Source organism: Balaenoptera musculus, chromosome 13 (assembly GCF_009873245.2).
Source record: "Balaenoptera musculus isolate JJ_BM4_2016_0621 chromosome 13, mBalMus1.pri.v3, whole genome shotgun sequence".
Taxonomy (NCBI): domain Eukaryota; kingdom Metazoa; phylum Chordata; class Mammalia; order Artiodactyla; family Balaenopteridae; genus Balaenoptera; species Balaenoptera musculus.
Window position 1 is genome coordinate 21,146,806 of NC_045797.1, and position 72,089 is coordinate 21,218,894.

Consider the following 72,089-nt stretch of genomic DNA (forward strand, 5'->3'; position numbering starts at 1 on the left):
TCAAAAAGGATTAAAGACCTAAATGTAAGGCCAGGCACTATAAAACTGTTAGAGGATAACATAGGCAGAACACTCTGTGACATAAATCACATCAAGATCCATTTTACCCACCTCCTAGAGAAATGGAAATCAAAACAAAAATAAACAAATTGGACCTAATGAAACTTAAAAGATTTTCCACAACAAAGGAAACCATAAACAAGATGAAAAGACAACCCTCAGAATGAGAGAAAATATTTGCAAAGGAAGCAACTGACAAAGAATTAATCTCCAAAATATACAAGCAGCTCTTGCAGCTCATATCAAAAAAGCAAACAACCCAATGCAAAAATTGGCAGAAGACCTCTAAATACACATTTCTCCAAAGAAGATATACAGTTCACCAACAAACACATGAAAGGATGCTTAACATCACTAATCATTAGAGAAATGCAAATCAAAACTACAATGAGGTATCAACTCACACTGCTCAGAATGGCAATTATCAAAAAATCTACAAACAATAAATGCTGGAGAGGGTGTGGAGAAACGGGAACCTTCCTACACTATTGGTGGGAATGTAAATTGATACAGCCACTATGGAGAACAGTATAGATGTTCCTTAAAAACTAAAAATAGAACTACCATATGATGCAGCAATCCCACTACTGGGCATATATCCTGAAAAAACCATTATTCAAAAAGAATCATGTACCACAAGGCTCACTGCAGCACTATTTACAATATCCAGGTCATGGAAGCAACCTAAATGTCCATCGACAGAAGAATGGATAAAGAAGATGTGGCACATATATACAATGGAATATTACTCAGGCATAAGAAGAAACGAAACTGGGTTATTTGTAGTGAGGTGGATGGACCTGGAGTCTGTTATACAGAGTGAAGTAAGTCAGAAAGAGAAAATGAAATACCATATGCTAACACATATATATGGAATCTAAAAAAAACCGAAAAGGTTGTGAAGAGCCGACGGGCAGGACAGGAATAAAGACTCAGACGTAAGAGAGTGGACTTAAGGACACAGGGAGGGGGAAGAGTAAGCTCCTATGAAGTGAGAGAGTGGCATTGACACATATATAGTACCATACGTAAAATACATAGCTAGTGGGAAGCTGCTGCACAGCACAGGGAGATCAGCTCGGTGCTTTGTGACCACCTAGAGGGGTGGGATAGGGAGGGTGGGAGGGAGAGGCACGAGGCAGGGTATATGAGGATATAAGTATATGTATAGCTGTTTCACTATGTTATACAGCAGAAACTAACGCAACAATGTAAAGCAATTATACTCCAATAAAGATGTTAAAAATAAATAAATAAAATGAAAGGTGTGAAGAGTGAAAAAAAAAAAAAACTACATAAGAACAGAAATGGGTAAGATGGACTTGATAAAATGAAAAGATTTTACTCTTCATGAGACCCTATTAAAAATATGAAAAAGCAAGCCACCAAATGAAAGAAAATATTTCCAAAACGTATATTCACAAACAAATTTTATCTAGAATATGTAAAGAACTTTTACAACCTGATCATAACAAAGAACCCAATAGAAACAACCCAATACAAAATGGGCAAAAGATTGAAACAGATATTTCCCCAAAAATATATGTAGATGGAAAATTAGGACATGAAACATTTCTCAACAGCCTTCATTATTTCGAGAGGCAGATTAAATCACAGTGAGTTCTGAGAACAGATAGGCTTCTTATATATAGGCTTCTTCTTCTTATATAGGCTCCTTAGCTTGAATTCCCTACCTTTTGCGATAAGGGTGTCCTTCGACCTCCAGATGCAAGGAGTGTACCTTTCACATGAGAGATCCACTTCCTGCTTTCAAAGACACAGGAAGGAGAGTTAGAGTATGTCTCTTGCTTTTGCCATTTCTTAAGTAACTTTAATTCAAAGTAATCAATATGTCAATTGAGGCACATTTTGGGACAGCCTCCTCTGGACCCCAACAGTTCCCTCTTCTGAAACTTCCCTAGAAGTTTTAAATATTAAAAACTGAGCTGGTGATGGCAGAGAGAGAGAACGGCTTAGTAGAGTCCTTTATTTCACTGAACCAGCTTCTCAGTTTTGAGAACATTTCAGTTCAGTTCAGTTAAACTGTTATATTTCAATTCAGGAAGTGGTGATGCAAATGGCCTCCTAAAGCCAGGCCTAAGGTGCAAGCAACCTGGAATTTAATGAGAGTCATTTCTATGGAAATAAAAGAAAGCAAAGGTTAATAATTGGAGCAGATTATAAACCATTTTCTGAGCCTAGATGTAGGGTTGAAGGATTTTCCTAGTTTGAAATATCTCCGATGAAGTAATCAGGCTTGCAGGTAAATTTTTCTAAGTGGTTCATACAGCAACAGACAGGAGGATTGTTTAAATATGAGCGAGCTTGTGACCATTTCCCTGAAGTTTATATCAAGTAGTCTAGCTTCAGTTTGCTTGGCTTCAAGAAAAGGGCAGTTTTAGTTCTCAGTGATTCCAAGTTTTTCAAAAGAGTCGAAAAAAATTGGAAACATTAATTTAGAGAGCTGTAGTCAGATATGGGAGAAAACTAGGAAAATTCAGTGTCTAGTCCAATTTTCAGGTAAATAACAAAACTTCAGGGAAAAGTAATAGCACTAGAATCCAATATCCACAAGTATGTATCATAGTTTAATTAAACATATTTTTTCTCTCTAAAATCACCCTCATTTCTACCAAAGGTAACCAAATTAAGATTAATTTGTTTGCAAAGTGTCTAGATTCCAAATCTTGGCCTAAATTCAGCAAAAATAGTGATTTGACCATATAAGCATTTGTAAATATGTTTTGCTGGAACTTTTTATAACGAATCTTCAGATTCAACTTTTAATAGCCTTTCAGGGCCAGAAAGTCACACTAAAGATTTGCCATCAGGTTTACCTGTAGTACCTATAGATTTTGGCAAATTCCTCTCCTCTTGAGGTTCCCAAAATAGCCTGAGGTTCCAGGTAAGGCTGCTGGGAACCCTGTAAACAGGGTGTGAGGCTGTTTCTCTAAGGGGATATACTGGCTCCATAAAGTCAACCTTAGTTCCTTCAAGGTGTCTGGTCATATCTGTCGATGCATGTCTCTCTCAAATATGACATTCCAGTCAAAGCCTTGGTAATACAATCAATGTTTCTAATTGTGTCCTGTTACAAAGAGAACAGGTTCTTATTGAACTTATGCAAATAACTATATTGCCAAGAAAATAAGAATGCTCATTGAGAGTTTCTGAATTCTAGAAGGATTAGGTAGGGTGAAAAAGAGAACTGTTTCACTCCTGCATACAACAGTATAATGTACAAAACTACTGTAAATCTTTTTTTAAATAAATTTTTATTTATTTATTTATTTATTTATTTATTTATTTATTTATTTATTTTTGACTGTGTTGGGTCTTCGTTGCTGTGTGTGGACTTTCTCTAGTTGTGGCGAGTCGGGGCTACTCTTCCCTGCCACGCATGGACTTCTCATTGCCATGGCTTCTCTTGTTGCGGAGTATGGGCTCTAAGCACAAGGGCTTCAGTAGTTGTGGCATGTGGGCTCAGTAGCTGTGGCTCACGGCCTCTAGAGCGCAGGCTCAGTAGTTGTGGCACACGGGCTTAGTTGCTCTGCGGCATGTGGATCTTCCTGGACCAAGGGCTCGAACCCATGTCCCCTGCATTGGCACGCAGATTCTTAACCACTGTGCAACGAGGGAAGTCCTAAACTACTGTAAATCTTTAAAAAAGTTTCCTCATATCTGGGAAACCAAAGATTAAAAAATAAGTAGTATTTTAGACAAAAAGTCATAAAATTATCATCCCATTCATCAGTTCATTCGATCCCCTGTGATTAACTCTTGTTCTTTATTAGTCCAGTTTTCCCTTAGTCCTGTTGACCTTGCCTGATAATTGAGGGTGACAGGAACAGTGATAATCCCCAGAAGTTTGCAAGTTTGTTGTTAAGGCTCATAGTATTTGCCCAGTGAATTGAGTGCCTTGATCACTGGAGACTGTGGAAGGTAGGCCCCAAGTGGAAAACACATTTCCTTTTTAACAGTTTCTTTACGATTGTGGGTGCATCAGCTTTACAGCAAAGGAAGGATTCAACCCATCCAGAAAACATACATACAATAACAAGAACATCTTGATAGCCCATATTAAGTGGTAGTTGAATGAACTACTGGTTGCAGGTATTGGAAGGGTCCAGAGAAAGGAGGTCTGAAGCCACTGAGGACAGAAATATTTTTTCCCAGGGTTATGAACCCAACAGGTAGGACATTTCAGGTAGACTGCTTTCACAATTTTATAGAAATCCTCCTGCCAATGTCTATTTATGACTTAAGTAATTGTAACTGCACTATGGTGGGTGAAGAAATACAAGAAAAACTAAAAAAAAAAAAAAAAAAAAAAAAAAATGAGGTTTGCCAGAAAGCCAGGAGGAACCAAGTGGTTGTCTAGGTTTCCTATAGCCCTGGTTGTCTGATTAATTTACAGCTATTGTTTATCCATCTTAATTTCTTTGATTCAGGAGCAGACTGTTGCCATGTTACGAGCACATTAGGATGGCAAAACTCTGGCAATAAGGGGTAAATTTTTTTTTTTTTCAGGAGCAGAATGGACTTCATCCACATTTGCCACAAAATTTACAGATTCTGTTGCTGCTGCTTTTTCATGAAAGTCAGTTAGGGCATTTCTCTGATACTAGGATACAATCCCTTTAGTGTGAGTCTAAGTTTTAATGACAAATAACATTTTATGTCAGAACATATATGACTTCCAGGAATTATACATAATTTCTGAGAACACCTATAATACATATCTATACACACACGACATAAAGAAGGCTTAATGTTACTTCTTATTTGACAATGCGTTCCATGTAATTTTACATATCAAATATACTTAATTAGTTTGATATCTCTCTTTTCATAAAGAGAGAGAACAAATTTTTTAGATATTTCAGTCAGTGACCCTCTAAAATATTTCATATCTCAGAGTTAGTTCTAAGTCACAAAGACTTCATTTAGAATTAGATTTTTGGGAATTTTGTAAAAACTATCAAAAAAATTAAAAATAGTCCAATAGGTGACTGTGAAACAAATCATAGTCATCAATTTAACCAAAATAACAATTAAAGACTTCATAGGCAAATATAGAATATACAGAATATAATTCTAAGCAAAACTTAGCTCTTTTAAAATTGAGAGGACTTACATAAGTAATCAAAGACCTGATAAAGATAACATATAAGTGATTATTTTGACAAGACATAAGATTTTTTTCTAGGTAATTTTTAAAGATAAAGAAAAACCTTTCAGAATCTCCTATTATCAAGAGCAGACCAAAAACAAAACAAAAACAAAACAAAGCTTTGTCCTTTCAACAAAGAGAGAAAAGTAAATTCCAATTTTATATCAGTTTAATTTTGATATTAAAATTAATTTACTTAATTAAATTCATTCCAATCTTACCCTGTCCTGACCACACATAAAATTTCTTTCCAAATATTCCTTTATTTACAAATGTTTTACAATTTTCTATACCCATTTTAGTTTGTCCCTGGTTTCCTTTCCCATTTAGAAATAACTAGCTTTTGGACAAAATCATTTTCTTTTTTCTAAACAAAAATATCTCTATACTTTAAACCTTTTCTTATCCCCATATGCATCCTTTCCCAATTATTATATCTGGTAGCTTTAACCACATGTATTAATTAGAATTCTTAATTATTTGAAATCATATTTTGTTCAGTGAAAATAAAGAAGCAAACAATTGTAAACTGCATTAAAATTTTGTGGCTTGACTTACACATACATTATATAATATTTAGAAACATAAGCTACTTCAAAGTACAAACTTTCAATAAAGCACAAAATTTATTTACTAATAGACCCAAACATAGTTAGTTTCTCTGTACTAAGAGGTCAAATGTAGGTAGAAACTTAGACTTATTTAGCAATTAATGTTTTAGGAATTTATCTCATTAGGAAAGGACATTCAATGAATTCCCATCATTTAATTTAACTTAGCAAACCTCTAAGAATGTCAATTACCAAAGAGATTTAGGAAACTACTCAAGTAGACATTTCTTTTTTTTTTTTTTTTCTTTTTTAAATTTCAGTACAGTTGATTTACAATACTGTCTTAATTTCAGGTGTACAGCAAAGTGATTCAGTTATGCATATACGTGTTCTTTTTCAGGTTCTTTTCCATTATAGGTTGCTGCAAGATATTCAACATAGTCCCCTGTGCTATAATGTTGTTTCTCTATTTTTTATATAGTAGTGTGTGTCTGTTAATCCCAAACTCCTAACTTATACCCCCTCCCAGACGTTCCCTTTGCTAACCATAAGATTGTTTTCTATATCTGTGAGTCTGTTTCTATTTTGTAAGTAAGTTCATTTGTATCATTATTTAGATTCTACAAATAAGTGATATTCTGTGACATTCATCTTTCTCTGTCTGAATTACTTCACTTAGTATGATAATCTCTAGGTCCATCCATGTTGCTGCAAATGGCATTATTTCCTTCTTTTTTATGGAGGAGTAATATTCCATTGTATACATGTACAACATCTTCTTTATCCATTCATCTGTCAGACATTTAGGTGGCCTCCATGTCTCGGCTATCATGAATAGTGCTGCTATGAGCATTGGGGTGTATGTATCTTTTCAAATTAGAGTTTTCCTCTTTTCCAGATACATGCCGAGGAGTGGGATTGCTGGATCATATAATAACCCAATTTTTAGTTTTTTAAGGAACCTCCATACTGTTCCACATAGTGGCTGTACCTATTTACATTCCCACCAACAGTGTAGGAGGTTTCCCTTTTCCCCACACCCTCTCTAGCATGTATTAATTGTAGACTTTTTGATGATGGCCGTTCTGACAGGTGTGAGGTGTCACTGTAGTTTTGATTTGCAGTTCTCTGATTGTTAGTGACGTTGAGCACCTTTTCATGTGCCTATTGGCTATATGTATTGTCTTCTTTGGAGAAATGTCTATGTAGGTCTTCTACCCATTTTTTGATTGGGTAGTTTCTTTTCCTGATATTGAGTTGTATAAGCTGTTTGTATAATTTGGAAATTAAGCCCTTGTCAGTCACATCATTTGCAAATGTTTTCTCCCAGATCGTAGGTTGTATTTTTATTTAGCTTATGGTTTCCTTTGCTGTGCAAAAGCTTATATGTTTGACTAGATCCCATCTGTTTATTTTTGCTTTTATTTCTTTTGCCTTGGGAGACTGACCTAACAAAACATTGCTATGATTTACATCAGAGAATGTTTTGCCTATGTTCTCTCCTAACAGTTTTACAGTGCCATGTCATATAAAGTCTTTAAGCTATTTTGAGTTTTTGTGTGTAGTTTGAGGGAGTGTTCTAACTTCCAGCTTTCCCACCTCCACTTGCTGCAGAGACTGTCTTTTCTCCATTGTATATTCTTGCCCCCTTTGTCAAAGATTAATTTACCATAGGTGTGTGGGTTTTTTTCTGGGTTTGCTAGTCTGTTGCTTTGATCTATATGTCTGTTTTTGTGCCAATACAACACTGTTTTGATTGCTATAACGTTGTAGTATTGTCTGAAGCTTGGGAGAGTTATGCCTCCAGCCTTAATCTTTTTCCTCAGGATTGCTTTGGCAATTCTGTGTCTTTTGTGGTTCCATATAAATTTTAGGTTTATTTGTTCTAGTTCTGTGGAAAAGGTCATGGGTAATTTTATATGTATCCTATTAAATCTGTAGATGGTTTTAGATAGCATGGCCATTTTAACAACATTAATTCTTCCAATCCAAAAACATTGGATATCTTTCCATTTCTTTGAATCATCTTCAATTTCCTCCAACAATGTTTTATAGTTCTCAGCATATATGTCTTTCTCTTCCTTGGTCAGGTTTATTCCTAAGTATTTTTTTGACACGTTTTAAAAGAGATTTTTTTTTTCTTTCTCTTCCTGATATTTCATTGTGAGTGTAAAGAAATGAAACAGATTTCTGCATGTTAATCTTATATCCTGCTACTTTGCTGAATTTGTTTTTCAGTTCTAATAGTTTTGTGTGGAGTCTTTAGGGTTTTCTCTATAAAGTATCATGTCATCTGCATAAAATGACAATTTTACCTCTTCCCTTTCAATTTGGATAACTTTTCTTTCTTTTTCATGTCCGATTGCTGTGGCTAGTACTTCCAATACTATGTTGAATAGAAGTAGTGAGAACAGGCATTCTTGTGTTGTTCCAGATTTTAGCAAGAAGGCTTTCAGCTTTCCACCAGTGATTATGTTGGCTGTGTGTTTATCATAGACAGCTTTTATTATGTTGAGATATGTTCCCTCTATACTCACTCTGGTGAGAGTTTGTATCATGAATGGATGTTGAATTTTATCAAATGCCTTTTCTGCATCTATTGAGATAATCATGTGGTTTTTCTCTATTCCTTTGTTGATGTGATGTATCACATTGGTTGATTTGCCTATGTTGAAACAACCTTGTGACCCTGGCATGAATCCAATCTGATTATGGTTTATGATCCTTTTTTTGTGTCATTAGATTTGGTTTGCAATATTTTATTGAGGATTTTTACATCTATATTCATCAAAGATATTGACCTATAATTTCCTTTTTTGATAGTGTCTTCGTCTGGTTTTGGTATCAGGGTGATGGAGGCTTCATAGAATGACATTGAGAGTGTTTCCCCTTCTTCAGACTTTTGGAAGAATTTGAGAAGGTTTGGTGTAAGTTCTTCTTTGTATGTTTGGTAGATTTCCACAGTGAAATCATCCAGTACTGGAATTTTGTTTGCAGGGATTTTTTTCTTTTTTTCCATTAGAGATTTTATTTCACTTCTAGTCATTGGTCTGTTCAAATTATGTATTTCTTCTTGATTCAGTTTTGGTGGGCTATATGTTTCCCAAACTGTCCATTTCTTCTAGGTTGCCTTCTAGATTGACATTACTAAGAGAGTTATTTTTTAAAAGTTTGCCTAAAAACTCTTATCTCTTACATCTATTTAATCTATTTGTTCTTAACTTAGATTACTCATAAACATTTCCTGAGACATTAAAGAAATTAGTGATTATCTTGTTTCTTTGTTTGTTTTTCTGACAAACGTTGCAACAGAGACAAAATTAACCCCTTTGATAAGCAAACAAGGTAGAACAAAAGTTGTTTCTCGACATTATATTTAATGTTAATTCTGAAGACATACCTGTATTTATTGAACAAAGAAGCTTAAAATATATTTTTATTTGCTAAAGATTATCTTAGATCTTGTGACTTGAAAAATATTTAGTTTAGTTTTTATTACATTTTTGAGAATTCTTATATAGTTGCTTGATTGTTAAAGCCAATAAGTAGAGCTCTTTGACAAATTAATTTTGGCAATCCCACCCAAAGGTAACATACACATATAGACATATAGAGAGACACAACCAGAGATCTCATAATTTTCATTTTAAAACTTTAGTCATGAATCAGGTACAGTAAAAAACTCATTATTTATATATCACACATTATTCACTCAGATGGCTAAAGATTTTTATTATATGTGGACAAGACTTTTAAGATCTGTATTTGTCCTTGACAAGCAATTGTAAGAAGACTGTAATTTAGTAGAGTTTGGGCAAGAGAGACTTTTTGGCAGTTTGTGTTTTAAAGGCCTGTTTCCTTCTTTTTTTTTTTTTTTCTTGTTAGTTTAATGTTCTATATATTGAGTTAATCCAGGCCCAGTCTCAGGCTCTGCAGGCTGTGTTTACATTTCAAATACATGGTAAGATTTATAACTTTAAGGAACAGAGAAAAAAAATGGAATTTTTCTCCTGGGAATTTTAGGATATATTTGCATATGATCATAAGTCTTAGGGTAATTACTGTTAACCTTTTCTTAAATATAGGGTAATATTGCTCCACTATCATGATCTTTTACAATATCTACAAACATTTTGAGAGGAATAGCTGAGGTTTGAGACTGGTAAAGATAGGTGGGCCTTGACTTGTTTCTAGACTTGTTATCCTGTTGTGAAAAAGATTTGCAAGAAAAAGACACTTCTTTCTGTGAGCACTTGAATATTGATCTCTAGCAGATTTCTTTCTTGCTTATTTGTAGGAGGGCCTCAGGAATTGCTGAGGTGATGGGGCGATTTTTAAGAAAGGGAATTTACGTTGAATTTTTGTCGAATTTCTTTTATTTAATAAAGGATTCTTTAACACTAGTCATGAATGTGATTTTTCATAAGTACCAGTATGACACCTGTTATGATGAGAGCTCTGAAAAATGTGTTTCCTTTTAAATATAGCCAATTTAAAGGATCCATACTGTGGCCATTGATGAGTAGGATCATATATTAATTTCAAATAGTGACTCAGCTCAATAAGCATTTTATTATGGCTTAACCAAAGAAGCAGGAGAAGTCTCACAAGTTAGTGTATAGCCTTCCCAAGATCTAGAAAGTTCACTTCTAGTAGTAGTCTAACAAGCAATGAAGTTTGAGATGATAAAGACCCCATAAGGACTGAAATCCCTTATGACAAACTTCCCTAATTGCTGGTACAGCCAAACAAATGGAGTACTGCTTATGACTTCATGACTTACTTCATGTCTTGGAAACCCAGCCAATTCCTTTGGCCATCAGATGCACCCCAGTAAATGCACCTTCCTGAAGGCAGAGACCACCGAGAATGTTTTCACTGGACAGAAAGTTAAGCTCTCAGAATATAGAAGAAGACAGAAGGAAAAACTTCATCTGTTCATAAAGGACCCACGATAAAGTTTGTCTAAGTGATTCCAGTTTGGTAAGAACCGTTAACTCACCTGTCTGTGAGATTAGCTCCAAGGGCAGACTTAGAGGGCCTATGCCTGTGTTCCACCGTATGGTTCTTGCTCCTTATGGCAAACGACACAAGAGACAGAGACAAAGGAAAACAGTCACCATCTCTGGGAGGTAAAGGATTCCCAAGAGTTGCTCATCTAAGGAACTAGCTCCAGTAATATCTTCTCCTGCTTATCTAAATTTGAGAGAGATAAAATGGGCTCTTAACACTTTCCCTTCCAGCAGACTTGGCAGGCAGAGATCAGGGAGGCTCACATGGAAAGAAAGAACTCTTTCCTTCTGCAGGCCTTCGTCAGCTGTCCCAGGATCTCTCACCTGCAGAAGACTTAGGGAGGGAAGCAGGGAACAGCCAGCCTCCTGCCTGTCTCACCAGCTGTCTGGGAGGATGAAATTTCCTCTCAACTACTTTTGAGTTCTGTGACTGGACTCAGAATAAAATTGACACAAGACAGAGTAGCAGGAGAAAAAGAAAGAAATTTTAATTCACGTACATGGAAGTCTCATAGAAATGGAACCTAAGAAGTGACCAAAGCAGACAGTTTTTTTTTTTTTTTTTAATTAACTTATTTATTTATTTATGGCTGTGTTGGGTCTTCGTTTCTGTGCAAGGGCTTTCTCTAGTTGCGGCAAGCGGGGGCCACTCTTCATCGCGGTGCGCGGGCCTCTCACCATTGCGGCCTCTCTCGTTGCGGAGCACAGGCTCCAGATGCGCAGGCTCAGCAATTGTGGCCCACGGGCCCAGTCGCTCCGCGGCATGTGGGATCTTCCCAGACCAGGGCTCGAACCCATGTTTCCTGCACTGGCAGGCAGATTCTCAACCACTGCGCCACCAGGGAAGCCCCCAAGCAGACAGTTTTTATGCTTTGAGAGAAAGGAGAAATAAATTTGTGAGGAATTGACAGAATAAAGAAACTTAGGCTTTGGGTACCTAATTAGTGAAGAATAGAGTTTGGGTTTGGAGTAGTAAATTAAGAAGTAACAAGGTTCGTTTATATATGCTTCTCAGCCTGAATTCCCTGTCTCTGCCATAAGGTGTCCGTCTACCTCCAGATGCAAGGAGGACACCTTTCACATGAGATGTATTTCCTGCTTCCAGGAAGACAGAAAGGAAGGTCAGAGTGTCCCTCTTCTTTGGCCACTTCTTAAGTAACTTTAATTCAAAATAATCAATATGTCACTGAGGCACATTTTGGTGTGTCCTACTCTGGGCCCCAATAGCACCAAGTATACTGGACATGACCCATCTGCATCTTTCGATAACTCTGAAGAATATGACCGAATCCCTTATTTCTTGAAAAATAGAAGTATCTTTCCCTGGTTACTAACTCTTAAGAAAGCATACTTATTTTTATTAAATGTAGAAAGAAATTGTACTAATTAAACAAACACATATGAACCTACCATTCAGAAAAAAAAAAATCATCATTTCCATTCTTTGTTTACAATCTTCAGTCTCTATAAAAAGAAAAAAAAAAACTCATTATAAATTCTCCGGGCAAATACTACAATAAATTTCTCTCTATTCTTTCATTATTTTTTAAACTACATGGGAGTCAATCAATACATAACATATAGTATTAATCTATGTCCTTTAGAAGCACTTATACATTTTATCAAGTAGTTTGTATTCTTCCTGCAACTGGCATTCTATTTTTCATTCAAAATTATGTTAAGATTTAGATTATTTGATTGAAATGTTGTTTAACATTCCATTATATTTTATTTATCCATTTTTCTCGATATACATATCCCTCTTTCTGTGGACATTTTGTTCAATTTCTTTCTTCCTAAATTTTCATTCTGTATTCACTTGTGTTCTTTAGATTCCAAATGGATATTCCTCAGTTATTCTTATAAGTATTCAGTTTCACCACAGCATCTCAGAGACAATTGACCTCAAACCAACAACTTCAGTGACCTTAGAAAGCCAGCCTCCTCTCCAGCTATTTTGACCTTCCTTAATTATCATCTCCCTACAGTTCCCACCTGCTTGGATATTTTGAGTGATGGCAGCTACTTATGCTCAAACATATTAAACATTTTGAAATGTTTGGCTCCTGAAGTGGGTCTTGAGATCTTCTGTGCCTGAAGAGAAATGGAAGAACCTCCTAAAGCCACCAGAAGTTGTGCTTAGTCATTTGGGTTTGGCCATCTCCTTACCACCCCTACCCATGCCTGACATCAAAGACAGGACTCCATATTTACAGAGAGTAGGAGGAAACCTGACAATTTATTATTGGAGGAAGGGGGTAGATTAAGGAGGAAGAGACCTTTGAATGAAATCTTAGCATCATCTTGGTCTAGGGAGCCATGTCCTGTGCCGTAAGCAATGCATTGAATCATAAGCAACCAATCCTTGATAGAATCACCTTACCAAGATTCAGCCACTTTCTTTTTGTATAAACAACACCAACTGTGTGATTTATACTGAGGAATGCTGTTGGTGGTAAAGGCTTCTAAAATTCCCTCTGCAAATTCAGCCACCAACTTGAGAGTCATTTATTCTCACACTTTTCAAAGATGTGTTGCCATCTTTCAGAATGAAAACTGTGTTTCCTTCATGGGAGTCTCCTCCTGTCTGTGAAGTGGTCTGTGTAGAGGAATGTATGTGTTCATAGGTGCAGAAACACTGTGAGGCCATGCCTCAAACATGTTGGATGTAAACATCTGCAGTTTAGTAGAGAGAAGTCTGAAGTGGTGAAGTAAGCAGAGGGTGAATTTTGTATCTGGAGTCCTTACCCTTTCGTAATCTCCTAGACCTGGTCCAATACCCTGGAAGGAACGGACACACACTGAGGACTTTCTATGACTCTTCTACCTTGTTATATATACGGTATAGTGTCCTATGGCAGCTGTAACAAATTTCCACAAACCTGGCAATTTAAGATGAGAGAAATTTATTCTGGAACGTTCTGGGGGCCAGAAATCTGATATTAGTATCACTGGGACAGAAATAAGATGTTGACAGGGCCGAGCTCTCTCCAGATGTTCTAGTGGAGCCCCCTCTTGCATATTATGTGCACAATGGGATAGTAATATTACTTGCTTCATAAGGTTGGAATGATGAAAAAATAAGTCAATATAAGTAGAAGCTATATAAAATTTCTGGTAGGTGAGCAAAACCTAACATGTAGGTAATAGCAATATTATTTGGATAAGAGCAGTGTCCATTCTGAAGTAATATCCAAATGAATACGCTCTTCATAAATTACTGTCAAGTGTGTCCAAAGCCTAAAGCAATCCATGGGACATTCAGTTCCGAGGATAAGTGCATCATAGTAAAAGCACAACTATTGAGGCAGAACTTAAAAATTATGCCAGTTGTGCTCTGTGCATAGGAGAGGCCTCAGGATACTTTTTGTGAATAATTACCTGAGTGGGTTTCTTTAGTCACATTTTCCCAAGAAATGTAGTCACACACCAGGGAAGGAAGGAAGGAAAAATAAAAAGGAGGGGGGTAGACAAAATACCAGTATTATAAGTCCTATGCATTTCCTTGATTTAACCAACTCTGGTCCTGAAAGACAGAATTTAGGGGAGGAGTTGGGCCAATATTCACTTAGGATTTGGGGACCTTCTGGAGGAGAGAGTCTCAAGACCCCAGAAACTTCTTTCCTGAGAGTGAATCAAAAATAGTTTGTGAAAGACCATCTGAAGGGCAGGCTCTGCTGGTGGGTCACTCAGTAACCAGAGTAAAAGTTGATCCTTGGTGTCTCTGTTTTCCTAAAAGATGGGTTGCAGCACTACCTTTAGAAATCACTGCTTTGAATCCTCTGGATTCAGTGGAATTTTCTTGGGAAGGTTTCCTTAGCCTAAGCCACCCGCCAATTGCTTCCAGGCCTGCTCCCACATGCCGGGACTCCTTTCCCCAGAGATAAGAATTTTTTACTCTTATTCCAAGACAGGAAGGTTAAGCTGAAGTCTGTGATAGTGGGGGGGAGTAAAGTGAGGGAACGAGAACAATGTCATGAAAACTCTGGAACCTTTATAGAATCATGAAGGGGTAGAGCAGCCAATGGCTTTTTTTCAGTAGAGGAACCAGTTTTCTAACCTGAGAGAATCTGCAGGTTTCCACAGATCTTAGAAACTTGGCAGCTGCATGTAGATACATTTAGATCTGGGAGAGAAAAGTCAGCCTGTGTTGATTTGAAACACTTCCAATGGTTGCTTCTTCCCTGTCATAAGACAGCTTATTTGGAGCCCGATGGTTTGGGGAGCCATCAGCCTGAAGCTAGCAAGATTTAGCTACCAGCTGTTTTCACTTCATATCAAGATCCGGAGAGTGGCTAGGATCTAATGAAAAGATTTCACACTTCTCTTTCTTGGTGAGCATTCCTGAGTTTCTCCTCAAGGGACAGCTGGCACTGCTGGGATGGAAAAACTGATTGTCTCTGTGATGTGCCGAGGTCAGATGATGTTGGTGGGTGGGGGTGGAGGAGTGTCCCGCTTGCCAGGAGTCTAAGTGGTGACATGCCACATTTAGTAAGCTGCCCGCATGTGCATATTTTGTTTAATTAGCAGTTTTTGTAAGTCACAGCATATGCTTTGTCACTTCTTGTTGTTTTATTCGTAAGCTACTATTTTCTTTAGTGAAATCTTACGTCTTCTCTGAGTGAGATTTGCTTATCATCAGCAGCTCAGCAACACATGTCATGCCCAGACTTTCCTGTACATGCCTCCCACCCCCTTGCTCCAGCACCTTGTCTCTTGCCATCCTGCAAATACAGATTCCTCTTTGAGCTTCCCTATGGGAATGGAGTAGGGGAATGGTCCAGAGAAAGCTCCGGGACCAAGAGTGAAAAACATTTATCCAGAATGAGGGTTGCAGCCTGTTAAATTCTGGTAAGAAAGGCAGTGGAAGCCAGAGGCACACAATTGAGTGGGTAACAAAGACTTAGCGAAATCTGGGGGCAAAATCTAGACAGAGACAGAGAACAGACCAAGGATGCCACCAGCAAGAATAGCACCTGATGCTGAATTGAAAAGTTTCTGAGTAGGGGACCTTGTCTGTGCTCCTAGGTTGTCAGGTCCCCCGAAGTATTTGATCACCAAATGAGGTGACACTGCCCAGTTCACCAAAATGAGCTGTCATCCCACTTGACTCTTTGGAACCCAAGTTTTTATGAAGTTCCCTACTTGGCTTATTCTGGGGATTCCCAAGAACATGCCTGCATGTTCCCCAGGAGGGGTCTCCTGGATCTTCAAAAATATTCCAACCAATGCAAAGCTTTATGAAAGTCAGAGCTATCAGTAAGTGTTTCTTGTTTTTTTTTTTCTTTTCTGAAAAATTTAGTCTAAGATGATACTGTGGCTTTCTCAAAAGGAGGAACATAAATGAAGAGGCAGAAGCTTGTCCTTTTTCTAACCTTCACTACAATCAAGATACTTAACTGTGTCACAAGACTCTCTCTTGTTATCCCTGAAGATAACCTACTCCTCTCCCTCATCCTTAAACCTTTGCTATCACTAATCTGTTCTCTTTCACTATAATTGGGTTATTTCATGAATGATTTATAAATAGAATCAACTAGTATGTATCTTTTGATATTGGATTTTTCACTTGCATTATTTCCTACAGGTTTTCCAAATTATTGTCTTTATCAATGTTTGCTCCCTTTTCTTACTGAATAGTGCTTGTGGTGTGCACAAAATGTTGTTTGTTAAGCCATTCACATACTGAAGGGCATTTGGGTGGTATCCAGTTTTGTGCTATTACAAATAAACCTGCTATAAACTTTTCTTTACAAGTTTCTATGTGAAAATACATATTTTTAAATTTCTCTTGGATATTTGTTTAGCAGTGCTCAGGGGGAAGCTACAGCATTAAATACCTACATTAGAGAAAAAGACAGTTCTCAAATAAACAAACAAGGTTGTTACCTAAAATCTAAACTAAACCCAATAGCAGGAGAATAAAGGAAATAATCCAGATAAGAGCAAAAATCAGTAATTAACGTTCTGGTATAAACGCAGCTTAAAACACTTTGATAAACTCTTACACCTCTCAAAAGAGGAATACACATTCTTTTCAAGAGCACATACACATGTACCAATATCAACCATATTCTGAACCATAAAACAAATCTCGATAAATTTAAGTATTCAAATCATACAAAATATGTTTTCTGACCTGAGCTGCAAGCATAAGAGTAATTCAAGCCATAAAACCCAAAGATAGCTCTTTAAGATGGTGCATAAAATTGACAAAACCTCTAACCTAACTGAAGAAAAAGAGTGAGATCCCAATGGCTAATACCAATAATGGGAACAGAGACATCACTGCAAATCCAACGAAACTTAAATGGCACTGGAAATGGTATAGGTAACTTCACATCAACAAATATGGCAAATTTATATGAAATAGACAAGTTCCTTGAAAGACACAAACCAAAAACCTCATTCAAGCCTTCCCATAAAGAAAACTTTTCAAAGAAATTACTTCACTAGTGAATGCTACCAGATAGTTAAGGAAGAATTAATGTCAATTCTATGTAAATTCTTTCATTAAATAGAAGATAAAAGAACATTTTCCAGCACATTTTATAAAGTCAGCATTATCCTGATATGAAAACCAGAAAAAATATATGAAAAAACTAAGCAAAAATACTCATCATGAACAAAACTATAAAATGTCCTACAAAATTTTAGTACATTGAATAAAGAAATATATTAAAGAATAACCCATGATCAAGGATAATTTACCTCAGAAATATGGGTGGTTTTATCACTCAAAAGCATCAGTATAATTCAACATACTAATAGAATATAAAAGAAAAATACGTCTGGATATTATTATTTTAAAGGAGCGAATACTCCAACTGTAATCCAGAATTACAAGGTTCTCTCTAGAATCCCTCCTTATCTTATTTGTAATTCATTCTCCCACAGAGAGAAAACTGGCTCTGATTACCTACAGTATATTTACTTATGTATTTACCCATCTCCAGTATCTATATAGTGTATTTTCAGATTGTTATTCTAGATCCTTGTGAGAAACAAACTTATCTACTAGAGTACAGTGTGTGCAGTTCTTTTTGTCGTTAGTGTGTATAAGTATCTGGCCAAAATATTGTTTTCCAAAGTCACTTATATCAGCTCATTTTCCCCACCCTCCTAGTATGGTTATTTGGTTTATTGTAAAGGAAGTTAGCTCCATTTGCTTTCATCTGCATTCTATCTTGGGTTTCTTACAATTTTATCAAAACATCATGTTGTATATCTTAAATATATAATATTTTTATTTGTCAAATATATGTCAATAAAGCTAAGGGAAAAAACAACAGAAAAAATAGCCATTCAATGGGTAGTCTTTTGAGAAATGGTGTGAGAAACAATTTGAGGTCCACATGTAAAATACATTGTCTGACCAAGACTCACATCTTATTCAAAAATGAACTCAAAATGGATTTCAGACCTAAACACAAAGTATAAAATTGTAATAATTGAAAAAGAAAATATAGGAGATAATATTGTAAGTTAAGCAAAAATTGAAAAAAGAATACAAACTACATAAGAACAGAAATAGATAAGTTGTACTTGATAAAATGAAAAGCTTTTGCTCTTCATGAGACCCTGTTTAGAATATGAAAGGCCAGTTACCAACTGGGAGAAAGTATTTCCAAAACATATATCCACAAAGAAATTTTATCTAGAATATATGAAGAACTCTTACGACTTGATAATACGACAAACAACCTAATACAAAATGGGCAAAAGGTTTAAATAATTATTTCCCTGAAAAGATATGCAGATGGAAAATTAGCACATGAAAAGTTTCTCAACATCATTCATTATTAAGATAGGCAGATTAAATCACAATGAGAAGTAACTATGTGCTTATAAGAATGGCTAAAATTAGAAAGCTTGACCATACTGAGAATGCAAGACAGCTGGAACTCTCAAACACTGCTGGTGGTGATGTAAATAATATTATGACTTCAGAAAATGTGTGGCAGGTTTTAAAACATTAGCGATATGCCTGTTGTGCAACACAGGTATTCCACTCCTAGCTATCTACCCAGGATAGATGAAAGCATTTGTCTCTACATAAATTTGTACACTAACATTCACAGCAGCTCTATTTATAATACACAAAACTGAAAATCACCCAACTGTCTATCAATAGAAGAATAAATTGTGCCATACCCACACAATAGAATTTACTCAACAATGAAAATAAATGAAGTGTTGAAACAAGCAATAATATGAATGAATCTTGAAATAAAATTGCTTAGTATAAGAAACCAGGGAGGAAAGCACACCATGTATTATTCTTCTTATATACAATTCAAGAAAATGTAAGTTAAACTTATCTATAGTGTCTGAAAACAGATCAGTGGTTACCTTGGATTGAGGGGATTGGAGAAGTTGAGGGTGAGAAGTAGGGGTGGGAGAGGAAATCTTCAAGGTGATGGCTATGTTTATTATAGGGGTTACATTAATGGTTTCATTGGGTGCATCTGTATGTCAAGACATCAATATTTAAATGCACTTTAAATATGTACCCTTGACTGCACCGCAGAAATACCTTGAAAAAGCTGAAAAGTAAAAACAAACAAAACATAAAGGTTATTCATTGGATCAACGTTTCACTGGGAGGCTGGAGCACCAGGTCCGGACAGCAAGAAAGGAACCAGGAAAGTCTGGCGGCTAAAAGCAAGATCATGTAGTTAGAGCAAGTTGATGATGAAGCTCCGTGTGAGCCACAGCCATTGAACCCTCACTGCCAGCACTGCAGGGCCCCCAGCTCCATACCCACTGGGAATGATCTCTAATTGCTTCTTCCTCTTTGTGCCACTACCTGGCTGGGTGTCCCATTGTCACGCCTCCATCACAATGAAGGATATCCTAGCCTCCAGAGAACTGGAAGGTGGAGGATATCTGTCACCTTTTCTTCTGTACTGGGAGCTGTGACCCTGCCTCTCGCCATGACCCACACCAAGGGGTGTCCCCGACACAAAGGAAGCACTCTCATTCTGAGTAGCCAAGAGGGGAAAAAGACAAATGGCTCCCTGAGTATTCACATCAGTCATCGTTTCTGAAGGATCAGGAGCCCTCGAATCCCAGGTCTCTCTCTGACTCACTCCTGTGTATACAGCATTCTGCATCACACAAGCCTGCCTCTCTACTTGCTGAGGGACACAGCTCAGCTACCCAATTCTGACCCTTGTGTTATTACAACCCTGCATTTTCATTTGCAAGATGTGTTTCCTCTGTCCCCTGCGATGTGCAACTGTGGCAGTCATTTAATCTTAGAGGATGCAGGAGTAGATTAAACTTTATTTTTTCTCCTGTTGCCTTTTTCTAATCCACTCTGTATTTAGAAGCAGCTTGCTCCTGCTTCGAGTTTTCCCCAGCACTAAACCGTGTGCTCAGCCAACTCAGCCCCTAGTGGTAGTTTGTTTAATCCTCCCATAGTTACCTAAAAGCCTATTCTTTAGAATAGTGGGTTTTTGTTTGTTTGTCTTGTTTTGTTTTTGTTTTTGTTGTTTTTGATGTTGTTGTTGTTGTAGAGCCTCTAGTTTATTATGAAAGGGTTCTTCCAGTATGTACACAGGAACCAAACTTATCAGTTTATCCTTCCCACCCGACTCCCAAAGCCATACCAGCAACAACAGAGTTCCTTCGTGTTACCTAGAAGAACCGCAAAACTGCTGGGGTAAAAACGTTATCTATGCACCCTGTGTTTATGACTTTACGTACTCTGGGGCAGTGTGATAAAGCTCTCAACACAGCGGTCTATCCAGGTAAGGTCATCAACCAAATGCATTCTCCCAGGCCTAAGAGAGAATCTCACTCACATGAGGGTACTGAGACCCAAACTCCAAAAGCCAGAGCTAGGGTCCAGGGCACTGGCTCTTCTACGGCACCAGCGGCACACATCAGAATGCCTGGGAGGCTTTCAACACTACACCTATAGGACCCCACTCGGAGTCAGAGGGTTTGAGGACACCCGGGCAGTCAGACGGCTCTGCCACGTGATCGGGTGCAGAAGAATGAGTGCTCAGAGAGCAGGGACACAGGAGGTCATCGTCATTCCTTGTCTTCCTTTTTTCCCAGTTGTATTTAACCAGATATATACGAAAACATACAGTTCGCTTTTATTTATAATCAAATGGGTTCTATACTTTCAAGTGCCTAATTCCCACTTTAAAACTTCGTACTGGATGATGGTGGCAAGCCGAGAAATTAGTTTTCTATGCATTAAATCCCACACTGGGCTTCAGGAGATAGATTATAAGAGAAAATAACTCACTATCATCCCCCTTTGCCATGAGACCAGTAGCTCTGGTCTGCCAGGTATTGATAAAATAAGAAAAGGCAGCAAATCAGTGGACCAAAATCTTATGGGAGAGACGCCTGGCTGAAATACCAGACCACACCTTAGAGGAAGACTGGCGATATTCAACATTTTGGCTGCTATTTACAATAAGAAATATATTTTATATTTCAACACTTTTAAATCATATGTATGCTGAAAACCAAAATTAAAAATTCACAAAACACTGTTTACCCTGCTTTATGTAATATACTGTGGAATTTTCTATTCTATTCTCCTTGTGTTTGCAAAGAATATGTTAGTTATTGCCCACTAAATTGATTTAATAATTTCAGACACCAGTAAGTTGCAAGCCATGATTTGACAAGTGGTGCTTTCAACTATTAATAAAACTGAAGTAACGTAGTGATCTATTAACAGGTATTTCTCCCAAGTAGGAATACACAAACATACCCACAAAAACCTATGACCAAATGCCTGTTGAACTGCAAACCCTATTACTTTCCTTCATTTTTGTGCATTTGCACACAGAGTCTGAGAATAGCCCTGCAGTAAAGAAACTTGCTTAACTTTGCATAACAGTGTTTCCTGAACTTAACCACGAAAAAAGTATTCCCAAAGTATTTGCAGACAGCAAAATGAAACAAATCTAGGACTAGCTCTTGAAAGAGTGTTTGAAGGAATGAGATTCGGGGGAATTCTGCTTTCGACATGAAGTAGAAATCCATAAATAAATCCAAGTGCCAAATATGCTCATAAATTGTAGCACAGACCTATGCAGCTGGGGTGCAATGGTCCCCCCGAGGTGCACTCTAAAAACTACTTGGGAAGAGTACACAAATATGGTTTGGTGGTGTCACCGGGTTGACGTGCGTTGTAACAAAATAGCTTCAACGGAGGAGGTCGACAGAAGACCCTGACCAGCAATCTCAGTCCCACCGTAGTTAAGCAAAGAATCGCCAACTACCACTTTAAGCTTAAGCACATAGCAAAGTTTATTTAAGCATAGGTACACTGTAAAAGAGGGAGTGAGAGAAAGAGAGCGAGCGAGAGCGGGCTGTTTCTGAGAGCAGCCTGTTTCAGCGAAGTGAAGAAAGCCCAAAGCAAAGCTTATCTAAGCAAACTTACACTCTCAAAGGGAGAGAGCGGGCAGTTTCTGCGAATTGAAAGCAGCATTCCTGTACAGGTTTAAGGGCGCCTTTAAGGAGCATTCTGCAGGGAGGCGGGGGTGAGTGACAGGGGATCATTATTTGATTGAAGGTCCTGATCCATGTAACAAGTTTACTGCTGCGCATGCTCTCAGCCTTAAATTGCTAAGAGATGCCCACGGGGTTGGGGCGGGGGGGGGGGGGCAAGACCACGTGGGGATTTTATTATAATGATGGTATAATGAGTTTGGGTTTACTATAGGTCATCCACCTGTCTGGTCTGGGCATGCGCAACCCAGAGAAGTTCCCTTGTGTTACTGTGCCCCCCTGTATCAGGATAAGCTGCCCACCACACTACCCTAGTTTCGCCCGTTCTGGGCGGGGTCAGGGGAGAGTCCTCGGATGGTTGGGTGCGACTCGATGACTTCTTGTCTTTCTTGCCACTGTCACCTCCTTGCTGCTAATGTCTGACTAACTACCTAACATTGGTAGGAGGTTTGGAGGTGGAGAGAGAAGAACGCTGTTAAAAGTAAAAGGGGTGAATCACTAAGGTACATTCAGGGATATTAGGATACTAGAGTCACTTGGTTTACAGGTCTCTTATCCAGATGTTCTCTGTGTCTGCGATTGCTACCAAATTCTTTTGTCTCCTGAACTCTAGATGGAAGGTAAAATCAATGATAGAGGCACCACCAGAGACCCAGGAACCTGTGGGGGTGTACTGATCCAACTGGAGAAAAGGTTTTGTTCTCTTCTTTGCCTCCCAGTGATTGGCAGATATCCAAATCAGGACAGGTTAAATACATCATTCTTGACGCAGAGGAGGACTGAATACATACCATAAGAGCAGTGAGTACAACAGCCAGCTGGACAACTCCTGCAAGTCTGGAGGACAGTCCAAGGTCAGAAGCAGATGTGGTGTGTGGGGCAACATGCAAGGAAGGAATCTAGGTCTGAAAACAAGTCAAGGTCAAAACAAGAGGCTGAGACAATTAAGTCTTGTGTGCTGCAGTAAACTTCTGTTGGGGTGCCTTTCTGGCTCCCTTCTCTAAGAACTAGGTCTCATCCACAGGTCCTACGTAAGTGGTGAGTGCAGTTCCCATAATAACACCAAGTGACTCAGATTCCTTGCCCCAGTTGATTGGCCTGGTGTGAATAACCAGGCCTAGCTAGATGAATCAGATATTATCCTGAAAATGAATTTGTTCACCAAGAATATAGTTAATCTTTTGAGTCCCTGCAGTGAAGGTTTGGAAGAACTCTAATGTGTTAACCATGTTTGATCATGCTGCATGTATCCGAAAGGCAAGGAAACTGACTGGATCAAAGAGAATGACCCAAACCCAGTGAAATAAAGAAAGAAAATGAAGGAGAGCATAACTTCACTTTCTGACATTTTTCTTCCTTTCTCTAGGCCTTCGTGAGACTTGGCTGTGCCCTAAAGTTGGGTGCATTGAGATAAGCCCATATCCTTCTAAAAACATCCCCTTTTACTTGAGTGAGTAGCAATGTATGTCAGCATCTTATATGCAAATAGCCTAAACTTATATGCAAATAAGCCAACCTAAAAGAAGCCTGTGCCCTGTCTCAGTCAAGGCCCCTTTGAGCTACTAGTGACCCAGTAGAGTATGAACTGTGGAAGAGGAAATTGTGGGGAACTCAGGAATTGGATATGATACAAAGTTTCTCATACAAATTTCATGCATTGGGGGATCACACACAAATTGGAGAACCCCCACCTTATTACACCCAAACTGAGGTGGAATAGTTTCTAGAGAGAGAAAATACGAGCTAACAATTATTAGGAGGGGGAGACTTTTTTATCAAGTGTTTCAGGAGAAGAAGAGCTCTGGTCAGCTTGAAAGGCACTAAGTTATGGAGGGTTCAGTGGGGTAGAATGGAACCAGGGGGAGGAAGGATAGAAAGAGCTTTCGTACCTCTGTTCTAGACTTCTAGACGGAAAGCTTCATGAGAGTTTACCAGGGGAAGAAAATTTATGACATGGTTCAGGACACAAACTGGTCAACCATAAAGACTATGAATTTAGGAAATGATCCTCTGTGATCAGTATCTCGGGAACTTAAGTATGACCATAGGTACAGTAGACAATGTTGATTGCCTTGACAACATCTATTCTTATATATAGTGGTGTATATCTATTAATCCCATACTCCTAATTTATCCCACCCCCCCTCCCCTTTGGTAACCAAAAGTGTGTTTTCTGTGTCTGTGAATCTGTTTCTGTTTTGTAAATAAATTTATTTGTATTTTTTTTTAGATTTCACATATAAATGATATATTATGTGTCTTTCTCTGCCTACTTCACTTGGTATGATAATCTCTTGATCTATCCATGTTGTTACAAATGGCAATATTTCATTCTTTTTTATGGATGATTAATATTCCGCTGTGCATGTGTGTGTGTGTGTGTGTGTGTGTGTGTGTGTGTGTGTATGTATATTTATATGTGTATACATATATATGTATATATATATATATGTATATATATATATGACACCTTCCTTATTCATTCATTTCTTGATGGACACTTAGGTTGCTTCCATGTCTTGGTTATTGTAAATAGTGCTGCTATGAACATTGGTGTGCACGTATCTTTTCATATTAGAGTTTTATCTTTTCCAGACCGATGTCCAAGAGTAGGATTGCTAGATCATATGGTAGCTCTATTTTTAGTTTTTTAAGGACCTCTATATTGTTCTCCATAGTGGCTTCACCAATTTACATTCCCACCAACAGTGTAGGAGGGTTCCCTTTTCTCCACACCCTCTCCAGCATTTATTATTTGTAGACTCTTTAATGACAGCCATCCTGACCAGTGGGAGGCGCTACTTCATTGTAGTTTTGATTTGCATTTCTCTAATAGTTAGCGATGGTGATCATCTTTTCACGTGCCTATTGGCCATCTGAATGTGTTCTTTGGAGAAATGTCTATGTATGTCTTCTGCCCATTTTTTATTGGGCTGTTTGGTTTTTTGTTATTCAGTTGACTGTGCTGTTCATATATTTTGGAAATTAAGCCCTTGTGGGTCGCATCATTTGCAAATGTTTCCTCCTAGTTCATAGGTTGCTTTTTCATTTTTTTGATGGTATCCTTTGTTGTGCAAAAGATTATAAGTTTGATTAGGTCCAATTTGTTTACTTTTGCTTTTATTTTTCTTGCCTTGTGAGACTGACCAAAGAAAACATTGCTAAGATTCATGTCAGAGAATGTTTTTCCTAAGTTCTCTTCTAGCAGTTTTCTGGTGTCATATCTTATATTTAAGGCTTTAAGCCATTTTGAGTTTATTTTTGTGTATGGTTTGAGGGAGTGTTTTAACTTCATTGATTTACATGAGGCTGTCCAGCTTTCCCAGCACCACTTGCTGAAGAGACTGTCTTTTCTCCATTGTATATTCTTGCTTCCTTTGTTGAAGATTAATTGACCGTAGGTGTGTGGGTTTATTTCTGGGATCTCTAGTCTGTTCCTTTGATCTATATGTCTATTTTTGTGCCAGTACTACACTGTTTTGATTGCTATAGATTTGTAGGATTGTCTGAAGTCTGGAGGGTTATGCCTCCAGCTTTGTTCTTTTTCCTCAGTATTGCTTTGGCAATTCTGGTTATTTTGTGGTTCCATACAAATTTTAAGGTTATGTGTTCTAGTTCTGTGGAAAGTGTCATAGGTAATTTTAAAGGTATCCCATTAAATCTGTAGATTGCTTTGGGTAGTAGGGCCGTTTTAACAATATTAATTCTTCCAATCCATGAGCATGGACTATCTTTCCACTCTGAGTCATCTTCAGTTTCCTTTATCAATGTTTTATAGTTCTCAGCATACAAATCTTTCACCTCCTTGGTCACATTTATTCCTAAATATTTTTTTGATGCGTATTACAAGGAATTGTTTCTTTTCTTATTCTTTCTGATATTTCATTGTTAGTGTAAAGAAATGAAACGCAGTTCTGTATGCTAATCACATATGCTGCTACCTTGCCGAATTCATTTATCAGTTCTAATAGTTTTTGACTGGAGTCTTTTGTGTTTTCTATATAGAGTATCATGTCATCTGCATTTAATGACAATTTTACCTTTTCCCTTCCGATCTGGATAACTTTTATTTATTTTTCTTGTCTAATTGCTGTTGCTAGTACTTCCAATACTATGTTGAATAGAAGTGGTAAGAGTGGTCATCCTTGTCTTCTTCCAGATTTTAGAAGGAAATCTTTCCACTTCTCATCATTGAGTATTATGTTGGCTGTGGGTATATCATAAATAGCTTTTATTATGTTGAGATGTGCTCCCTCTATACACATTTTGTTTAGAGTTTTTATCATGAATGAATGCTGAATATGTTTTTTAACATCTTTATTAGAATATACCTGCTTTACAATGTTGTGTTAGTTTCTACTGTATAACAAAGTGAATCAGCTATACGTATACATATACCCCCCCACCCTTGCATCTCCCTCCCACCTTCCCTATCTCACCCCTCTAGGTGGTCACAAAGCACGGAGCTGATCTCCCTGTGCTATGCGGCTGCTTCCCACTAGCTATCTATTTTACATTTGGTAGTGCATATATGTCAATGCCACTCTCTCACTTCATCCCAGCTTACCCTTCCCCCTCCCCATGTCCTCAAGTCCATTCTCTATGTCTGCATCTTTATTCCTGTCCTGACCCTAGATTCTTCAGAAACATGTTTTTTTTTTTTTTTAATTTATTTTAGATTCTATAGGGATGCTGAATTTTATCACATGCTTTTTCTGCATCTATTGAAGTGATCATGTGTTATTTGGCCCCTCTTTTCTTGACGTTGTGTATCACATTGATTGATTTGCCTATGTTGAGACATCTTTGTGACCCTGGGATGAATTCAACTTGATCATGGTATGTGATCTTTTTTATGTGTTCTTGGATTTGGTTTGCTAATATTTTGTTGAGAAGTTTTGCATGTATATTCATGAAAGATATTGGCTTGTAATTTCCCTTTTTGGTAGTGTCTTTGTCTGGTTTTGGTATCAGGGCGGGCGATTCTCCCTTTTTTTTTTTTAATTTGTAAGGTGTAGGTTGTTATTTCTCCTCTTTTGTCTCTTATTTTTGTTAATTTAGATCCTCTCTCTTTTCTTCATGGTGAGACTGGGCCAAGATTTGTTAATTTTGTTTACCCTTGCAAAGAACCAGCTCTTGGTTTTACTGATTTTTTTCCATTTTTTGTTTTTAGTCTCCATTTTATTTATTTCATCTCTAATCTTATTATTTTCTTCCTTCTGCTGACTTTAGGCTTTTTTTGATCTTCTTTTTCTAATTCTTTTAGATGGTAGCGTAGGTTGTTTATTTGAGATTTTTCTTGTTTTTTGAAGAAAGCCTGTAGCACTAGGAACCTCCCTCTAAGAACTGCTTTTTCTGCATCCCATAGATTTGTATGATTGTGTTTCCATTGTCATTTGTCTCAAGCTATTTTTAAATTTCCTCTTTGACATCATAGTTGAGCCATTTGTTTCCTAGTAGCATGTTGTTTAGTCTCCATGTAATCATTTTTTCTCATTTCTCTTTATTTGGTTGATTTCTAGTTTCATGCTGTTGTGATCAGAAAAGAGGCTTGAAATAATTTCTATCCTCTTAAATTTGTTGACGATTGTTTTGTTTCCTAGTGTGTGGTCTATCCTCGAGAATGTTCCATGTGCACCTGAAAAGAATGTGTATACTGGGTGGTTTTGGATTTAATATCCTGATAAAATAAGTCTAACTGTTCTATTTTTGTCATTTAGGATCTCTGTTTTCTTATTGATTTTCCGTCTGGAAGATCTGTCTATCAATGTGAGTAGGGTGTTAAATTCTTCTACTATCATGATATTCCCATCAATTTCTCCCTTTACATCTGTTAGTAGTTATTTTATGTACTTAGGTGCTCCTATATTGGGTGCATATATGTTAACAAATGTAATATCCTCTTCTTGTACTGATCCTTTTATCATTATAGAGTGTTCTTCTTTGTCTTTCTTTATGGTCTTTGTTTTAAAGTCTATTTTGTCTGTTAGGAGTATTGCTACCCCAGCTTTCTTGTCATTTCCATTTGCATGAAATTTTTTCCACCACTTCAGTTTCAATCTATATGTATCATTTGCCCTAAAGTGGTTTTCTTCTAGGCAGCATATTGTAGGTTCTTGTTTTATTGGCCAATCTGCCACTCTATGCCTTTTGATTGGAGCATTTAGTCCATTGACTTTTAAGTTAATTATTGTTAGGTATGATTTTATTGCTATTTTAAACCTTGTTTTCCAGTTGATTTTGTATTTCTTCTTCGTTCCTTTCTTTTTCTTTTTGTTTTTCATTTTGTGGTTTAATGCTTTTCTTTTGTATTATACTTGTGTTCTCTTCTTTTTTGTTTTTGTGAATCTATTGTATGTTTTTGATTTGTGGTTACCCTGTTTTTCAAGTGTATTAACCAATTACTATGTCTACTTGCTTTAGACTTGTAGTCATATAGACTCAAACACCTTCTTTAAAAAATCTACATTTTCTTATCCCACCTCCCAACATTTTATGATTTTGATGTCCTCTTTTACATCTTCATGTTTATCCTTTTGCATTTCATTGTCGTTATCATTGTTTTCACAAATTTTTTCTTATTTTTTTAAATCTGTGTACTGCCTTATTTAAGTGATTTACTTCACAATTTTGATATTCTCTTTCCCCTAGATTCTTACTTCTTTTCTATAAAGAAAGACCTCTCAATATTTCTTTTAGGAATATTTAGTTGAGTATTGCTGTATTATTTTAGGTTTTGCTTTTCTGAGAAATCCTTTATCTCTCCTATACTGAAAAATTAGCTTTCTGGGTAGAGTATCGTAGGTTGCAGGTTTTCCCTTTCTGGATTTTAAGTATATCTTGCCACTTTCTTCCGGCCTACAACGAATTTGTAGAGAAATCAGTTAATAGCCTTATGTGGGTTCCCTTATAATTAATTATTTATATTTCTCTGCTGCCTTTAGAATCCTCTCTTTATCTTTAAATTTTGTCATTTTAAGTATAATATGTTTTGATGTAGATCTATTATGTTCATATTGTTTAGGACCCTCTGTGCATCCTGTACCTGGATATCTGTTTCTTTTTCTAGGTTTGGGAATTTTTCATCCATAATTTCTTCAAATATACTTTCAATCCCCTTTTCTCATTCTTCTCCTTTTGGGATCCCTATTATGCGTAGATTGGCATGCTTTATAGTATACCATAGGTCTCATATTCTGCTTTCATTTTTTTTTTTTTTTTTTCATTTGTCTTTTTGTCTGCTGTTCTGATTGGGTGATTTCCATTATTCTATTTTCCAGGTCACTCATTCATTCTTCTGCATTATTTAGTTTGTTATCTATTGCCTTTAGCTCAGCTTGGTCTTGGCAAGTGAGTTTTCTAATTTTAAGTGGTTTGACTTTAAGTTTCTAGTTCCTTTTTACAGTGGTCTCCCTTTATACTGACTGTTTTTCTTAATTCCTTTAGTGTTTTTATTACCTCCTATGTGAACTCAGGATCTAGTAGAATGGAAAAGTCTGTTTCACTGTTTGTTCTTTCAGGGGACTTCTCTTGTTCTTTTAATTGGGAGTGGTTCCTCTCCTTCTTCATTTTACTTATATTTCTCTGACTCTCTGAATTTAAGAGAAGCAGTTATCTCCTGTGGTCTTGAAGGGCTAACTTTAAGTGGGAGCATCCCTGTGTAGCCTGTATGAGTCTCATATTTTTGGTGCAAGGGCTGTTTTTTTATATGGATGCCTCCATATCTTTCCTCAGTGTGTGCTGGGCAGATCGCCCAGATAGGGGGTGTGATTGTGGTTGTGGTGACCAGAGCCTGCACTTGACATTGAGCAGGGTCTCCTCTTTGCTCTGTGGTTGTCACAGCCCTGTTGGGGCATGGTCAGCTCCCCAGTTGTTGGAGTAGAAACCCCCATATCCATTTCCAAGCTTTGGTGTGAGGTAGGCAGGACTGGAGCACTCCTGCTGGGAGAGGAGCCACTTAGTATTCCTCTGCAGGAGGTGTCCACCAGGAAGTGTGGTCTGTGGTGTCACCTGTCACCCTTTGTGTGGCCTCACAAAGTACTGTTGATGGCATTGCCCTTGGCCCAGCCTCAACCATGGGAATGCAGGCAATCATCCCAGGTGTGCCTCAGGCCTTGTGCTCACAAAGCCACCAGCGCAGATCCACAGGTGCACATCCACTGAAATCTGGCTCTGGGACCACAGGAGTCACATCTGGAAACAAAAGGCATGGTGATCCAAATACTGCTTAAAGACTTCTGGTGGACTACTAAATCTGCTTAACTGAGCAAATAAGTGTAGGGTCATTTGTGGTATAGTCTGATGGTACTAGACAAATCATGACCCAGTTGAATACTTCCTGGATCTGCAACTCAGAATGTTAATGTTTAATGCTTTGCCAAGCACTTTTTGTTTCATGTCATGTATTATAGAGTGTTAGAGCTAAGTGTCATTATAGATCACTTAACCCTAATGGGAAATCACATAAAACAGATACCAGGAAGAGAGTTCAAGGGTTTAGCTCACAGCAAAGATCTTGAGGCTAGTGGAAAATAGGAATGCAGTATTAATAAAGCTAAAGGTAGAAAAACATAGATGGGGGGAAGTGGTTTCAGTAACTGCCAGTGTTTGCAAATCACCTTCCTGGGCTGGAAAGGGCATTGATAGGCTGTCTCTCTTTAAAAACGAGGGGCAGCATAGACACATAGCTAAGAAGAGGTATAGCAGAAATTAAAATCCAGTTTACCAACTTCCAGTCCATTTCCTTTTCCACTTTATACCCATTGTTCAGCTAAAGCTGTACAAAGGATGGTAAAGGTCATAAATTGGTGAGTTACAAAATCAGACCAACCCTGGAAAGACCCCAAGGCTTCCCACATCAACCTGCTGATGTGATCAAAATCCCATCTGCTTGAGAACTTAAATCCCCTTGAAGCTGAAAACCAAGAGTTTTCTCTCATGCACAAGTCATTCAGTCCTCCTGGCAACACAGTGCTGAGAGGTACCACTGGAAAAGGACCTTACCTTCTTAAGGGAATGTCGTTTTTTCTTATTAAATCATTGAGTCCATCTTGTGGTTTTTAGGGGGGAGGTTTGTTTACTTTTTGTCTTTGATTTTTGGTTTTTGTCATTTCTGAAATTTTGGTAGAAAAATGACACAAAGGACCCTTTCCTAGAGGGGACAATGTTTACCTGTTCCCCCTTCTGTCTTCTGGCTCTCCCATGAGCGTGACCCTCCCCTAGGGAATGTTATCACTTTTAATTTAGTTACAAGTAGTCGAATTGATAGTAGTTCGGTATTTTTTCCTCTTTTCTTGTACTTAGGAAAAATATGTCAATTTTTGAAAAATAGGTTGAAAATTCAGCAATGCCCTCTTCTCATTCCTTCTAAGCCCATGAATCCAGCCCTCTCCACCAATGTGAGTGACTTTAAAGACAATGGCTAATGAATACGTGTTTTGCTCTGATAGAGGAAGAAGAAAGGAATAGGGCACTTACTGACTATGGATCAGGCTGGGGCTGCTGCCATTGCCTTCATTCATCAAATTGGGGTGATATGCTACAGAGCCACCTTCACTCATTTAGTTTTCCCAGGATTGGGGAATATGGTCACTGACACAGCCCAGAGCCTTGGATGAGCTCTTATATTCCTTTGCAAGACACACCCATATTTAGAGCAAAGAGAGGGTTGGAAGTTTCAGTCGCCCACCTTAAGGAGTTGGAGGGCAGGATGCCTGTCAATTTAACTATGACACTTTTACCTCAAGAAAGAAATGTGAAAATTCTGTCATTATCAAAAATGAGTTCATATTCATATTTTACAATTGCCCCCCAAAGGCATACTTTATTAATCAAGACCCCATTACAATTTACTCACTAGGATAGATTGTTATATCTTTCCAGAGTCTTTTAATCTAAATGGTATCTTTCCCCACAACACTGTGTTTCTCAGGAATTCAAGAAACATGGGCCATTCTGGGTTTCTGATTGCTATTATTTACTTTTTCTCAAATAATTGTTTTCCTGTAGCAAGACTACTTCTCAACTCATCCTATCTATCATATTTCCATGAAATATTGTTTTTTCAAACTTGAATTTCCACTGAGCTCTAAATATAGTTATGCCTTTGCATTTAAATATTTTTTGTGCAGTAAGTTCTTTTTCCTTTGTAACAAAAGTATCTGTTGGCTGTCCTTTTCCTTCCTGTTAGATTATTTGTGTGTTCTACTGACTTTTGGATTCTGAGGACATGAATCAAACACAAGCTCAGTTGCATTGACTCCATCTCACACAAGCTGACCTATAAAAACCACTTGAGAGTCAGGGTCTGCAGAGAATTCCAGCTTAACATATTCCCAGACTGACCAAAATAAACCTGAGCCACTTAGTATGTATCTCATACTTGCCAAAATTGCCAACTCAGAAGTAAACATGACTAAGGAGCTTTTCTCAGTATCCCCACATGAAGCTGATCACCCTTCCAGGTAGAATGCAAAAAGAAATGATACTTCTTCTACAGCCAAATGACAGTTTGCGAGGCGGTTGTCAGCAGCCCAGGAGAGTGAGCACCTTGATGAAGTAGAGATCTAACTTACATGCAATGTAGGATCAGGTCTACAATTTCATTCAGCTCTTGCTCTTACCCTTCCTTAACCCTCTCTCATTCTTCCTTTGACTCTGCATCATTTGACTCTAGTTCTCCTAGGCTTGAAATTCCTCCATTGCCTCTTATTATATCCCATTACTATTATCCATCTCTCAGAAGTTCCATCTCTCAGAAGATCAGCAAGGCAAGTTTCCACATTTCATTTTCCTTAAGATTTTGGCTCACATACTGAGTTGTGAGATGATTCTGAAGTTGCTTTAAAACTAGCTACCATGTAGAAGAGGCAACCCTGAACCACCGTCTCCTCTTACTTTCATTTCCTTCTCTGACCTCACTTATCTGTGACACTTGTCATTCCCATACTCACCTCCACTTATCATCCAACATTTATTTAATTCTACTGAACAATTAGAAAGAAATACATGTGTATGCCTACAGGAGTGAGCACTTGAGACATCAACCAGAGGAAATACTCCAGTAGATGTGCCCCTTAAAAGTTAATACCACATTTTCTGCCACAGTTGCCTATCAGGAAAGAGTCGGGGAAAGAATAAACTTCACCTGTTCCTGGAAAAGGTGCTGACCTGCTAATGAGAAACAGGCAATATCTGTGGCAATTCCCAGGCTTTGCAGGGAAGAGACTCCTCCCCATGGCGGGAATCTCCTTGAACCAAAGCCAGGCCCTTCCCATGACCCCTGTCCCGGCTCCATCATCCTGTTATTCATTTCAGTGCCCCTCCCTCACATCCTCTTATAAAAACCCAGTCTTTTCTGCCCCGACAAACCAGTGCAGATCCCTTGCAAGAGAGGTAAGTGGGAGCTGAGACAAGATGAGACCCCTGACAGGGGTTTCACCTCACATATTTCAGGGAAGGTATACAAGGATCCCTGTCCTCAGAGAATGCAGGAGCTCTGAGACCAGGCAAAGGCAGTCCTGGGAGGCCTCAGGTGTAGGAGGATGTACAGATTTTCAAATTCTTTCCAGAACTATGGAAGGGGATGGATGCCATCAAGATGGATTTATTCCTAGGGAACTAGACAGAGGAAAAGACAAGAGGTACAACAGGGCGTTTCTCACATCCTCTCTCTGACCGTCCTTCCTATAGTTCTCTGGTTGTCTCTGAACATCACAGACAAGATGATGCCTTCCATGGGCCTCCCCAGCCTGTCCTGGATGCTGCTCTCCTGCCTGATGCTCCTGTCTCAAGTCCAAGGTGAGACTTCTCTGCCTCTAGCACTGGGTTCCCAGTGTTTGCTCAGGACCAAGAAGAGGAGGAAAGCTCCTGTGTGCCTCCCGTGGTAATGGTACATCCCCACACAACAACACTGCCTGCAATTCCTGCATCATCATCCTTCCTTCTGGGTGACTAGTGGTGGGAGGCACCTCAGTGGTCCAGTAACAGTGGGATGAGATGATTCTCAATTTTCAGTAGAGTCTGATTTATGTGGGTAGATTAAGGAGGGAAGCATAGAGTGTCATTAATGAGATGAGTAGAAGGAGAATGACTGGAGGATCCAGTGTAGAGACAGTCAGCCAAGACGAGGAGAAGCCTTGGACTTTTGAATAAGGCAGATGAATAAAAAGAAAACAGACCATCTCCCAATTACTAGGTCTAGTTCATGATTAAGAAAAACTCCTGGAAATGTTGGCATTGGTGACAGGCAGTCAGGAGTTTGGTGTCACTGCTCCAAGCCGTGGCCCCACAGATATTCCCCAAGGTCACCTCCCCATTCCAATCCCCTCTCTCCATTTCACCCCATCCCTCTCCTTTATTTCTTCTTCCCTAGGGGAAGATTCCCAGAAGAAACTGCCCTCTGCACGGATCAGCTGTCCCAAAGGTTCCATGGCCTATGCGTCCTACTGCTATGCCTTGTTTATAACACCTAAAACCTGGATGGGTGCAGACGTGAGTGCTGGGATTTGCAGTTAGGGCTGATAAGGAGAAGCAAATTAGGGACAGGGTTTGGGGGCTGGGAGTCTCCATTCTCTAGAGTTTCTTGAGGGTGAGAATGAGCACCTCATCTTTTGCAAACACAACCCCTTCTCACCTACCTTGTCTCTGCCCTTCCCTCAGTGAGGGTCTCAAGCTCCTCCTCAGTCTCTCCCTTCTCCACACAGATGGCCTGCCAGAAGAGGCCCTCAGGCCACCTTGTGTCTGTGCTCAGTGGGGCTGAGGGATCCTTCGTGGCCTCCCTGGTGAAGAACAACTTGAAAACCCTCTCAGACGTCTGGATTGGGCTCCATGACCCCACAGAGGTACACTTACATCCTCTCTAGTCTGTTACCTCCCAGGATGCTATGGCCAGCCAGGCCTGCTCACTGTCCCCTGTGCCTGCCTAGGAAATAACGTAGAGATCCCTAGAGCTCGGAGATCAAGGGGGTAATTGGAGAATGGAGGGCCTTGAGGCCAGCTGCAGAGCTGAGTTCTGTGCAAGTCTCCAGTCTCCAGCTAAGGTTAATCTGCCTCTTGTCAAGCTTTTACACAATTCACACACCATGCCTTGATTCAGTTCGCTGTGCATCCCTGAGTCTGCACATGCTGCGCTTAGCAAGTGCTAAATGAATATTTAGGATTGATGCATTTTTCCCTTATAAAACATATGTTGTCTTGGATGTTCAGAGGGTAATCACAAATGTACCACCAAGTGTAGTTCACACAGTGACAAGTTACTCTGAGGGGTTCTATTCGTCTTTGTGATTACTGACTTTTGAATTTGCCAATGGAAGCAAAGAGTTACGGAGTGTTTCCCAGAGGAGAGCTGTGGGGCATCACCTGCTAGAGCAGAACTAATTCCATGATGCTGGGGAGGGTATCAGATGTTCCAGCTGAGGGAATCAGGCCAGGAGAACTCTAAAGGCCTTTCCACCTCACCTGACTCCATCCTCTGCTCTATAGGGCTCTGAGCCCAATGCCAGTGGATGGGAGTGGAGTAGCACTGATGTGCTCAATTACGTTGCCTGGGAGAGAAATCCAGCCACCGTCTCAAACCCAGGCTACTGTGGGAGCCTGTCCAGAAGCTCAGGTACGAAACAGAGGAGATCACTTCTGCCCAGCCTTTTCCATCCCCTCATCCCCTATTTCTGGGTCTGGTCTTCAGAGAATCCTCCTGGGCTGGAACTGCTTGTCTGTTCCCATCCCCTCTCACCTCTCCTTTCTTTCTCTCTCTTTCCCCTGGAGTGGGACCCTGGTGAAGATGAGGGAGAGCCTTTGAGTCCTAGGCCAGAATCTGGGATGCGTCCCCATTGGGTTCTCAAGCTCCACCAGCCCCATTCACTTGAGCTCTTCTGTCTCTTCAGGGTATCTGAGGTGGAGAGATTATAACTGTTATGTGAACTTACCCTATGTCTGCAAGTTCAAGGACTAAGTCAGATGGGAAGTCAGTAGCCTGAGTCTGGTGTGCAGCTCATCATGGACTTGGAACCAAGTATGAAGACCCATCCCGGAAAGGGAAATCCTCCCCACACCCCCAACCTGACCACCTCATTCTGGCCTTCCCTGTCTCTCAGCCTCATTTCAGGCATTTGTGTGTGTGTGTGTGTGTGTGTGTGTGTGTGTGTGTGTGCCATGGCCTGAGGTCTTGGAGAAGAGTAATAAATATCTTATTCCAAACTTACCTGCTTTTGTGCTCTTGTCTTATAACAAGACTCTGAGGAAGATGTTTGTATGGGAAGAATCTAGGGGTGACCTCTGTCAAGTTTCATCCAGTTTCCTTGGAAAACGACTGAATGTACATTCCCACCAGTGTATTTGTGATGAGTATGTAGGCCCTGTTCCCTTAGGAATTGGGTTGTGTTATACAAAGGCATTGCTTCCCCACACACTGTACTGCCCATTCCTCCTGATGGTATGACACAAGCAGCCTTAGTGCGGTCCCATGCTATTTATTATAGAATGCACTTCTGAAATCATTTGCTGTGAAGAATCATGAAGGATCTATTCTTTTTCTTTAATGTGCAATCCACCTTGGATCATGACTTTTATAAAATATAGTCAAGAAGAAATTACTTGGACTGACATGCAGATCATTGGAAGTTGTCACTCTCTTTCTTAAAACAGGAAAATGTCTGAATAATTTTAGCAACAACAACTTTTCCTGGGGTAATCTCCTTTTCCTGGGGAATCTGCAGAGGCACCGCATTACACAGATACCTTCTCATTTCTGCTTAGCTGCATCAGAACTGCTAGATCTATAAACTTTAGAAACATGAAATTTTAATTTTGACCACTTGTTGGATGCTGAGTGTGGATTGGCTTTATGAGTGAGAGACTCCTGGAGGCCCCTGTCTAGGGAGTCTCCACTCTTTCATGGTTTTTTCTTTCTGGAAACCCACTAGATTCTTGTGGTGAAGAAATAAGTAACCACTCTGAAATATGTTCAGATAAAGACACCATAAAAAAGGAACTCTTCAGGTCAATATTCTTGATATACATGGTTGCAAAAATCCTCAACAAAATATCAGCAACTCGAATTCAACAGAACATTGAAAGTATAATACACCCTTACCAAGTGGTTCTTATTCCTCGGATGCAAATATTGTTCAACATATGCAAATCAATCAACAGTGTACACCACATTAATAGAATAAAGGGTAAATAGCACACAATCATCAATAGATGTAGAAAAAGCTTACAGAATCTGTGGTACAACACAGTGGCTATAGTTAGCAATAAGATATTGTGCACTTAAAAAACTGTTTAAAAAAAAGAAAACAACTATTAAGAGTGTATTTCTCATGATAAGTGTTGTTACCACAGGAACAAAGAAACAAACAAAGAAGCGGGACACAAGGAAACTTTCAAAGGTGATGGATATATTTACTACCTAGGTTGCAGTGATGGTAACACATGTGTATACATATGTCCAAATTATCCAAATTATATACATTATGTGCAGATTTTTGTGTTTACCAACTATTCCTCAATAAAGCTGTAATAAAAGTGGAACACAATCTAGGAACTATGGAGCACCACTACTGCTGAGATCCTGGATTTAATACAGAGTGCCAGGAATCATTGTCATTATTGTTTTTTTGATCATGCCATCCCTAAATGAACTTTTTTTTTTTTTTTTTCAATATCTAGGTTGAAAAATTCTGAATTCTTCTAGGGGAAATCAAGAAAATTTTAAAATCTACTATATCCATCTTAAAAAAAATAATCTATGTTAAAAATATCTTCTTACAAAGAAAAATTTAGGTCTAGAGTGTTTTTGGAAGAGTCCCACCAAACTACCCCAAAACACATATTTTAAATCTTATATACAGGCTTGTAGAGAATAAAGGGAAAATACTTCCTAACTCTGACAGATAATAATAGAAAAAATCCTCTACGGAAAGGAAAAGATATGCTTTTACCTAGTTTCAGATGTAATGGGTGATTCTCTCTCTTTGAAGAAAGATTGCCTATCTTAAAAGGCTATAGGAAACTTGCCAAATGTCAATTAAGGAAAGTAGACACTGTCAATTCATCTGATCTATTTATTTGAGAATGAAAACCTCCATATGTAGTATCACCAGATTTGGCAAATATGCAATATCTGTCAAATTGAGCAAAGATGTAATATTTGAATATACACTAATACCAAGAAACAATTTGTGGCTTATCTGAAATTCAAATTTAGCTAGGAGTCCTCTATTTTATCTGGCAAACATACCTATGTAGCAATGCTGAGTGGCTCTTGGCTCACATAGAAGATTTTGATCAAGGTGACATCCCCCTTTCAGATGAGGCAATTGGCCAAATATTTTTACACAAGATATGAGGCTGAGAATGTGTCAGAATTGAGGTAGTGAGTAGTATAATGGTCTAAAAATATTTCGGTTCAATGAAAATTTCAACCGTCTTCACCCATGTAAGTGGTTCTTTTCAAATAAATCATCATTTATTCACTTTTTTATTTATTCAAGAAATATTAGTAGAAACCCCGCAGGATATTAAGCCTTCCCAACTCTAGTCCCGACTGAGGCCAGAGCATGTTTCCAGGACACAGGACAGAAAACCCACTGGGCTTTTCTTGCAAGTACTGAGGAAAGTGATACCATTCAGCAACTATAGGGATAAGGAACTAATTGTGTGGTCCATGAAATGGTGCTAGTCCTCAAACTGTTTGTTGCCGTACCTGTGCAAGATAACTACAGAAATCCAGAGTAAAATCTTAGAAGTTTTTATAGCAATTTGGCAGATTAGTTTTGTCTATGAAATCTAAAATTTTATAAATGGGTTCTTAACATATGTAACTCTTTTTTATATTTCAATTTTAGTAATTCATTTTTTAAAAAGGCTTTAATTCTTAGAATAGTTTTAGATGTATGGAATTATTGAAATGGTAATACAGGGACTTACCACTTGATTCAACTGATGAACCATACTGATACATTATTACTGATATTTCTAATTGAAATATTGTTGACATACAATATTATGTTAGTTTCAGCTATACTACATAACGATTGGACATTTGCATACATTATAAAATGATCAGCATGATAATTCTAGTAATCATCTGTTCCCATACAAAGTTATTACAATATTATTGACCATATTCCTATATATTGCATCCACATGGCTTATTTATTTTATAACTGGGGGTTTGCACCTCTTAATCCCCTTCCCATATTTCACACCTCTTCCCACTGGCAACTTCCTGTTTGTTCTCTGTATCTATGAATGATTTTATTTCTTTTCATTTGTTTGTTTTACATTTTAGAATTCACATATAAGTAAGGTTATATGGTATTTGTCTTTCTCTGTCTGATTTAATTCACTTGGCACAATACCCTCTAGATTTATGCATATTGTCACAAAATCTTTCAGGTTTTTTCGTGGCTGAGTAATATTCCATTATATATATTTTATACATATAAAATATATATTCCTCATCTTCTTTATCCATTGATATGTTGATGAATAGTTAGGTTTATTCTGTACATTAGCCATTGTAAATAATGCAACAATGAACATTGGAGTGTACATATCTTTTCAAATTAGTGTTTTCCTTTTCTTCAGGTAAATACCCAGAGGTGACTTTGCTGGATTACATGGCAGTTCTAGTTTTAATTTTGTGAAGAAATGTTTTCCATAGTGGCTGTACCAATTTACATGCTCACCAACAGTGCATGAGCGCTCTCTTTTCTCCACATCCTCACCAACACTTGTAATTTGTTGTCTTTTTGATGATACCCATTATTCCAGGTGTGAGGTGGTGCCTCACTGTGGTTTAGATTTGCATTTCCATGAAGGTTAGTGATGCTGAGCATCTTTTCATATGCCTATTGGCCGTCTTCTTTGGAAAAGTATCTACTCAGGTCCTCTGTCCGTTTTTTAATCAGAGTACTTGATTTTTGTTGATGTTGAGTTGCATGAGTTTTTCAAATATGTTGGACATTGATCCCCTATTGCAAATATTTTCTCCCAGTAAGAAGGCTGTTTTACTCTTTTGTTGATAGTTTCCATCACTGTGGAAAAGCTTTTTATTTTGCCTTAGTCACATTTGATTATTTTTGCTTTTGTTTCACTTGTGTGAGGAGACAGATCCATAAATATATTGCTAAGAAGGATGTCACAGACAATACTGCCTATGTTTTTCTACTAGTAGTTTTATTGTTTCAGGTATTAAATGCAAGTTTTTTATCCATATTGAGTTCAATTTTGTATATGTGTGAGAAAGCAGTGCTGTTTGATTCTTTTGCATGAAGCTGTCAGTTTTCAAATACTATTATTGAAGAGACTGTCTTTTTCCCATTGTATATTCTGGACTTCATTGTTGAAGATTAACTGACCATATAAGCATGGGTTTACTTTAAGGCTCTCTATTCTGTTCAATTGACCTATATGTCTGTTTTTGTTCGAGTGCAATATTGTTTTTATTACTGTTGCTTTGTAGTGAAGTCTGGGATCACGGAGTGCCACAACTACAGTTTGCTCCTTTCTTAAAACAGAGTGACAACATCCAATGATCTGCATGTCAGTCCAAGTAATTTCTTCTTGACTATATTTTATAAAAGTCATGATCCAAGGTGGATTGCACATTAAAGAAAAAGAATAGATCCTTCATGATCCTTCACAGCAAATGATTTCAGAAGTGCATTCTATAATAAATAGCATGGGACCGCACTAAGGCTGCTTGTGTCATACCATCAGGAGGAATGGGCAGTACAGTGTGTGGGGAAGCAATGCCTTTGTATAACACAACCCAATTCCTAAGGGAACAGGGCCTACATACTCATCACAAATACACTGGTGGGAATGTACATTCAGTCGTTTTCCAAGGAAACTGGATGAAACTTGACAGAGGTCACCCCTAGATTCTTCCCATACAAACATCTTCCTCAGAGTCTTGTTATAAGACAAGAGCACAAAAGCAGGTAAGTTTGGAATAAGATATTTATTACTCTTCTCCAAGACCTCAGGCCATGGCACACACACACACACACACACACACACACACACACACACACAAATGCCTGAAATGAGGCTGAGAGACAGGGAAGGCCAGAATGAGGTGGTCAGGTTGGGGGTGTGGGGAGGATTTCCCTTTCCGGGATGGGTCTTCATACTTGGTTCCAAGTCCATGATGAGCTGCACACCAGACTCAGGCTACTGACTTCCCATCTGACTTAGTCCTTGAACTTGCAGACATAGGGTAAGTTCACATAACAGTTATAATCTCTCCACCTCAGATACCCTGAAGAGACAGAAGAGCTCAAGTGAATGGGGCTGGTGGAGCTTGAGAACCCAATGGGGACGCATCCCAGATTCTGGCCTAGGACTCAAAGGCTCTCCCTCATCTTCACCAGGGTCCCACTCCAGGGGAAAGAGAGAGAAAGAAAGGAGAGGTGAGAGGGGATGGGAACAGACAAGCAGTTCCAGCCCAGGAGGATTCTCTGAAGACCAGACCCAGAAATAGGGGATGAGGGGATGGAAAAGGCTGGGCAGAAGTGATCTCCTCTGTTTCGTACCTGAGCTTCTGGACAGGCTCCCACAGTAGCCTGGGTTTGAGACGGTGGCTGGATTTCTCTCCCAGGCAACGTAATTGAGCACATCAGTGCTACTCCACTCCCATCCACTGGCATTGGGCTCAGAGCCCTATAGAGCAGAGGATGGAGTCAGGTGAGGTGGAAAGGCCTTTAGAGTTCTCCTGGCCTGATTCCCTCAGCTGGAACATCTGATACCCTCCCCAGCATCATGGAATTAGTTCTGCTCTAGCAGGTGATGCCCCACAGCTCTCCTCTGGGAAACACTCCGTAACTCTTTGCTTCCATTGGCAAATTCAAAAGTCAGTAATCACAAAGACGAATAGAACCCCTCAGAGTAACTTGTCACTGTGTGAACTACACTTGGTGGTACATTTGTGATTACCCTCTGAACATCCAAGACAACATATGTTTTATAAGGGAAAAATGCATCAATCCTAAATATTCATTTAGCACTTGCTAAGCGCAGCATGTGCAGACTCAGGGATGCACAGCGAACTGAATCAAGGCATGGTGTGTGAATTGTGTAAAAGCTTGACAAGAGGCAGATTAACCTTAGCTGGAGACTGGAGACTTGCACAGAACTCAGCTCTGCAGCTGGCCTCAAGGCCCTCCATTCTCCAATTACCCCCTTGATCTCCGAGCTCTAGGGATCTCTACGTTATTTCCTAGGCAGGCACAGGGGACAGCGAGCAGGCCTGGCTGGCCATAGCATCCTGGGAGGTAACAGACTAGAGAGGATGTAAGTGTACCTCTGTGGGGTCATGGAGCCCAATCCAGACGTCTGAGAGGGTTTTCAAGTTGTTCTTCACCAGGGAGGCCACGAAGGATCCCTCAGCCCCACTGAGCACAGACACAAGGTGGCCTGAGGGCCTCTTCTGGCAGGCCATCTGTGTGGAGAAGGGAGAGACTGAGGAGGAGCTTGAGACCCTCACTGAGGGAAGGGCAGAGACAAGGTAGGTGAGAAGGGGTTGTGTTTGCAAAAGATGAGGTGCTCATTCTCACCCTCAAGAAACTCTAGAGAATGGAGACTCCCAGCCCCCAAACCCTGTCCCTAATTTGCTTCTCCTTATCAGCCCTAACTGCAAATCCCAGCACTCACATCTGCACCCATCCAGGTTTTAGGTGTTATAAACAAGGCATAGCAGTAGGACGCATAGGCCATGGAACCTTTGGGACAGCTGATCCGTGCAGAGGGCAGTTTCTTCTGGGAATCTTCCCCTAGGGAAGAAGAAATAAAGGAGAGGGATGGGGTGAAATGGAGAGAGGGGATTGGAATGGGGAGGTGACCTTGGGGAATATCTGTGGGGCCACGGCTTGGAGCAGTGACACCAAACTCCTGACTGCCTGTCACCAATGCCAACATTTCCAGGAGTTTTTCTTAATCATGAACTAGACCTAGTAATTGGGAGATGGTCTGTTTTCTTTTTATTCATCTGCCTTATTCAAAAGTCCAAGGCTTCTCCTCGTCTTGGCTGACTGTCTCTACACTGGATCCTCCAGTCATTCTCCTTCTACTCATCTCATTAATGACACTCTATGCTTCCCTCCTTAATCTACCCACATAAATCAGACTCTACTGAAAATTGAGAATCATCTCATCCCACTGTTACTGGACCACTGAGGTGCCTCCCACCACTAATCACCCAGAAGGAAGGATGATGATGCAGGAATTGCAGGCAGTGTTGTTGTGTGGGGATGTACCATTACCACGGGAGGCACACAGGAGCTTTCCTCCTCTTCTTGGCCCTGAGCAAACACTGGGAACCCAGTGCTAGAGGCAGAGAAGTCTCACCTTGGACTTGAGACAGGAGCATCAGGCAGGAGAGCAGCATCCAGGACAGGCTGGGGAGGCCCATGGAAGGCATCATCTTGTCTGTGATGTTCAGAGACAACCAGAGAACTATAGGAAGGACGGTCAGAGAGAGGATGTGAGAAACGCCCTGTTGTACCTCTTGTCTTTTCCTCTGTCTAGTTCCCTAGGAATAAATCCATCTTGATGGCATCCATCCCCTTCCATAGTTCTGGAAAGAATTTGAAAATCTATACATCCTCCTACACCTGAGGCCTCCCAGGACTGCCTTTGCCTGGTCTCAGAGCTCCTGCATTCTCTGAGGACAGGGATCCTTGTATACCTTCCCTGAAATATGTGAGGTGAAACCCCTGTCAGGGGTCTCATCTTGTCTCAGCTCCCACTTACCTCTCTTGCAAGGGATCTGCACTGGTTTGTCGGGGCAGAAAAGACTGGGTTTTTATAAGAGGATGTGAGGGAGGGGCACTGAAATGAATAACAGGATGATGGAGCCGGGACAGGGGTCATGGGAAGGGCCTGGCTTTGGTTCAAGGAGATTCCCGCCATGGGGAGGAGTCTCTTCCCTGCAAAGCCTGGGAATTGCCACAGATATTGCCTGTTTCTCATTAGCAGGTCAGCACCTTTTCCAGGAACAGGTGAAGTTTATTCTTTCCCCGACTCTTTCCTGATAGGCAACTGTGGCAGAAAATGTGGTATTAACTTTTAAGGGGCACATCTACTGGAGTATTTCCTCTGGTTGATGTCTCAAGTGCTCACTCCTGTAGGCATACACATGTATTTCTTTCTAATTGTTCAGTAGAATTAAATAAATGTTGGATGATAAGTGGAGGTGAGTATGGGAATGACAAGTGTCACAGATAAGTGAGGTCAGAGAAGGAAATGAAAGTAAGAGGAGACGGTGGTTCAGGGTTGCCTCTTCTACATGGTAGCTAGTTTGAAAGCAACTTCAGAATCATCTCACAACTCAGTATGTGAGCCAAAATCTTAAGGAAAATGAAATGTGGAAACTTGCCTTGCTGATCTTCTGAGAGATGGAACTTCCTTGATGGATAATAGTAATGGGATATAATAAGAGGCAATGGAGGAATTTCAAGCCTAGGAGAACTAGAGTCAAATGATGCAGAGTCAAAGGAAGAATGAGAGAGGGTTAAGGAAGGGTAAGAGCAAGAGCTGAATGAAATTGTAGACCTGATCCTACATTGCATGTAAGTTAGATCTCTACTTCATCAAGGTGCTCACTCCCTTGGGCTGCTGACAACCACCTCGCAAACTGTCATTTGGCTGTAGAAGAAGTATCATTTCTTTTTGCATTCTACCTGGAAGGGTGATCAGCTTCATGTGGGGATACTGAGAAAAGCTCCTTAGTCATGTTTACTTCTGAGTTGGCAATTTTGGCAAGTATGAGATACATACTAAGTGGCTCAGGTTTATTTTGGTCAGTCTGGGAATATGTTAAGCTGGAATTCTCTGCAGACCCTGACTCTCAAGTGGTTTTTATAGGTCAGCTTGTGTGAGATGGAGTCAATGCAACTGAGCTTGTGTTTGATTCATGTCCTCAGAATCCAAAAGTCAGTAGAACACACAAATAATCTAACAGGAAGGAAAAGGACAGCCAACAGATACTTTTGTTACAAAGGAAAAAGAACTTACTGCACAAAAAATATTTAAATGCAAAGGCATAACTATATTTAGAGCTCAGTGGAAATTCAAGTTTGAAAAAACAATATTTCATGGAAATATGATAGATAGGATGAGTTGAGAAGTAGTCTTGCTACAGGAAAACAATTATTTGAGAAAAAGTAAATAATAGCAATCAGAAACCCAGAATGGCCCATGTTTCTTGAATTCCTGAGAAACACAGTGTTGTGGGGAAAGATACCATTTAGATTAAAAGACTCTGGAAAGATATAACAATCTATCCTAGTGAGTAAATTGTAATAGGGTCTTGATTAATAAAGTATGCCTTTGGGGGGCAATTGTAAAATATGAATATGAACTCATTTTTGATAATGACAGAATTTTCACATTTCTTTCTTGAGGTAAAAGTGTCATAGTTAAATTGACAGGCATCCTGCCCTCCAACTCCTTAAGGTGGGCGACTGAAACTTCCAACCCTCTCTTTGCTCTAAATATGGGTGTGTCTTGCAAAGGAATATAAGAGCTCATCCAAGGCTCTGGGCTGTGTCAGTGACCATATTCCCCAATCCTGGGAAAACTAAATGAGTGAAGGTGGCTCTGTAGCATATCACCCCAATTTGATGAATGAAGGCAATGGCAGCAGCCCCAGCCTGATCCATAGTCAGTAAGTGCCCTATTCCTTTCTTCTTCCTCTATCAGAGCAAAACACGTATTCATTAGCCATTGTCTTTAAAGTCACTCACATTGGTGGAGAGGGCTGGATTCATGGGCTTAGAAGGAATGAGAAGAGGGCATTGCTGAATTTTCAACCTATTTTTCAAAAATTGACATATTTTTCCTAAGTACAAGAAAAGAGGAAAAAATACCGAACTACTATCAATTCGACTACTTGTAACTAAATTAAAAGTGATAACATTCCCTAGGGGAGGGTCACGCTCATGGGAGAGCCAGAAGACAGAAGGGGGAACAGGTAAACATTGTCCCCTCTAGGAAAGGGTCCTTTGTGTCATTTTTCTACCAAAATTTCAGAAATGACAAAAACCAAAAATCAAAGACAAAAAGTAAACAAACCTCCCCCCTAAAAACCACAAGATGGACTCAATGATTTAATAAGAAAAAACGACATTCCCTTAAGAAGGTAAGGTCCTTTTCCAGTGGTACCTCTCAGCACTGTGTTGCCAGGAGGACTGAATGACTTGTGCATGAGAGAAAACTCTTGGTTTCAGCTTCAAGGGGATTTAAGTTCTCAAGCAGATGGGATTTTGATCACATCAGCAGGTTGATGTGGGAAGCCTTGGGGTCTTTCCAGGGTTGGTCTGATTTTGTAACTCACCAATTTATGACCTTTACCATCCTTTGTACAGCTTTAGCTGAACAATGGGTATAAAGTGGAAAAGGAAATGGACTGGAAGTTGGTAAACTGGATTTTAATTTCTGCTATACCTCTTCTTAGCTATGTGTCTATGCTGCCCCTCGTTTTTTAAGAGAGACAGCCTATCAATGCCCTTTCCAGCCCAGGAAGGTGATTTGCAAACACTGGCAGTTACTGAAACCACTTCCCCCCATCTATGTTTTTCTACCTTTAGCTTTATTAATACTGCATTCCTATTTTCCACTAGCCCCAAGATCTTTGCTGTGAGCTAAACCCTTGAACTCTCTTCCTGGTATCTGTTTTATGTGATTTCCCATTAGGGTTAAGTGATCTATAATGACACTTAGCTCTAACACTCTATAATACATGACATGAAACAAAAAGTGCTTGGCAAAGCATTAAACATTAACATTCTGAGTTGCAGATCCAGGAAGTATTCAACTGGGTCATGATTTGTCTAGTACCATCAGACTATACCACAAATGACCCTACACTTATTTGCTCAGTTAAGCAGATTTAGTAGTCCACCAGAAGTCTTTAAGCAGTATTTGGATCACCATGCCTTTTGTTTCCAGATGTGACTCCTGTGGTCCCAGAGCCAGATTTCAGTGGATGTGCACCTGTGGATCTGCGCTGGTGGCTTTGTGAGCACAAGGCCTGAGGCACACCTGGGATGATTGCCTGCATTCCCATGGCTGACTCGGGGCCAAGGGCAGTGCCAACAACAGTGTACTTTGTGAGCCCACACAACAGGTGACAGGCAACGCCACAGGGCGCACTTCCCAGTGGACAGCTCCGGTGGAAGAAGACTCAGTGGCTCCTTTCTCAGCGGGAGTGCTCCAGTCCTGCCTACCTCACACCACAGCTCAGAAATGGATCTGGGGCTTCCTCTCCAACAACTGGGGAGCAGACCCGCCCCAAACAGGACTGTAACAACCACAGAGCAAAGAGGAGGCCCTGCTCAATGTCAAGTGCAGGCTCTGGTCACCACAACCACAATCACACCCCCTATCTGGGCGATCTGCCCAGCACACACTGAGGAAAGATATGGAGGCATCCATATAAAAAAACAGCCCTTGCACCAAAAATATGAGACTCATACAGGCTACACAGGGATGCTCCCACTTAAAGTTAGCCCTTCAAGACCACAGGAGATAACTGCTTCTCTTAAATTCAGAGAGTCAGAGAAATATAAGTAAAATGAAGAAGGAGAGGAACCACTCCCAATTAAAAGAACAAGAGAAGTCCCCTGAAAGAACAAACAGTGAAACAGACTTTTCCATTCTACTAGATCCTGAGTTCACATAGGAGGTAATAAAAACACTAAAGGAATTAAGAAAAACAGTCAGTATAAAGGGAGACCACTGTAAAAAGGAACTAGAAACTTAAAGTCAAACCACTTAAAATTAGAAAACTCACTTGCCAAGACCAAGCTGAGCTAAAGGCAATAGATAACAAACTAAATAATGCAGAAGAATGAATGAGTGACCTGGAAAATAGAATAATGGAAATCACCCAATCAGAACAGCAGACAAAAAGACAAATGAAAAAAAAAAAAAAAAAAAATGAAAGCAGTATATGAGACCTATGGTATACTATAAAGCATGCCAATCTATGCATAATAGGGATCCCAAAAGGAGAAGAATGAGAAAAGGGGATTGAAAATATATTTGAAGAAATTATGGATGAAAAATTCCCAAACCTAGAAAAAGAAACAGATATCCAGGTACAGGATGCACAGAGGGTCCTAAACAATATGAACATAATAGATCTACATCAAACATATTATACTTAAAATGACAAAATTTAAAGATAAAGAGAGGATTCTAAAGGCAGCAGAGAAATATAAATAATTAATTATAAGGGAACCCACATAAGGCTATTAACTGATTTCTCTACAAATTCGTTGTAGGCCAGAAGAAAGTGGCAAGATATACTCAAAATCCAGAAAGGGAAAACCTGCAACCTACGATACTCTACCCAGAAAGCTAATTTTTCAGTATAGGAGAGATAAAGGATTTCTCAGAAAAGCAAAACCTAAAATAATACAGCAATACTCAACTAAATATTCCTAAAAGAAATATTGAGAGGTCTTTCTTTATAGAAAAGAAGTAAGAATCTAGGGGAAAGAGAATATCAAAATTGTGAAGTAAATCACTTAAATAAGGCAGTACACAGATTTAAAAAAAATAAGAAAAAATTTGTGAAAACAATGATAACGACAATGAAATGCAAAAGGATAAACATGAAGATGTAAAAGAGGACATCAAAATCATAAAATGTTGGGAGGTGGGATAAGAAAATGTAGATTTTTTAAAGAAGGTGTTTGAGTCTATATGACTACAAGTCTAAAGCAAGTAGACATAGTAATTGGTTAATACACTTGAAAAACAGGGTAACCACAAATCAAAAACATACAATAGATTCACAAAAACAAAAAAAGAAGAGAACACAAGTATAATACAAAAGAAAAGCATTAAACCACAAAATGAAAAACAAAAAGAAAAAGAAAGGAACGAAGAAGAAATACAAAATCAACTGGAAAACAAGGTTTAAAATAGCAATAAAATCATACCTAACAATAATTAACTTAAAAGTCAATGGACTAAATGCTCCAATCAAAAGGCATAGAGTGGCAGATTGGCCAATAAAACAAGAACCTACAATATGCTGCCTAGAAGAAAACCACTTTAGGGCAAATGATACATATAGATTGAAACTGAAGTGGTGGAAAAAATTTCATGCAAATGGAAATGACAAGAAAGCAGGGGTAGCAATACTCCTAACAGACAAAATAGACTTTAAAACAAAGACCATAAGAAAGACAAAGAAGAACACTCTATAATGATAAAAGGATCAGTACAAGAAGAGGATATTACATTTGTTAACATATATGCACCCAATATAGGAGCACCTAAGTACATAAAATAACTACTAACAGATGTAAAGGGAGAAATTGATGGGAATATCATGATAGTAGAAGAATTTAACACCCTACTCACATTGATAGACAGATCTTCCAGACGGAAAATCAATAAGAAAACAGAGATCCTAAATGACAAAAATAGAACAGTTAGACTTATTTTATCAGGATATTAAATCCAAAACCACCCAGTATACACATTCTTTTCAGGTGCACATGGAACATTCTCGAGGATAGACCACACACTAGGAAACAAAACAATCGTCAACAAATTTAAGAGGATAGAAATTATTTCAAGCCTCTTTTCTGATCACAACAGCATGAAACTAGAAATCAACCAAATAAAGAGAAATGAGAAAAAATGATTACATGGAGACTAAACAACATGCTACTAGGAAACAAATGGCTCAACTATGATGTCAAAGAGGAAATTTAAAAATAGCTTGAGACAAATGACAATGGAAACACAATCATACAATCTATGGGATGCAGAAAAAGCAGTTCTTAGAGGGAGGTTCCTAGTGCTACAGGCTTTCTTCAAAAAACAAGAAAAATCTCAAATAAACAACCTACGCTACCATCTAAAAGAATTAGAAAAAGAAGATCAAAAAAAGCCTAAAGTCAGCAGAAGGAAGAAAATAATAAGATTAGAGATGAAATAAATAAAATGGAGACTAAAAACAAAAAATGGAAAAAATCAGTAAAACCAAGAGCTGGTTCTTTGCAAGGGTAAACAAAATTAACAAATCTTGGCCCAGTCTCACCATGAAGAAAAGAGAGAGGATCTAAATTAACAAAAATAAGAGACAAAAGAGGAGAAATAACAACCTACACCTTACAAATTAAAAAAAAAAAAGGGAGAATCGCCCGCCCTGATACCAAAACCAGACAAAGACACTACCAAAAAGGGAAATTACAAGCCAATATCTTTCATGAATATACATGCAAAACTTCTCAACAAAATATTAGCAAACCAAATCCAAGAACACATAAAAAAGATCACATACCATGATCAAGTTGAATTCATCCCAGGGTCACAAAGATGTCTCAACATAGGCAAATCAATCAATGTGATACACAACATCAAGAAAAGAGGGGCCAAATAACACATGATCACTTCAATAGATACAGAAAAAGCATGTGATAAAATTCAGCATCCCTATAGAATCTAAAATAAATTAAAAAAAAAAAAAACATGTTTCTGAAGAATCTAGGGTCAGGACAGGAATAAAGATGCAGACATAGAGAATGGACTTGAGGACATGGGGAGGGGGAAGGGTAAGCTGGGATGAAGTGAGAGAGTGGCATTGACATATATGCACTACCAAATGTAAAATAGATAGCTAGTGGGAAGCAGCCGCATAGCACAGGGAGATCAGCTCCGTGCTTTGTGACCACCTAGAGGGGTGAGATAGGGAAGGTGGGAGGGAGATGCAAGTGTGGGGGGGTATATGTATACGTATAGCTGATTCACTTTGTTATACAGTAGAAACTAACACAACATTGTAAAGCAGTTATATTCCAATAAAGATGTTAAAAAACATATTCAGCATTCATTCATGATAAAAACTCTAAACAAAATGTGTATAGAGGGAGCACATCTCAACATAATAAAAGCTATTTATGATATACCCACAGCCAACATAATACTCAATGATGAGAAGTGGAAAGCTTTCCTTCTAAAATCTGGAAGAAGACAAGGATGACCACTCTTACCACTTCTATTCAACATAGTATTGGAAGTACTAGCAACAGCAATTAGACAAGAAAAATAAATAAAAGTTATCCAGATCGGAAGGGAAAAGGTAAAATTGTCATTAAATGCAGATGACATGATACTCTATATAGAAAACACAAAAGACTCCAGTCAAAAACTATTAGAACTGATAAATGAATTTGGCAAGGTAGCAGCATATGTGATTAGCATACAGAACTGCGTTTCATTTCTTTACACTAACAATGAAATATCAGAAAGAACAAGAAAAGAAACAATTCCTTGTAATATGCATCAAAAAAATATTTAGGAATAAATGTGACCAAGGAGGTGAAAGATTTGTATGCTGAGAACTATAAAACATTGATAAAGGAAACTGAAGATGACTCAGAGTGGAAAGATAGTCCATGCTCATGGATTGGAAGAATTAATATTGTTAAAACGGCCCTACTACCCAAAGCAATCTACAGATTTAATGGGATACCTTTAAAATTACCTATGACACTTTCCACAGAACTAGAACACATAACCTTAAAATTTGTATGGAACCACAAAATAACCAGAATTGCGAAGCAATACTGAGGAAAAAGAACAAAGCTGGAGGCATAACCCTCCAGACTTCAGACAATCCTACAAATCTATAGCAGTCAAAACAGTGTAGTACTGGCACAAAAATAGACATATAGATCAAAGGAACAGACTAGAGATCCCAGAAATAAACCCACACACCTACGGTCAATTAATCTTCAACAAAGGAAGCAAGAATATACAATGGAGAAAAGACAGTCTCTTCAGCAAGTGGTGCTGGGAAAGCTGGACAGCCTCATGTAAATCAATGAAGTTAAAACACTCCCTCAAACCATACACAAAAATAAACTCAAAATGGCTTAAAGCCTTAAATATAAGATATGACACCAGAAAACTGCTAGAAGAGAACTTAGGAAAAACATTCTCTGACATGAATCTTAGCAATGTTTTCTTTGGTCAGTCTCACAAGGCAAGAAAAATAAAAGCAAAAGTAAACAAATTGGACCTAATCAAACTTATAATCTTTTGCACAACAAAGGATACCATCAAAAAAATGAAAAAGCAACCTATGAACTAGGAGGAAACATTTGCAAATGATGCGACCCACAAGGGCTTAATTTCCAAAATATATGAACAGCACAGTCAACTGAATAACAAAAAACCAAACAGCCCAATAAAAAATGGGCAGAAGACATACATAGACATTTCTCCAAAGAACACATTCAGATGGCCAATAGGCACGTGAAAAGATGATCACCATCGCTAACTATTAGAGAAATGCAAATCAAAACTACAATGAAGTAGCGCCTCCCACTGGTCAGGATGGCTGTCATTAAAGAGTCTACAAATAATAAATGCTGGAGAGGGTGTGGAGAAAAGGGAACCCTCCTACACTGTTGGTGGGAATGTAAATTGGTGAAGCCACTATGGAGAACAATATAGAGGTCCTTAAAAAACTAAAAATAGAGCTACCATATGATCTAGCAATCCTACTCTTGGACATCGGTCTGGAAAAGATAAAACTCTAATATGAAAAGATACGTGCACACCAATGTTCATAGCAGCACTATTTACAATAACCAAGACATGGAAGCAACCTAAGTGTCCATCAAGAAATGAATGAATAAGGAAGGTGTCATATATATATATACATATATATATATATACATATATATGTATACACATATAAATATACATACACACACACACACACACACATGCACAGTGGAATATTAATCATCCATAAAAAAGAATGAAATATTGCCATTTGTAACAACATGGATAGATCAAGAGATTATCATACCAAGTGAAGTAGGCAGAGAAAGACACATAATATATCATTTATATGTGAAATCTAAAAAAAAATACAAATAAATTTATTTACAAAACAGAAACAGATTCACAGACACAGAAAACACACTTTTGGTTACCAAAGTGGAGGGGGGGTGGGATAAATTAGGAGTATGGGATTAATAGATATACACCACTATATATAAGAATAGATGTTGTCAAGGCAATCAACATTGTCTACTGTACCTATGGTCATACTTAAGTTCCCGAGATACTGATCACAGAGGATCATTTCCTAAATTCATAGTCTTTATGGTTGACCAGTTTGTGTCCTGAACCATGTCATAAATTTTCTTCCCCTGGTAAACTCTCATGAAGCTTTCCGTCTAGAAGTCTAGAACAGAGGTACGAAAGCTCTTTCTATCCTTCCTCCCCCTGGTTCCATTCTACCCCACTGAACCCTCCATAACTTAGTGCCTTTCAAGCTGACCAGAGCTCTTCTTCTCCTGAAACACTTGATAAAAATAGTCTCCCCCTCCTAATAATTGTTAGCTCTTATTTTCTCTCTCTAGAAACTATTCCACCTCAGTTTGGGTGTAATAAGGTGGGGGTTCTCCAATTTGTGTGTGATCCCCCAATGCATGAAATTTGTATGAGAAACTTTGTATCATATCCAATTCCTGAGTTCCCCACAATTTCCTCTTCCACAGTTCATACTCTACTGGGTCACTAGTAGCTCAAAGGGGCCTTGACTGAGATAGGGCACAGGCTTCTTTTAGGTTGGCTTATTTGCATATAAGTTTAGGCTATTTGCATGTAAGATGCTGACATACATTGCTACTCACTCAAGTAAAAGGGGATGTTTTTAGAAGGATATGGGCTTATCTCAATGCACCCAACTTTAGGGCACAGCCAAGTCTCACGAAGGCCTAGAGAAAGGAAGAAAATGTCAGAAAGTGAAGTTATGCTCTCCTTCATTTTCTTTCTTTATTTCACTGGGTTTGGGTCATTCTCTTTGATCCAGTCAGTTTCCTTGCCTTTCGGATACATGCAGCATGATCAAACATGGTTAACACATTAGAGTTCTTCCAAACCTTCACTGCAGGGACTCAAAAGATTAACTATATTCTTGGTGAACAAATTCATTTTCAGGATAATATCTGATTCATCTAGCTAGGCCTGGTTATTCACACCAGGCCAATCAACTGGGGCAAGGAATCTGAGTCACTTGGTGTTATTATGGGAACTGCACTCACCACTTACGTAGGACCTGTGGATGAGACCTAGTTCTTAGAGAAGGGAGCCAGAAAGGCACCCCAACAGAAGTTTACTGCAGCAAACAAGACTTAATTGTCTCAGCCTCTTGTTTTGACCTTGGCTTGTTTTCAGACCTAGATTCCTTCCTTGCATGTTGCCCCACACACCACATCTGCTTCTGACCTTGGACTGTCCTCCAGACTTGCAGGAGTTGTCCAGCTGGCTGTTGTACTCACTGCTCTTATGGTATGTATTCAGTCCTCCTCTGCGTCAAGAATGATGTATTTAACCTGTCCTGATTTGGATATCTGCCAATCACTGGGAGGCAAAGAAGAGAACAAAACCTTTTCTCCAGTTGGATCAGTACACCCCCACAGGTTCCTGGGTCTCTGGTGGTGCCTCTATCATTGATTTTACCTTCCATCTAGAGTTCAGGAGACAAAAGAATTTGGTAGCAATCGCAGACACAGAGAACATCTGGATAAGAGACCTGTAAACCAAGTGACTCTAGTATCCTAATATCCCTGAATGTACCTTAGTGATTCACCCCTTTTACTTTTAACAGCGTTCTTCTCTCTCCACCTCCAAACCTCCTACCAATGTTAGGTAGTTAGTCAGACATTAGCAGCAAGGAGGTGACAGTGGCAAGAAAGACAAGAAGTCATCGAGTCGCACCCAACCATCCGAGGACTCTCCCCTGACCCCGCCCAGAACGGGCGAAACTAGGGTAGTGTGGTGGGCAGCTTATCCTGATACAGGGGGGCACAGTAACACAAGGGAACTTCTCTGGGTTGCGCATGCCCAGACCAGACAGGTGGATGACCTATAGTAAACCCAAACTCATTATACCATCATTATAATAAAATCCCCACGTGGTCTTGCCCCCCCCCCCCGCCCCAACCCCGTGGGCATTTCTTAGCAATTTAAGGCTGAGAGCATGCGCAGCAGTAAACTTGTTACATGGATCAGGACCTTCAATCAAATAATGATCCCCTGTCACTCACCCCCGCCTCCCTGCAGAATGCTCCTTAAAGGCGCCCTTAAACCTGTACAGGAATGCTGCTTTCAGTTCGCAGAAACTGCCCGCTCTCTCCCTTTGAGAGTGTAAGTTTGCTTAGATAAGCTTTGCTTTGGGCTTTCTTCACTTCGCTGAAACAGGCTGCTCTCAGAAACAGCCCGCTCTCGCTCGCTCTCTTTCTCTCACTCCCTCTTTTACAGTGTACCTATGCTTAAATAAACTTTGCTATGTGCTTAAGCTTAAAGTGGTAGTTGGCGATTCTTTGCTTAACTACGGTGGGACTGAGATTGCTGGTCGGGGTCTTCTGTCGACCTCCTCCGTTGAAGCTATTTTGTTACAACGCACGTCAACCCGGTGACACCACCAAACCATATTTGTGTACTCTTCCCAAGTAGTTTTTAGAGTGCACCTCGGGGGGACCATTGCACCCCAGCTGCATAGGTCTGTGCTACAATTTATGAGCATATTTGGCACTTGGATTTATTTATGGATTTCTACTTCATGTCTAAAGCAGAATTCCCCCGAATCTCATTCCTTCAAACACTCTTTCAAGAGCTAGTCCTAGATTTGTTTCATTTTGCTGTCTGCAAATACTTTGGGAATACTTTTTTCGTGGTTAAGTTCAGGAAACACTGTTATGCAAAGTTAAGCAAGTTTCTTTACTGCAGGGCTATTCTCAGACTCTGTGTGCAAATGCACAAAAATGAAGGAAAGTAATAGGGTTTGCAGTTCAACAGGCATTTGGTCATAGGTTTTTGTGGGTATGTTTGTGTATTCCTACTTGGGAGAAATACCTGTTAATAGATCACTACGTTACTTCAGTTTTATTAATAGTTGAAAGCACCACTTGTCAAATCATGGCTTGCAACTTACTGGTGTCTGAAATTATTAAATCAATTTAGTGGGCAATAACTAACATATTCTTTGCAAACACAAGGAGAATAGAATAGAAAATTCCACAGTATATTACATAAAGCGGGTAAACAGTGTTTTGTGAATTTTTAATTTTGGTTTTCAGCATACATATGATTTAAAAGTGTTGAAATATAAAATATATTTCTTATTGTAAATAGCAGCCAAAATGTTGAATATCGCCAGTCTTCCTCTAAGGTGTGGTCTGGTATTTCAGCCAGGCGTCTCTCCCATAAGATTTTGGTCCACTGATTTGCTGCCTTTTCTTATTTTATCAATACCTGGCAGACCAGAGCTACTGGTCTCATGGCAAAGGGGGATGATAGTGAGTTATTTTCTCTTATAATCTATCTCCTGAAGCCCAGTGTGGGATTTAATGCATAGAAAACTAATTTCTCGGCTTGCCACCATCATCCAGTACGAAGTTTTAAAGTGGGAATTAGGCACTTGAAAGTATAGAACCCATTTGATTATAAATAAAAGCGAACTGTATGTTTTCGTATATATCTGGTTAAATACAACTGGGAAAAAAGGAAGACAAGGAATGACGATGACCTCCTGTGTCCCTGCTCTCTGAGCACTCATTCTTCTGCACCCGATCACGTGGCAGAGCCGTCTGACTGCCCGGGTGTCCTCAAACCCTCTGACTCCGAGTGGGGTCCTATAGGTGTAGTGTTGAAAGCCTCCCAGGCATTCTGATGTGTGCCGCTGGTGCCGTAGAAGAGCCAGTGCCCTGGACCCTAAGCTCTGGCTCTTGGAGTTTGGGTCTCAGTACCCTCATGTGAGTGAGATTCTCTCTTAGGCCTGGGAGAATGCATTTGGTTGATGACCTTACCTGGATAGACCGCTGTGTTGAGAGCTTTATCACACTGCCCCAGAGTACGTAAAGTCATAAACACAGGGTGCATAGATAACGTTTTTACCCCAGCAGTTTTGCGGTTCTTCTAGGTAACACGAAGGAACTCTGTTGTTGCTGGTATGGCTTTGGGAGTCGGGTGGGAAGGATAAACTGATAAGTTTGGTTCCTGTGTACATACTGGAAGAACCCTTTCATAATAAACTAGAGGCTCTACAACAACAACAACATCAAAAACAACAAAAACAAAAACAAAACAAGACAAACAAACAAAAACCCACTATTCTAAAGAATAGGCTTTTAGGTAACTATGGGAGGATTAAACAAACTACCACTAGGGGCTGAGTTGGCTGAGCACACGGTTTAGTGCTGGGGAAAACTCGAAGCAGGAGCAAGCTGCTTCTAAATACAGAGTGGATTAGAAAAAGGCAACAGGAGAAAAAATAAAGTTTAATCTACTCCTGCATCCTCTAAGATTAAATGACTGCCACAGTTGCACATCGCAGGGGACAGAGGAAACACATCTTGCAAATGAAAATGCAGGGTTGTAATAACACAAGGGTCAGAATTGGGTAGCTGAGCTGTGTCCCTAAGCAAGTAGAGAGGCAGGCTTGTGTGATGCAGAATGCTGTATACACAGGAGTGAGTCAGAGAGAGACCTGGGATTCGAGGGCTCCTGATCCTTCAGAAACGATGACTGATGTGAATACTCAGGGAGCCATTTGTCTTTTTCCCCTCTTGGCTACTCAGAATGAGAGTGCTTCCTTTGTGTCGAGGGACACCCCTTGGTGTGGGTCATGGCGAGAGGCAGGGTCACAGCTCCCAGTACAGAAGAAAAGGTGACAGATATCCTCCACCTTCCAGTTCTCTGGAGGCTAGGATATCCTTCATTGTGATGGAGGCGTGACAATGGGACACCCAGCCAGGTAGTGGCACAAAGAGGAAGAAGCAATTAGAGATCGTTCCCAGTGGGTATGGAGCTGGGGGCCCTGCAGTGCTGGCAGTGAGGGTTCAATGGCTGTGGCTCACACGGAGCTTCATCATCAACTTGCTCTAACTACATGATCTTGCTTTTAGCCGCCAGACTTTCCTGGTTCCTTTCTTGCTGTCCGGACCTGGTGCTCCAGCCTCCCAGTGAAACTTTGATCCAATGAATAACCTTTATGTTTTGTTTGTTTTTACTTTTCAGCTTTTTCAAGGTATTTCTGCGGTGCAGTCAAGGGTACATATTTAAAGTGCATTTAAATATTGATGTCTTGACATACAGATGCACCCAATGAAACCATCAATGTAACCCCTATAATAAACATAGCCATCACCTTGAAGATTTCCTCTCCCACCCCTACTTCTCACCCTCAACTTCTCCAATCCCCTCAATCCAAGGTAACCACTGATCTGTTTTCAGACACTATAGATAAGTTTAACTTACATTTTCTTGAATTGTATATAAGAAGAATAATACATGGTGTGCTTTCCTCCCTGGTTTCTTATACTAAGCAATTTTATTTCAAGATTCATTCATATTATTGCTTGTTTCAACACTTCATTTATTTTCATTGTTGAGTAAATTCTATTGTGTGGGTATGGCACAATTTATTCTTCTATTGATAGACAGTTGGGTGATTTTCAGTTTTGTGTATTATAAATAGAGCTGCTGTGAATGTTAGTGTACAAATTTATGTAGAGACAAATGCTTTCATCTATCCTGGGTAGATAGCTAGGAGTGGAATACCTGTGTTGCACAACAGGCATATCGCTAATGTTTTAAAACCTGCCACACATTTTCTGAAGTCATAATATTATTTACATCACCACCAGCAGTGTTTGAGAGTTCCAGCTGTCTTGCATTCTCAGTATGGTCAAGCTTTCTAATTTTAGCCATTCTTATAAGCACATAGTTACTTCTCATTGTGATTTAATCTGCCTATCTTAATAATGAATGATGTTGAGAAACTTTTCATGTGCTAATTTTCCATCTGCATATCTTTTCAGGGAAATAATTATTTAAACCTTTTGCCCATTTTGTATTAGGTTGTTTGTCGTATTATCAAGTCGTAAGAGTTCTTCATATATTCTAGATAAAATTTCTTTGTGGATATATGTTTTGGAAATACTTTCTCCCAGTTGGTAACTGGCCTTTCATATTCTAAACAGGGTCTCATGAAGAGCGAAAGCTTTTCATTTTATCAAGTACAACTTATCTATTTCTGTTCTTATGCAGTTTGTATTCTTTTTTCAATTTTTGCTTAACTTACAATATTATCTCCTATATTTTCTTTTTCAATTATTACAATTTTATACTTTGTGTTTAGGTCTGAAATCCATTTTGAGTTCATTTTTGAATAAGATGTGAGTCTTGGTCAGACAATGTATTTTACATGTGGACCTCAAATTGTTTCTCACACCATTTCTCAAAAGACTACCCATTGAATGGCTATTTTTTCTGTTGTTTTTTCCCTTAGCTTTATTGACATATATTTGACAAATAAAAATATTATATATTTAAGATATACAACATGATGTTTTGATAAAATTGTAAGAAACCCAAGATAGAATGCAGATGAAAGCAAATGGAGCTAACTTCCTTTACAATAAACCAAATAACCATACTAGGAGGGTGGGGAAAATGAGCTGATATAAGTGACTTTGGAAAACAATATTTTGGCCAGATACTTATACACACTAACGACAAAAAGAACTGCACACACTGTACTCTAGTAGATAAGTTTGTTTCTCACAAGGATCTAGAATAACAATCTGAAAATACACTATATAGATACTGGAGATGGGTAAATACATAAGTAAATATACTGTAGGTAATCAGAGCCAGTTTTCTCTCTGTGGGAGAATAAATTACAAATAAGATAAGGAGGGTTTCTAGAGAGAACCTTGTAATTCTGGATTACAGTTGGAGTATTTGCTCCTTTAAAATAATAATATCCCGATGTATTTTTCTTTTATATTCTATTAGTATGTTGAATTATACTGATGCTTTTGAGTGATAAAACCACCCATATTTCTGAGGTAAATTATCCTTGGTCATGGTTTATTCTTTAATATATTTCTTTATTCAATATACTAAAATTGTGTAGGACATTTTATAGTTTTGTTCATGATGAGTATTTTTGATTAGTTTTTTCATATATTTTTTCTGGTTTTCATATCAGGATAATGCTGACTTTATAAAATGTGCTGGAAAATGTTCTTTTAACTTCTATTTAATGAAAGAATTTACATAGAATTGACATTAATTCTTCCTTAACTATCTGATAGCACTTACTAGTGAAGTAATTTCTTTGCAAAGTTTTCTTTATGGGAAGGCTTGAATGACCTTTTTGGTTTGTGTCTTTCAAGGAACTTGTCCATTTCATATAAATTTGCCATATTTGTTGATGTGAAGTTACCTATAACATTTCCAGTGCCTTTTAAGTTTCATTGGATGTGTAGTGATGTCTCTGTTCCCATTATTGGTATTAGCCATTGGGATCTCACTCTTTTTCTTCAGTTAGGTTAGAGGTTTTGTCAATTTTATGGACCATCTTAAAGAGCTATCTTTGGGTTTTATGGCTTGAATTACTGTTGTGCTTGCAGCTCAGGTCAGAAAACATATTTTGTATGATTTGAATACTTAAATTTATCGAGATTTGTTTTATGGTTCAGAATATGGTTGATATTGGTACATGTGTATGTGCACTTGAAAAAGAATGTGTATTCCTCTTTTGAGAGGTGTAGGAGTTTATCAATGTCTTTTAAGCTGCGTTTCTACCAGAACGTTAATTACTGATTTTTGCTCTTATCTGGATTATTTCCTTTATTCTCCTGCTATTGGGTTTAGTTTAGATTTTAGGCAACAACCTTGTTTGTTGATTTGAGAACTGTCTTCTTCTCTAATGTAGGTATTTAATGCTGTAGATTCCCCTCTGATCACTGCTAAACAAATATCCAAGAGTAATTAAAATATATATATTTTCACAAAGAAACTTGTAAAGAAAAGTTTATAACAGGTTTATTTTTAATAGCACAAAACTGGATACCACCCAAATGCCCTTCAGTATGTGAATGGTTTAACAAAGTACCTTTTGTCCACACCACAAGCACTATTCAGCAAGAAAAGAGAGCAAACATTGATAAAGACAATAATTTGGAAAACCTGTAGGAAATAATGCAAGTGAAAAATCCAATATCAAAAGATACATACTAGTTGATTCTATTTATAAATCATTCATGAAATAACCCAATTATAGTGAAAGAGAACAGATTAGTGATAGCAAAGGTTTAAGGATGACGGAGAAGAGTAGGTTATCTTCAGGGATAACAAGAGAGAGTCTTGTGATACAGTTAAGTATCTTGATTGTAGTGACGGTTAGAAAAAGGACCTGCTTCTGCCTCTTCATTTATATTCCTCCCTTTGAGAAAGCCGCAGTAACATCTTAGACTAAATTTTTCAGAAGAGAAAAAAACAAGAAACCCTTACTGATAGCTCTGACTTTCATAAAGCTCTGCATTGGTCAGAATATTTTTGAAGATCCAGGAGACCCCTCCTGGGGAACATGCAGGCATGTTCTTGGGAATCCCCAGAATAAGCCAAGTAGGGAACTTCATAAAAACTTGGGTTTCAAAGAGTCAAGTGGGATGACAGCTCATTTTGGTGAACTGGGCAGTGTCACCTCATTTGGTGGTCAAATACTTCTGGGGACCTGACAACCTAGGAGCACAGACAAGGACTCCTACTCAGAAACTTTTCAATTCAGCATCAGGTGCTATTCTTGCTGGTGGCATCCTTGGTCTGTTCTCTGTCTCTGTCTAGATTTTGCCCCCAGATTTCGCTAAGTCTTTGTTATCCACTCCATTGTGAGCCTCTGGCTTCCACTGCCTTTCTTACCAGAATTTAACAGGCTGCAACCCTCATTCTGGATAAATGTTTTTCACTCTTGGTCTCTAAGCTTTCTCTGGACCATTCCCCTACTCCATTCCCTGTATTTGCAGGATGGCAAGAGACAAGGTGCTGGAGCAAGGGGGTGGGAGGCATGTACAGGAAAGTCTGGGCATGACATGTGGTGCTGAGCTGCTGATGATAAGCAAATCTCACTCAGAGAAGACGTAGATTTCACTAAAGAACATAGTAGCTTACAAATAAAACAACAAGAAGTGACAAAGCATATGCTGTGACTTACAAAACTGCTGATTAAACAAAATATGCACATGCTGGCAGCTTACTAAATGTGGCATGTCACCACTTAGACTCCTGGCAAGTGGGACACTCCTCCACCCCCACCCACCAACATCATCTGAGCTCGGCGCATCACAGAGACAATCTGTTTTTCCATCCCAGCAGTGCCAGCTGTCCCTTGAGGAGAAACTCAGGAATGCTCACCAAGAAAGAGAAGTGTGAAATCTTTTCAGTAGATCCTAGCCACTCTCCAGATCTTGATAAGAAGTGAAAACAGCTGGTAGCTAACTCTTGCCAGCTTCAGGCTGACGGCTCCCCACACCATCGGGCTCCAAATAAGCTGTCTTATGACAGGGAGGAAGCAACCATTGGAAGTGTTTCAAATGAACACAGGCTGATAAATGATAAATTTTCCCCCTGATTGTCAGATTTACATGTGTTTGTTTGACTAGTACATTTTATTTCTGCATGTAGTAAAAATAGTTTTACTTTCTTAAGAGCTTGTAACCAAGGAAAGAAAACTTTTTACTTTTTCAATAAATAAGATATTCAGTCATATTCTTCAGAGTTATCAGAGGATGCAGATGTGTGGTGTCCAGTATACTTGGTGTTACTCGGGCCCAGAGTAGGCCACCCCAAAATGGGCCTCAATGATATATTGTTTATATTGAATTAACGTTACCATCGGAGCAGCTAAGCACAAGGGACACTCTGAACTTCCTTTCTGTCTCCCGGAAAGCAGGAAATAAATGTCACGTGAAAGACGGCCTCCCTGCATCTAGAGGTAGAAGGACACTCTTATGACAAAGACAAGGAATTCAGGCTGAGAAGCCTATGTTAAAAAACCTTATTACTTCTTTAATTTACTACCCCAAACCAAACTCTGTTTAGGTTCTTCACTAACTGGGCATCTCAAACCTAAGTTTCTTTATTCTGTCAATTCCTCCAAATTTATTTTTTCTTTATCTAAAAGTATAAAGCCTGCCTGCTTTGGCCACTTCTTAGGTTCCATTTCTATGGGACCTCCATGCACATGAAATAAAAGTTGTCTCTTTTTCTCCTGTTAATCTGTCTTGTGTCAATTTTATTATTAGTCCAGGTACAAGAACTCTTAAGGGGTAGAATGGAAAATGTCCCCCTCCCAGACACTTGTTGAGCCAGGCAGGAGGCTGGCTGGACCCTGCTTCCCACCCTAAGTCTGCTGTAACTGACAGATCCTGGGAAACCTGACAAAGGCCTGTAGAAGGTAAGATTTCTTACCATGTCAGCCTCTCAAATCTCTGCCTGTAGGGTCTGATGGAAAGGAAAGTGATGAGAGTCCCTTTTCTCTCTCTCTAAATTTAGATAAGCAAGAGAACATTTTAGTGAAGCTAGATCCTTGGATGAGCAACTCTTGGGAATCTTTTACCTCCCAGAGTTGGTCTCTGTTTTTCTTTGTCTCTGTCTCTTGTGATGTTTTACATAAGGAGCAAGAACCATAGGACAGAACACAGGCATAGGCCCTCTAAGTCGGCCCTTGGAGCCAATCTCAGACTGGTGAGTTAATAGTTCTTACCAAACTGGTGTCAATTAGACAAGCTTTACTGTGGGTCCCTTATGAAAAAACAGCTGAAGTTTTTTTCCTTCAGTCTTATTATGTGTTCTGAGAGCTTGGCTTATGTCCAGTGAAAATATTCTCTCTGGTCTCTGCCTTCAGGAAGGTGCATTTACTGGGGTGCATGTTTTGGCCAATGGAACTGACTGGGGTTCCAACACATGAAGTCACAAGCACCACTCTCTCTTTGTCCGGCTGTGCAAGCTCTCAGGGGAGTTTGTCATAAGGAGTCCCAGTCCTTAAGGGGCCTTTCTCGTCTCAACATTCATTGCTTGTTAGTGTTGGAATAGTCCCATTCCTGCTGCACCTGCATGGTGCCATTAACTAGTAGCACCTTTATGTCTGGAGGTACCTCGTGTTTCTGTTTGACACCGGAGACACCATTTTCTCTACACCATTCTTACCACCTATAGCAACAAAGGGATTTTACTTTCTTAGACTAACAAACACTGGAAGTGAACTTTCTAAATCTTGTGAGAGCCATATACTAGCTCGTGACACTTGTCTTGTTTCTTTGGTTAAGCCATAATAAAATGTTTATTGGTTTGAGTCCCTCGTTGAAATCAGTATATGAGCCTACTCATCAATGGCCTGATGATGGATCCTTTCAATTGGCTATACTTAAAAGGAAATAAGTGTTTGAAAGCTGTCATCATAAACAGCTGCCAGATTGGTACTTATGAGAGAATCAAATTATAAGGGGAAAAAAAGAGTTCTAAATAATCTTTTATTAAAAGAACAGAAATCCAACTTAAACCAAAATCTAATATAAATTCCCTTTCTTAAAAATCACCCCATTACTTCAGCAATTCCCCAGTGAAGAAATAAATCAGCTGGAGATCAATATTCAAGGGCTAACAGAATCTGTCTTTTTCTTGCAAATCTTTATAAAACCAGAAGTACAACTCTAGAAACATGTCGAGGCCCACCTATCTTTACTAGTCCCAAGGCCTCACCTATTCCTCTCAAAGTGCTTTTAGATATTATATAAGATCAAGATATTGGATGAAAATTGTCCTGCACTTAATAAAAAGTATTTTAACAATAATTACCCTAAAACTTATGACAATAGACCAATATATTCCAAAATTCTTAGGAGGAAACTTACATTTTCTTTCTCTGTCCCTTAAAGTTATAAACCTTACCATGTCTTTGAAATGTAAAGGTACCTCACATAGCTTGAGACTGAGCCCTTATTAACTAACTCAATAGGTAGAACATGAAACTACAATTAAAAAAAAAAAAAGAAAAGAGAGAAAGGGGCCTTTTTCAGCACAAAATGCTAAAAAGCCTCTTGTTCCTAAACTCTTATAAATAACAACCTACTTAAAATTGTATGTCCAGGGCAAATACAGATACTAAACATCTTCTCTAAAATAATTAAGGACTTTAGCCATCTCAGTGAATAATGATTTCTATAAACTAGTGAGTTTTGTATTGCATCTGCTTCATGACTAAATTTTTAACATGAACAATTGAGATCTCTTGTTGTGACTGTCTGTATGTGTATGTTACCTCTGGGTAGGATTGCCAAATTAATTTGGCAAAGAGCTCTACTTAGTTGGCTTTAACAAACAAGTGCCTATATAAAAATTGTCAAAAAGATATTAAAAGCTAACTTGAATGTGCTTCAAGTTCACATGATCTAAGATAATCTTTAGTAAATAAAAGCTAATTTTAAGCTTGTTGGTTCAATAAATACAGGTATGTCGTCAGAGTTAACATTAAATGTAATGCAGATAAACAACTTTTATTCCACCTGGGTTTACTTGTCAAATGGGCTAATGTTGCTTCTGATGCAAACTTTGTTAGAAAAGCAAATAAAAAAATGACATAATGTCTAACTGCTTTAATGTCTCAGGAAATTTTCATGAGTAATCTAAGTATGATTATTAAGAGCAAATAGATTAAATAGATGTAAATGATTTAAGAGTTGTTAGGTGAACTTCTTAACAATATTTGTTTTAAAAATGTCTACTGAAATAGTTTCTTAGTCTCTTTGGTAATTACATCCTTAGATTTTTTGCTAAGTTAAATTAAATGATGGGAATTCATTGAATATCTACATCATTTCCATGTAAGATAAAACGTTGAAACATTAATTGTTAAACAACATGTTTATACTTATTTTTTATCTCTTAGTACAGAGAAACTAAGTATGTTTGTATTTGTTAGTAATTATATCTTGTGCTTTACTGAAAGACTACTATGAAATAACATATGTTTCTAAAATTATAAAATGTATTTGTGCTTGCTAAGCCACAAAATGGTAATACAATTCACAACTGTTTATTTTCACTAAAGAAATTAAGATTTCAAAGGTTTAAGAACTTTAATTAATATATGTGTTTAAAACTACCAGATATAATAATAGAAAAAGGATGTGTTTGGGGGTAAGAAAAGGTATAAGGGATGGAGATGTTTTTTGTTTAGGAAGAAGAAAATGATTTTGCCCCAAAGTAGGTTATTTCTAAATGGGAAAGAAAAGCAGGGACCAATTAAAATGGACCTTGAAAACTGTAAAATATTTGTAAATAAAGGAATCTTTGGAAAGGAACTGTATGTGTGGTCAGGACAGAGTAAGATTGGAATGAATTTAATTAAATAGGTGAGTTTTAATATCAAAATCAAGCTGGTAGAAAATTAGAATTGGTTTTCTCTCTTTGTTAAAAGGACAAAGGTTTTTTTTTTTTTTTTTTTTTTTTTTCTATTGGTCTGCTCCTGATAATAAGAGATTATGAAAGGTTTTTCTTTATATTTAAGTAACCTGCTAGAAAAAACAACCTGTGTCTTATCAAAATAATCGTTACATTATATGTTATCTTTATCAGGTCTTTGCTTACTTAAGGAAGCCTAGTTCTCTCAATAATAGAGAGCAAAGTTTAATATAACCTTCTATATTTGCCTATGAAATCTTTAATTGTTGTTTTAGTTAAATGGATAACCCTGATTTCTTCTAGTGTCACCTATTTGACTAAGTGTTTTTAAGCTTTTTTGATAATTTTGACAAACTTTCCCAAAAGCAAATTCTAAATAAAGTCTTTTTGATTTAGAACTAACTTTGAGATATGAAATACGTTAGAGGGTTCGTGAAGTATCTCAAAAATTTATTTTCTCTCCTTTATGAAAAGAGCAATGTTAAACTAAATATATCTGGTATGTTAAATTACATGGGACACATTGTCAAATAAAAAGTAACATTGTCTTCTTTATGTTGTGTCTGTATGGATTTGTACTATAAGGGTTCCCAGAAACTACATAAAAGTCGTGGAAGTCAGATATGTTCTGACATAAGATGTTTTCTGTCATTAAAATTGAGGCTTATGCTAAAGGGACTGAACCCAAGTATCAGGGAAATGCCCTAACTGACTTTCGTGAAAAAGCAGCAACAACAGAATCTGTAAGGTTGTGGCACATGTGGTTTAAGTTCATTCTGCTTCTGCAAAAACAAAAACAAAACAAAAACAAAACAAATAAATGCTTATTGGCAGACTTTCGTGATCTCAAGGTGCTCGTGACAAAGCAACAGTCTGCACCTAAATGAGAGAAATTAAGATGGATAAGCAATAGTTGTAAATTAACAAACAGTCAGGGCTATGGGAAACCTATACGGCCATTTGGTTCTTCTTGGCTTTCTGGAAAACCTCATTTTTTGGTTTTTTTTCTTGCATTTCTTCACCCACCATAGTGCAGTTAAAATAATTCAAATTGTAAATAGACATTGGCAGGAAGATTTCTATAAAATTGAGAAAACATTCTACCTGCAATGTCTGAGCTGCTGGGTTCATAACCCTGGGGAAAAAATAATTTTGTCCTCAGTGGCCTCAGACTTCCTTTCTCTGGACCTTTTGAACATCCACAGCTGGACTTCATTCAACTATCACTTAATACTGGGTTATCAAAATGTTCTTGTTACTGTATGTATGTTTTTCAAATGGGTTGAATCCTTCCCCTGTTGCAAAGCTGCTGCCCTCACAATGGTAAAGAGACTTTTAAAACTGTGTTTTCTGCTTGGGGTCTACCTACCACAATCTCCAGTTATCAGGAACTCACTTCACTGGGCAAATACTATGAGCCTTAACAACAAACTTGCAAACATCTTGGATTAGCACTGTCCCTGTCACCCTCAATTATGAGGCAAGGTCAACAGAACTAATGGAAAACTGGACTAAAAAAGCAACAGTTAATTAAATGGGAATGAATGAACTGATGAATGATTATAATTTTTATAACTTTTGTCTAAAATACTACTGATTTTTTAATCTTTTGTTTTATAGATACAAGGAAATTTTAAAGAATATTTACAACACTTTGGTAAGACATACTGTTATAAGCAGAGTTGAGACATTGATCTTTTTCTCCCTAACTGATCCTTCCAGAATTCAGAAACTCTCAGTGAGCATTCTTATTTTCTTGGCAGTATGTTATTTGCATAAGTTCAATAAGAATCTGTTCTCTTTATAATACAGCGCAATTAGAAACACTGATTATATTACCAAGACTTTGACTGGAACGTCATATTGGAAAGAGACATGAATAGACAAATACGACCAGAGAACTTGGAGGAACTAAGGCTGACTTCTTGGAGCCAATAAGGCCCCTTGGAAAAAAATCTTTGTACCTTGTTAACAGGGTTCCCAGCACCCTTACCTGGTAAATAAGGAAGGATCCTTCCTGGAAGGCCCAGGAAACTTGGGATACTTTGGGGACTTCAAGAGGAGTGGAATTCACAAAATCTATAGTTATTTTAGGCAAACCTGATGGAGGGTATCTGGTGTGACTTACTGGCCCTGAGAGGTTATTAAAAGTTTAATCTGGAGACTTCTTATAACAAGTTCCAGCAAAACATACTTAAAAGAGCCTACACGGTCAATCACTATTCTTGCTGGACTTATGAAAATAATCAGGTCAAGTTTATTAAATTAAAACATTTTGCAAACAAATTAGTCTTTATTTGGCTTTGTAAAATGAAGGTGATTTTAGAGAGGAAAAAATACGTTTCAATTAAACTATAATACCCACTTGTAGATATTAAATTCTAGTGCTATTACTTTCTTTTGAGGTTTTGTTACTTACCTGAAAATTGGACTGGATACTGAATTTTTCTAGTTTTCTCCAATATCTAACTACAGTTCTCTAAAGTTTCCAGTTTTTCCCTATTCTTTTGTCTTGGGATTATTGAGAACTAAAACTGCCCTTTTCCCGAAGCCCTGAAAGTTGAAGCTAGATGATGTGATATAAATTTCAAAGAAATCACTACAATAGCTACAATAGCTCATATTTAAACAATCCTTGTGCCTGTTTCTGTATAAACCACTCAGAAAGTTTACCCACACATCCTATTACTTCCTCAGAGATAATTCAAACTGCAAAAGATGCTTTGTCCCTGACATCTAGCAATCTGCTTGACTGACGGCAACCTGGGCTCAGAAACGGGTTTATAATCTGCTGTCTCATTAACCTTTGTTTTCCTTTTGTTCCCACAGAAGTGTCTCTTATTAAATACCTGATTCCTTGCACACATGTCTGGCTTGGGGAGCCCATCTGCATCATCACCTCGTAAATGAGATACAACTGTTTAACTGATCTGTTCTCAGAACTAAAAAGTTGGTTCAATGAAATGGAGGATCCTACTAAACTGTTCTCTTTCTATATAGTCAACAGCTCAGCTTTAAGTATGAGAAACTTCCAAGTTTCAGAGGAAGTAGCTGTTGGGGCCCAGGCTAGGCTGCCCTAAATGTACTTCAATGGTACATTGATCTTATTGAATTAAAGTTACTTAAGAAGTAGCTAAGGAAGAGGGACACTCTGACCCTCCTTTCTGTCTCCCTGAAAACAAGAAGTAAATGTCTCATGTGAAATGTACACTCCCTGCATCTGGAGGTAGGAGGACACCCTTTCCACCAATGGTAGGGAATTTCAGCTGAGAGGCCCATGGAAACACACTTTGTTATTTCTTTAATTTACTGCCCCAAGCCCAAGCTCTGTTTAGGTTCTTCACTAATTAGGTACCCAAAGCCTAAGTTTCTTTATTCTGTCAATTCCTCACGAATTTATTATTTCTTTGTCTAAAAGTATAAAAGCCTCCTACTTTGTCCACTTCTTAGGTTCCATTTCTATGGGGCCTCCATGTACATAAATTAAAATTTGTTTATTTTTCACCAGTTAATGTCTTGTTTTAATTTCATTTCAGCCACAAGAACTCAAGAATGGTAGAGGGGGAAACTTCCCCATCCCCAACAGTACCATGATATATTTCTCTTGATAAAAGTAAGCAAGCAATTAATGTTTGAAAATTAATACATGCAGGATTGTTGCTTTTTTAAATTTGAGTTATTTCATTTTTCAAGAAGACTTTAAACACACAATGAGCTTCCAGGAATAAAAGATCTAATACTTTAAAATGCACATAAATATATTGTGGCTAGTGTGATATAGAGAGGGAGCTGCTGCAAGATAAAAGAGGAAGATTTAAAACAACAATTGACACAGTTGTCTCATCAAAGTCTTTATTGCCCCCAATAGCTGCATACTTATTGAGACAATTATCCTTTCTGCTTACATATATGGCCGGCCAAATTTCACATGCAAGGTAATAAAATTGAGGACTTTTGCTCTCTCCATAGTGATGCCTTTTTCAGGGAAGCTTTACTCCCATCGCTTCAATATGTACCTCCTTGTCCTCAGGGGCCTCAACATACTCTCTTCTGACTTCGTTTCACCATGTACAGAGGAGCTCATTTCAGTCCTTTCCCATCACACGCCCTCTGAAAGTCTTCTGATAGATGGAAAGCAGAGTGCTGGATTTCTAGAGTTCATGTGTCCCAAGTAGAGTAATTCCTTAATAAGCCCCCAGTAAGGCTTAGGACAGTTCAAGGCTGTGACTGATAAGTGGTGCTCTTGGCTGTCTTCTGGTAGTTGTTCACTATGTTCCATCCTTGTACTAGGTATTGAAAACTTTCTATAGAGAGATTATCTCCAAATTGCTTTAATTCTTGGCAGTCCTGTGGGTAAGAACCTGTCTAGAAAAATTTAACCTGGTAGAAAAGGGGCTAAAAGAGCACATGATGGACTGAGGCCATTTCTGGTCTACTTACAACACAACAGTTTTTACTTCAAAGCAAAAGTCTAGAGGATTTAACACACAATTTTATTGCATGTTCTACTGGCAGCTACTATCTTAAATGCTTTACAAATAGTAGACTAGTTCATCTCCATCACATAACAATCTGAAAATACAGGTGCCGTTATTGAGCATATTTAACTGAGGAAGGACTTGAAGATCACAGAGGCTAAGAAACTTAAGATCAAATAGCTACAAAGTGTTGGAGTTGGATTGATTTGAAACCAAGAAGTTTTCCTTCAAGGTAATTTTTATATTACTAAAAATTTCTGTTTTCCTTTTCTTTAGTATCTTTATATTCATCCTATCCAGCTCTTTAAGGCCTGACTGATCTTAATAAATAACCACCTATCGATCATGGCTATAACTACAGACCCCACGAGAAGAGCTTAAAAAGTGAATAAATGTGAGACATCAAGCACCAAGTCCTTTGACAACTTAATTTGTCCTTTATGTATTTACATACACCAGATTCACTAACACGACAGGGAAAGGATGTTGTACTTTCTCATCTCAACATAGTTGTAAGCAAGCCCCCACATGGTCACAAACACATGGGGTCAGATAAATTAAAATCAGGATGGAGCCTGGAAGGATAGAACCTCCACCTCTCATTCATGACTCAGTGTGTGTCCATGGAAATAAAGAACATAAAAGCATTAGGAAAAGAACCAGATATTATAGAAAAGCATCCATGGTCTCTCCCTCCTCTAAATCGCATTATCTTTGAAGGGTCAGAAACACATTCTCCATCAAGCCACCAGTTATTTAATTTACTTAGTTTGAGCAAGAAGTCTCTAGAAACATTGTAAATTTCTCACATTCAGAAGTAGCTTTTTTTTCCTCTAGATTCCTCCCCTATAAAGCCTTGAATTTGAATTATAAGGGGAGGGCACAGATGAAAGCTCAGAGACCCTACAGAGGGTCCTGACATAAGGAAATTCCAGCATCAGGAGTAATCTCTTCTTGGAACACCCTGGGAATTGTCACAGATGTAGTCCCATCCCCCAGGCAGGTTGGCAAACTGTCCAAGTCAAAGGCA

The 72,089-nt window shown here is 38.6% G+C and overlaps 2 protein-coding genes across 2 annotated transcripts; one reads left to right on the top strand and one right to left on the bottom strand.

The window, feature by feature from the left end:
• The first annotated feature begins 33,815 nt into the window (after positions 1-33,815).
• On the top strand, positions 33,816-36,390 carry LOC118906113 (lithostathine). Its single transcript, XM_036873408.1, has 5 exons — positions 33,816-34,079; positions 34,654-34,772; positions 34,985-35,122; positions 35,763-35,889; positions 36,164-36,390. Exons 1-5 carry the CDS (start codon positions 34,004-34,006, stop codon positions 36,229-36,231), a joined length of 528 nt encoding a protein of 175 aa, XP_036729303.1. The 5' UTR covers positions 33,816-34,003; the 3' UTR covers positions 36,232-36,390.
• Positions 36,391-41,312: 4,922 nt separating this feature from the next.
• LOC118906328 (lithostathine-like) lies at positions 41,313-42,729 on the bottom strand. Its single transcript, XM_036873798.1, has 3 exons — positions 42,592-42,729; positions 41,825-41,951; positions 41,313-41,550 (listed from the first exon to the last, which is right to left on the bottom strand). Exons 1-3 carry the CDS (start codon positions 42,727-42,729, stop codon positions 41,483-41,485), a joined length of 333 nt encoding a protein of 110 aa, XP_036729693.1. The 3' UTR covers positions 41,313-41,482.
• Between the last annotated feature and the right edge of the window lie 29,360 nt (positions 42,730-72,089).

Coding starts and splice junctions, on each gene's coding strand:
- LOC118906328 (XM_036873798.1), bottom strand. CDS start 42,729: ATGGCCTGCCAGAAGAGGCCCTCAGGCCACCTTGTGTCTGTGCTCAGT. Junction 41,952..42,591: donor GGCTCCATGACCCCACAGAG/GTACACTTACAT, acceptor TCTGCTCTATAG/GGCTCTGAGCCCAATGCCAG. Junction 41,551..41,824: donor GAGCCTGTCCAGAAGCTCAG/GTACGAAACAGA, acceptor CTGTCTCTTCAG/GGTATCTGAGGTGGAGAGAT.
- LOC118906113 (XM_036873408.1), top strand. CDS start 34,004: ATGATGCCTTCCATGGGCCTCCCCAGCCTGTCCTGGATGCTGCTCTCC. Junction 34,080..34,653: donor GCTCCTGTCTCAAGTCCAAG/GTGAGACTTCTC, acceptor CTTCTTCCCTAG/GGGAAGATTCCCAGAAGAAA. Junction 35,123..35,762: donor GGCTCCATGACCCCACAGAG/GTACACTTACAT, acceptor TCTGCTCTATAG/GGCTCTGAGCCCAATGCCAG.